This window comes from Pelophylax lessonae (assembly GCF_965119305.1).
Source record: "Pelophylax lessonae genome assembly, chromosome: 13".
Lineage (NCBI taxonomy): Eukaryota > Metazoa > Chordata > Amphibia > Anura > Ranidae > Pelophylax > Pelophylax lessonae.
Window position 1 is genome coordinate 125101943 of NC_138780.1, and position 60948 is coordinate 125162890.

The following is a 60948-nucleotide window of genomic DNA, read 5'->3' on the forward strand; positions in this document are numbered from 1 at the left end:
TCCAGGATTCATTGATATCTTTTGGCACAAATTTATCTGGTTCTGGTAAGCGTCCCATCTACACGGTCACTCTCATTCACGTTATTTCTGGATTGTTTTATGTACTTTTGATTGGACTATTTCAGTTTATTTATATTTCACTGTTTTTGGCATATTTCACATATATGACTGATAACGTTTTAGCGCAACTTATATATTGTATAAGTGAAACACTTTAATCTGGGCCACAGGGGGAGACAAGTCACTTATGCAAGTCCAGTTACTGTGCCGGAGAAAGGTGTACTGGATTTTCCATTTTCAGACTCGCATTCCCTACGGCCTAAATTTTGAGTGGGATGTCAGCCACTTTTAAGAGCGACTTGCTATACAAGTCTTGCTATACATCTCTCTCGGGCTTAAGTGGGAATGCGAGACCAGTATCCCCCTATCTCGACCGGACAAGTGTGCTGTGCAGATTAGATAGGTATCTAGCCCAGTATTTTCCTCTGGTGGTATGCAGTAGCGATTATAGATGGGAATCTCAATGGGGAGATCAGATCTCAATGGGGAATAATATCATGCTGGATATCTATACTGACATGGACTGGGTAATGTGTTAGGAACGAAAGAATGCCACGTCATTTGATGGAAATGAAAATGATCAGCCTACAGAGGGCTGAATTTAAAGAAACCCGAAAATCAAAGCGAAAAAATAATGCAGCAGGCCAGTCCATTTTGCTGACATTTCATTGCAACAACTCAAAATGGTACTCAATATTTTGTATGGCCCCCAATGAGAAGATGGATGGTGTCCTGGGGTATTTCCTCCCAAATCTGGACCAAGGCATCACGGAGCTCATGAACAGATTAAGGTGCAACCTGGGCGCGTCAGATGGACCGAAACATAATGTCCCAGAGGTGTTCTATAGTATTTAGGTCAGACGAGCGTGGGGACCAGTCAATGGTATTAATTCCTTCATCCTCCAGGAACTGGCTGCATATTCTCGCCCCATAAGACTGGGCATTGTCATGCACCAGGAGGAACCCAGGACCTACTGCACCAACGTAAGGTCTGATAATGGGTGCAAGGATTTCATCCCAATACCTAATGGCATTCAGGGTTCCATTGTCTAGCCTGTAGAAGTCTGTGTCCCTCCTTGCATAAGCCTCTCCAGACCATCACTGACCCACCACCAAACCGGTCATGGTGAATGATGTTACAGGCAGCATAACATTCTCCACTGCTTCTCCAGACCATTTCACATCTGTCATGTGTGCTCAGGGTGAACCTGCTCTCATCTGTGAAAAGCACAGGGTGCCAGCAGCGGACCTGAAAATTCTGGTGTTTAATGGCAAATGCCAATCGAGCTCCACAGTGTCAGGCAGTGAGCAAAGGGCCCACTAGAGGACGTCAGGCCTCCCTCATAAAGTCGGTTTCTGATTGTTTGGTCAGGGATATTCACACTAGTGACCTACTGGAGTTCATTTTCTATGGCTCTGGCAGTGCTCATCCTGTTCCTCCTTGCACAAAGATGAGAAAGGAAAAAAAGTGTCAGTGGCTCCCACCTGTAAAACTATTCCTGTTTTGGAGGTCAACTCATTGTTGCCCATCTAGTGCACCTGTTCATTTCATTAACGCCTAACACCAAAGAAGATAAAACTGATTATCAAGCCCCTATGCTACTTAACTGACCAGATCAATATCCTAGGAGTTTTTTTTTTTTTTTATCAAAAAAGGTTTTATTAGAAAATAAAAACAGGAAATACAACAGTATAGGTATAAAATGTCTCAAAGACGACATCCACAATTACCATGAATAGCAACAGATGACATCTTACAGGTCACGTACATAAAACAGTAGTATCTCTGCTTCCATTATAAGTGCGACCGAAAGGCACCTAGCCTGGCCTAAGCATTACCAGCATACATCTGGAAACCCTAAATATGGATCAGACTTAGCCTATTAATAAGCTATCCATCACCAACTCCAAAGGGCTTAGACCTTGTATGTCCAACCATGGGCCCCAAAGGTTATCAAACTTATGGGACCTGCCCCTATGCCGATATATATACTTCTCCAGTGAGAGTGTCTCCTATACATTCTAACATCCTTTTCTTTATGAAAAGGGGGTCAGTGGACTTTCAATGTCTAAGCAACACCCTACGCGCTTGGAAAAGAGATCTAGCAACTGCCTCTCTCATGAGAGTCTGCAATTGGAGGTCATCCAAGATGGCAAAAAAGCAAGGCTTAAGGTCTAAAAGGTATTGAAGTTTGGAACACCAAATTTTTGGTTCCCAACACCTCTACCCAATAACGGTGCAGTTTTGGGCATCTCCAGGGTAAATGCATCAGGTCACCATGATCCCTTAGGCAATTGAAGGCTAGAAGAGTCCAGAATACCCATTTTGTGTAGTCTGGCAGGGGTAAGGTGAGCTCTCAGGAGTATGTACAGTTGCAAGAGTCACATTCAGGGAGCACTGAGCTACTGCCTGCAAGATCTCTTCCCTTTGGTCATCAACTAAAGGGCCCACATCCCTCTCCCATTGCTATACCTTCAGAGGAAATTAAGTTAGGAAATTATTTAATAACATTGCATAGCATCTGGATTGAAATCCCTTAGTAGAGACAGTTTCAGCCATCATATTAAACACCGGCGTTCAGGATTGCTGCCATTTTACCGTTGGACCCTGTGCTGTTACTGCATGTTTAAGCTGAAAGTAGTAAAAAAAAAAAAAAAAAAAAAAAAAAAAAAAGCATGGACCCATGGAGGGAGCATTTTGCGCTCAACTCCACAAGGGAGCACAGTAAGCGGTTACTAAAAAATATAGCTGAAAGTGAGTAATTCCCCACTTATTCCACCTCCTGGCCTGCTGAAGTTTGGCTAGTACTTGGTAGATATTATGCCATATAGAACTGTAACGGGTAAATCCTGTCACTTATTGGTGCTACCTAGCCTTGTGCCAGACTTTGTGAATAAGGTTAAAAGTAGGCAATAGGCGATTGGATTTAGCAAGAGCCCCAGCCTCCAGGCCAGTAGGCAAGTCCTGCACCTCAACTGTATGCAAACACATATAGAGAAGAATCAGGATTGTTGGACCAACACCTACTAAATCCAATCAATGTCTTGTAATTGTATACAATAGTCAATATTTCACCCAACTATACATACACAGGTTGGACAAAATTATGGAAACAAGTAAGGTAAAAGAACAAAATAGTTACCTAATATGGTGTTGGACTACCTTTGGCATGCATGACAGCCTAAATTCTCCTGTGAAATTACAAATTTAAATCTTGGATGGTGGATAATGGCATCTGATACCACTCTGCGTGCAAAAATCAGGGAAACAATCCTGCACAATGCCCTTTTGTCTATTTCGATAAGTTGACCATGCTCATCAGATGACGTTTTCCTGGAAACGGTATATGCCGCCATAACCTTTGATACTGTACCTTGCGACACCGCAAATTGGCAAATTTAATTGCGGAGGCACCAGCTAAGCGGGCACCAACAATTTTCCCTTTGAAGCTCAGAAAGCTCTGACAACTCAGTATTACTGGCTGTACACGCAGTGAATGTTGTGAGACTTCGCACCTGTTAGCTAGGTGTCTCCTCACACAGCGGGAAGCAAAAGGATGTTACATCACTTCCGCTTTCAACGCGAAACATGCCTTCACTTTCACACCTGCAAATCATGTAATGCTTCCATATTTTTGTCCAACCCCTGTACATATACACAGGGCCAATAAAACCCCCAACATATAATAAGGGTACAGATATTCAACTCCTAAACTCATATAAAACTATGAATTACCTATGAAGCAGTTCAGATTAAAATCAACATTAAGCCCCGCAGGAACCAATGGTATTAATTCATAAACCCAATAAGATGGTCTGACTCCTCCACCTTATAAATATTACCTCTGCTCCGATGTCCAGAATCATAACCTTTGGGGTCCTTGTTGTCAGAATCTCTGAAGTGTTTAGAAACAAAGTCCCATTCTCATGGTATTCACATGTTCACTCATCTGGACTTGCAGTGGCCAAGATATATGGCCAACATAATGCTTTTTTCAAGGACACTCAAACATGTACACAACACCCTCTGTATAACATGTTGAGAGGTCTCTCAATTTATATATTTTACCAGTGCTGGAGGAAACAAACACTTTATTTAAAAACCCTACAGCCCCTACTACTCCCACATGTAAAAAACCCTGCGAGAAACGGGGTCAGATTATTCATTAGGGGCTGTAAGGTTTCTAGAGCAAATAAGGTTTTCTCTGCAAAGATTATTACTATGGTGTGGCAGAAAGACCTATCGGTGCATAGCATTGGTTTTCATTTTATTTTATTTCATTTAATTTCTTTATCACATCATATATTTTGTACTGTGCTGATTGTATATACACATTTAGCCTCCAGAGGTTCTGCACGGCCACCGCATAGCGAGTGAGGCCCTCATCCTCCTGCTGTTTCCATACGAAGAACCTTCGCTGCAGCACCAGCTTCTCCCCAAATAGCCCTCTCCAGACTCTCCTCCCACTCTGCCAGCGGAATGTTAGAGCCTTTGAACTTCGATATTAGGGCTAAGGACAATCCTAGAGGAAGCCATGCTGGAGCCCAGTCCTTCTGCAACCGCTGCCAAGGACATATCCTTCCCACTGCCTCCATGTGTAGGTGGGATGCAGCATGGTGCGGTGACAATAATTTACAGTCAGATGCAAGATTAAACTTGTATTGAAGCAAAGCAGCAACAGTTCACAACAATCCCAGTGGGAAGACTGCCCAACCAACTCACGGTTATAGCAACGTGAACAGAGCGGATTCCTTCCAGTCAGAATGACAGCGTCTGTAGGGAGGGGCAGACTGCGGCCTAGCCATTTTGTGCCCAGTCAGGAAGATGTCCAGAAAAGATATGACCCCACACATTCCCTACTCGTCGGGAACCTTTCCCGATCACTAATAATGTCCCTAACAGACGAAGTACCTTTCCTTACACTACCTACTCTCATGAGATGGCTACCAGAGTCACATGGGGCAACAGCATCCAACCGGATTGCTCCCCCAGTGACCCAGGAAGCCATAGAAGAACCAAGTTCCTCCTGATTTCTGCTCCACCTGCAGAGCGCCACCTGCAGTGGAGGAAACAAACTGCACTTACCTAGAGGCTTTTTTCTTTTTTTTTTTTTTTTAACATGCGACCAACAGCAGAGGACTAGAAGCTATTCCTGGTTAGGTTTTCCTGCAGACAAGCTAAAGAAGAGCTGGGTCACGTGACAACTGTATATTGCTTAGGAAAAAAAGGTACTTAGATGGTTTTATTATTAAAATAATTACAGTGCCATCATCCATATACAAAAAGAGAAGGGACAATGTAAATTAAACAGTGTAGGTTTAGTATCACTTTATTTGTCAAGTACACACATTCTTTAGTATACCGAGTCTAGGAAGATGAATAGTAAACTAAATTGGTGAGCAGGAAGTTGTTGTTTTTTTTTTCAATGCAGAAGAGACATATTAAAAGCTTTTTACTTTTATGCTCACAAGATTTTTTTATGTACACTGAACTGCACAAGCACATCTTTCTGGCTCAGCCAATCAAAATACTTAAAGTTCCCAAATTGGGAAGATCAGGTGAAGATGTTGGCACCCGCTTGTGAATGTCATATTGTGTGAGCACAGATGAGTATTTATGAACTTAAGTACCACTTTAAATTTGGATGGTGTAAAAAAAAAAAAAAAAAAAACCTGTGTAAAAATGTATCTTCTTAAGTTATTTTTGTTTTATTTTCCACATCAACTGTTACAGCTTACATAATTACACCTTTTCAATGCTCTTAACATAATAACATGATACAAAAGGGAAGACAAGCAATGGCTATCTGGATATTTACCCCTTATGTTTTATCTCCCAATTAAAAAGGTCTTAATCATGTCAAAATGACTCCTACTTTTGCATGCCATTACCCTCGACCTCCATAGATATCCCACATCACCCACCTTTTAATTATATCAACATTAATCAACCTTAATAAATGTTAATATCCCCTCTTCGCCAGGCTCAATTATTTTAGCCATGCTTAAAAAGTGCCCCTCCTGTCTTACATCCTCTATTCGCCTTTTAACCAAACCAAAATCTCTATGATCTATGCTTAGTAAGCAGAAATCTCATACGTAGATTTACCGATAAGCATTAGAACTTGTCAATTGGTTTAACTAACTTCCATCGGCGCTCAAATATCAATTTTGAATGGTCCAATTTAATAAAGGCCCACTTTCAAGTCCTGTTTCTTGGTCACATTGTGCAATCAGATTCTTGTTTTGGGCTCTCTCTGAAAGATGAAGAAATATAAGCTTAGAGGATTTAGTTGTACCATTAAAAAAAAAAAAAAAATACATACACACACGATTAAACATATGTAATAACATCCTATACAAAGCACAAATAAAAATTATGAGGAATACCATAGGAGACTTCTTTTTACCTTTCAACTGCCAAGTACATGTTGCTCCTATTATGGCTATCAGGGGCATTGCTCAGCAGATATGAAAATAAACTTCTCCTCTATGTTGGGAATTTAAGGGCAATTAGAATAAAATAATTTATATTTAGAAAAAAACAGATAAATTCATGACCTCCATAGTGTCCACATTACATATAAAGAAAAAAACAACACAATCATAAATACATAAAATTGATCACACCTAGGAGCAAAAAAAGCAACCTAGTAAGTTTGGACAATTGTTAGGACCACACCGGTCCTCATGCGGAGGGAATATCCAACGTATTTTGAATATTTATTGAACTTTTAGTTCTATGCTTCTTCAGGGATACAGTCCCCACCTCACATTTGTCCATTTTCATATGGTCCCATAGGAGTATCTCATTGTATTCACCCACATAGTCGGGGAAGGGGGGGGGGTAGTCAGGAATGCCATTTCAGAGGGAAGTTCCTGTACCTCTGTAGGATCACGGGAAGACTGTATAACATTCCCATAAAACGATTTAAGCAGTGCCAATAGCAATAGTCCACAAATGGAGAGGCCAAATAATGAAGCCCGCATCCAACTGGGAGATTCCAATATTGGATAGACAAAGGACCTCTCACTGTAATGCAATCAAAATAAAAATAGACAAATGGAGCCACAAAGCAGCCTCCATACAGCCTCAACAGGAGAGGAAGCAATCCACCTCCTCTCGCCGTGAAGCATTCAGGGAAATGGCCATTTCTTTTTGTCTACTTTTATTTTGATTGCATTACAGTTTTTTCGCCAGTGTCTAAAAGGGGATGGTCACATTGTAGAGACTAATTTTTTGATGTTTTTTTCAAAGAAGAAGAAAGAAGATTATGCTATATACCCCAATCAAACATCTCTGTATCTAAGGGGTTAGCAATCAGATGCATCCAAAAAAAGTAAAAAGACTAAAAAGGATGGTACTGGAGCTTCAAGAAAGCAGATACAAGGTTTTTACTGTAACGTTGTCCTTCTTAGGCACTGGACCCTGGGATCCGAACCATTGGTAAAACCAATCCCAAAGGCGCTCTGGCAGGGTTCTCTACAGGTCACAGGGAGTGGCCCCTCAAAAACAAGGGGACCCAGTCCTTGAAGGTTGGCAAGTGACAAAGCTCACCGTGAAGGGTGAAGATTGGATTCATGTTACAAGACAGAATCTTGCGGTGGGACTGGCAGGTCCACTTTAAAGAATATTTGTAAAAATATTTTTATGCACTGTTCCCTTTAAAAGAGAACCTATACTGGGTGCCATGTTGGTCTCTGCAAGAGACAATGGGTGTATTAGCCATGTTAAAGCACACCTTGTTTGTTTAAACATATTTTGGCTTTTTATGTGCAAAGCAGTGGGTGTATCAGCAGTGTCATACTACACCTTGTTTGTTTAAACCTAGGTTTGTTCTCCATGTGCAAAACAGTAGGTGCATCAGCTATGTTAACCACTTAAGGACCGGGCCCATTTTTGGCACATTTTGTTAAAATTAGTATTTTTTGCTAGAAAACTACTTAGAACCCCCAAACATATATATTTTTTTAGCAGAGAATAAAATGGCGGTCATTGCAATATTTTTTGTCACGCGGTATTTACGCAGTGGTCTTTCAAACACCATTTTTTTGGAAAAATTCAGAAAAATTCCATTTCACTGCATTTAAAAAAACTAAACAGTTTGTGAAAGATGATGTCACGCTGAGTAAATAGATTCCCAACATGTTACGGTTTAAAATTGCGCACACCCGCAGAATGGCGACAAACTACGGTCAATAAAAATCTCCATAGGCAACGCTTTAAAATTTTTTAACGGTTACAAGTTTAGAGTTAGAGTGTAGCTCTTTTTTAAATTATTGCCCACGCTCTGGCGATCGCGGCGATACCTCACATGTGTGGTTTGAACAGCGATTTAATTTGCATCGAGACTTCCATATACATTTTCTTTCATGCGCGAGCTCACAGCGACTGGGGCGGCTAAAAATGTTTTTTTTCCTATTTATTTTTTTTTTAAATTTTAACACAGGTTTAAAAAAAAAATAGAAAATCAAAAAAAATAAAAAATCTGATCACTTTTATTGCTGTCACAAGCAATGTAAACATCCCTTGTTACAGCAATATGCAGTGACAGGTACTCTTTATGGAGGGATCGAGGGTCTAAAAGACCCTAGACCCCTCCACTACACTTCCATGTATTCAAAAACGGCAAAAATTGCATTTTTGAATACATTTCGTTTTTTAATCCGCCGCCTTTAGCAGCCGAGTAACCCGGATGTGACGTCATGGGCGCCGCCTCCGGGTTACGTCATCGGAGACCCGATCTAAGCCGGATGCAGCTTAGATCGGGTCTCCGATAACGTAACCCGGAGGCGGCGCCCATGACGTCACATCCGGGTTACTCGGCTGCTAAAGGCGGCGGATTAAAAAACGAAATGTATTCAAAAATGCAATTTCCAGCCAGTGGACGTGGCGGCTGGTTGCTCGGGTCTCCCGGTGGGACGGGAGACACAGGCAGAGCCACGGAATGCAGGTTGAGGGGGGGGGGGGGTGACATCCAAGAGTATTCACAAAGATCCTAGCTCCAGTATTGGCTGCTCTAAGGTCTCAAGGGAGATCCGTGATAGGATATCTAGATAATCCATTTCTAATCAATCGATCGGCTTTGGCCCCAAGCCGAAATGTTCTCCAAAACAGTACAGTTCCTAGAATGTCTGGGTTTGATTCTGAACTTAGCAAAGTCAGCATTACATTCGGTCCAGTGCCTTGAATATCTGGGTTTTCTTGTGGACACAATACAGGCAAAGGTATTCTGCTCTTAATGTAGTACGTGCATTTAAGATTTACTTGGAAAGTCCGGTCAGATTGGTAGAACTGGCTCTTGTTTGTGCTGCCAGAGGGGCCCAGGAAAGGGCAGGCAGCATCTAAATTTACGATTTCTCATTGAATTCCCCATGTTATTATCCAGGCGTAAGATTTGAAAGGGAAGGTTCCACCTTTTCCTGCAAAGGCACACTCTACTAGAAGAGTAGGTGCCTCTTGGGCAGTTCGCCATCAAGCTTCTATTGGTCATCAGTGCAAAGGTTCACTCGATTCCATCGAGTGGATGTTAGGACCCAGGAGGAGTCTGCATTTGGCTGCAGTGTTCTGCAGGCAGTGGTGTAGATCTTTTGTGGTCTGATGGCAGTATTTATGATGTCCCCCTCCCCTCAGATGCATTGCTATTGGATGTCCCATATGGTAATGACTATGGCTCTGTGTCCTATGATGTACGAAAAAGAAATATGGATGGAAGACACCCCGAAAATCAAAGTGAAAAAAGGATGCGGCAGGCTAGTACATTTTGCTGAAATTTAATTGCAGCAACTCAAGATGGTACTCAGTAATTTGTATGGCACCATGTGCTTGTATGCATGCCTGACAAGGTTAGGGAATGCTCCTAATGAGACAACAGATGGTATCCTGGGGTATTCCCTCCTAGATTTGGACCAGGACATTACTGAGCTCCTGGTGGCATCAGATGGACCCAATCAATGTCCCAGAGGTGTTTTATTGGATTTAGGTCAGGAAAGCATGGGGGCCAATTCAATTGTATCAATTCCTCCATCCTCTAGGAACTGGCTGCATACTCTCACCACATGAGGCCGGGCATTGTCGTGCACCAGGAGAAACCCAGGACCCACTAAACCAGCGTAGTGTCTGACAATGGGTCCAAGGATTTCACCCAGATACCTAATGGCAGCCAGGGTGCCTTTGTCTAGCCTGTTGAGGTTTGTACGTCCCTCCATGGATATGCCCCCCCAGACCATCACTAACCCACCACCAAACCCGTCATGCTGAATGAAGTTACAGGCAACATAACGTTCTCCACTGCTTCTCCAGACCCTTTCACATCTGTCACATGTGCTCAGGGTAACCTGCTCTTATTTGTGGAAAGCACAGGGCGCCAGTGGCAGACCTGACAATTCTGGTGCTCAATGGAAAAATGCCAATCGAGCTCCACGGTGCCGGGCAGGGAGCACAGGACCCATAAGAGGATGTCAGGCCCTCAGCCCACCCTCATGAAGTATGTTTCTGATGGTTTGGTTAGAGACATTCACACCAGTGGCCTGCTGGAGGTCATTTTGTAGGGCTCTGGCAGTTCTCATCCTGTTCCTCCTTGCACAAAGGAGCAGATACAGGTCCGGCTGATGGGTTGAGGACCTTTTACCACCCTGTATAGCTCTCCTACAGTAACATGCCTTTCTCCTAGAATCTCCTCCATGCTCTTGAGACTGTGCTGGGAGACACAGCAAAGCTGGCAATGGCATGTATTGATCCTGGAGGACTTGGACTGCCTGTGCAACCTCTATAGGATCCAGGTATCGCCTCATGCTACCACTAGTAACACTGACCCTATCCAAATACAAAACTTTTTAAAAACAATCAGAAAAGATGGAGTAGGGAAAATAAATGTCAGTGGCCTCCACCGGTAAAACCATTCCAGTTTTGGAGGTAATCTCATTGTTGCCCATCTAGTGCACCTGTTCCTTTCATTAGCACCAAAGCAGCTGAAACTGATAACAAACCCCCTCTGGTACTTAACTGACCAGACCAATATCCCAGCAGTTTAATTGACTTGATGCTATACCCTAAATAAAAAGTGTTCCTTTTTAAAAAGTGTCCAATTTTGGTAACCCTGTGTGAATTCTAGCCTCAGTTTCCTGTTCTTAGCTGACAGGAGTGGCCATCTGTGTGGTCTCCTGCTGCTGTAGCTCATCTGCTTTAACCGCTTGCCGACCGCCACAAGTAAATTTACTGCGGCGGTCAGCCCCGGCCAGGCAGATTGACGTTAATTAACGTCACTAGCCTGGGAGGGTCTGGGGAGCGAGCGCGGTCACGGACCCCCCCCGCGCGTGTGACCGGCGGACCCGATGTCCGCCGGTCACTCGGCGATCGTCGGGGGAGAGGGAGAAAGTCAGGCAGCTTGTGTAAACAAGCCACCTGTCATTCTCCTCGGTGTAAAAACACTGATCACACGGTTCTACTATGTAGAACCGTTGATCAGTGTCCTTACACCTCAAGGCACAGCCAATCACAGTAAGAATCACGCCCCTAGGGACACACACAGCCCCTCCCTCTCAAATAAAGTTAACCCCTTCACTACCAGTGTATTTTTACAGTAACAGTGCATATGTATAGCACTGATTACTGTAGAAATGTCACTGGTAACCCCAAAAGTGTAAAAAATGTCAGTCAAGGGTCCGATCTGTCCGCCACAATATCGCAGTACCGCAAAAAAATCGCAGATCGCCGCCATTACGCGTTAAAAAAAAAAAAAAAAAAATGACAAAAATCTTTCCCTTTGTTCGTAAACGCGATAACTTTTGCGCAAACCAATAAAAATATGCTTTTTGCGTTTTTTTTTACCAAACATATGTAGCATAAAACAAATTGGCCGAAAATGTTAAAAAATTTTGATTTTTACATTTTTTTGGGGAATTTCATATAAAAAAAAAAATGTGAAAAATAGTTATTTTTGCAAAATTTACTCTCTTTTTTTGTTTATAGCACAAAAAGTAAAAAGCGCACAGGTGATCAAATACCACCAAAAGAAAGCTCTGTTTGTGGGAAAAAAAGGACGTCAAATTCGTTTAGGTACAGCGTCGCACGACCGCGCAATTGGCCGTTAAAGTCACGCAGTGCCGAATCGCAAAATACCCCCTGGTCGTTTAGCAGCCAAATCCTCCGGGGCCTAAGTGGTTAAAGTTTGATGTGTTGTGGGTTCAGAGATGATATTCTGTATATAACTTGGTTTCAACGAGTGGTTATTTAAGTTACTGCTGCCTTTCTAGCATCTCCTCTGACATCAACAAGGCACTTTCGCCCACACAACTGCCGCCCACTAGATGTTTTTTTCTTCTGACTGTGCTCTATAAACCCTAGAGATGGTTTTGCATGAAAATCCCAGTAGAGCAGTCATTTTTGAAATACTCAGACCAGCTCATCTGGCACAAACAACCAAGTCACCTAAATCCCATTTCTTCCACATTCCAATGCTAGCTTTGAATTTCAGCAAGTTGTCTTCACCACGTCTAGATGCCTAAATACATTGAGTTGCTGCCATGTGATTGGCTGATTAGCAATTTGTGATACCAAGCAAATGAACAAACAAACTGGGATCAGACCATATGAAGATATCTTTAAAGTGACTTTTTTTTTTTTTTATATAGTGAAACAATACAATAGACAATCACACCCCAGAAAACATGAACAAACCCGATGAAAAAATATCAATATAACCTAAAAGAGACCTAACAACTAACCTTAATAAAACAAACTACATCCAAAATGAGGGATACAGGTAACAGGGAATACCAGGGATGTAAGGAAGATGAGAATATAGACTGGGTACAGAAACAAGGAGCAGGAGTAAGCAGCAGGGTACAAGGTACAGCATGCAAGGCTAGCTCAGGATCGGGAAAAAAAGAGGGATAGGGATCTGGTGGCAAGGATAGCAATTAAAACACTGGCGTGCTGTATGCCATATGGGAGCAGTAGATTAATTATGTCCTCCTAGCAGCTGAAATCATTTGGAAATGATCACTGGGTCCTGCTGGCCTCTGGGAGACACCTGCTGGTGGACACTGGAACTGCAGCAATCAGCCAAGAGCACCACAGGGCCACCAGCAGGCAAACTCAGTCCTAACAATTGGACTGCCAATGTTGGGTCCACTTCTCCTAAAATGGTTTGAGATGCCCTTTAGGCAACCTGTACGGGGGTCTGTACAGTGCCTTGAAAAAGTATTCATACCCCTTAAAATTTTCCACATTTTGTTATGTTACAACCAAAAATATAAATGTATTTTATTGTGATTTTATGTGATAGACAAACACAAAGGGACACATAATTGTGAAGTGGAAGGAAAATGTTAAATGTTTTTCACATTTGTTTACAAATATATATCTGAAAAGTGCGGCGTGCATTTGTATTCAACACCCCCGAGTCAATACTTTGTAGAACCAGCTTTCGCTGCAATTACAGATGCAAGTCTTTTTGGATATGTCTCTACCAGCTTTCTGGTTTCTAGAGAGTGAAATGTTTGCTCATTCTTCTTTGCAAAATAGTTCAAGCTCTGTCAGATTGGATGGAGAGCATCTGTGAACAGCAATTTTCAAGTCTTGCCACAGATTCTCAATTGTATTTAGGTCTGGACTTTCACTGGGTCATTCGAACACATTGATATGCTTTGATCTAAACCATTCTTTTGTAGCTCTGGCTGTATGTTTAGGGTAGTTGTCCTGCTGGAAGGCAAACCTCCACCCCAGTCTCAAGTTATTTGCAGACGAACAGGTTTTCTTCTAAGATTGCCCAGTATTTGGCTCCATACATCTTCCCATCAACTCTGACCAGCTTCCCTGTCCCTGCTGAAGAAAAGCATCTCCACAACATGATGCTGCCACCACCATGTTTCACGGTGGGTATGGTGTGTTCAGGGTGATGTGCAGTGTTAGCCACACATAGCGTTTTGCTTTTAATCCAAAAAGTTTCAATTTTGGTATCATCTAACCAGAGCACCTTCTTTCACGTTTGCTGTGTCCCACACATGGCTTCTCGCAAACTGCAAATGAGCCTTCTTATGGCTTTCTTTCAACAATGGCTATCTTCTTGCCACTCTTCCATAAAGACCAGATTTGTGAAGTGCACAGCTAACAGTTGTCCTGTGGACAGATTCTCTCACCTGAGCTGTGGATCTCTGCAGCTCCTCCAGAGTTACCATGGGCCTCTTGGCTGCTTCTCTGATTAATGCTCTCCTTGCCCGGCCTGTCAGTTTAGATGGACGGCCATGTCTTGATCGGTTTGCAGTTGTGCCATAATCTTTCCATTTTTCTGATGATGGATTGAACAGTGAACAGTTTTTATAACCTAACCCTGCTTTAAACTTCTCCACAACTTTAACCCTGACCTATCTGGTGTGTTCTTTGGCCTTCATGATGCTGTTTGTTCACTAAGGTTATCTAACAAACCTATGAGGGCTTCACAGAATAGCTGTATTTATACAGAGATTAAATTACACACAGGTGGACTCTACTAATAAGTAGTAAACCAAAAATAAATTGTGCGCTACCCCTGTGAATAACAAACCTAAATCCAACAAACCCTAAATAATATAAAAATCAATTAAAGGGTAGAACGGCTGCTATCACCTAAAATGTGTTCCCACATCCTAAAATATAAAATTATGTTAACAGCGCTGTCACATAATTTTAGGTTTTAGGTTTACCAATTAGGTGACTTCTGAGGCAATTGGCTCCACTAGATTTTAGTTAGGGGTATCAGAGTAAAGCGGGCTGAATACAAATGCACGCCACGCTTTTCAGATATTTATTTGTAAACATTTTTTATATAAATTTTCCTTCCACTTCACAATTATGTACCACAGATTAGAATAACTACACTTAATAACTTAATGTAGAACACACGATATAACAATGCTGGATTACTATCAGAGTGCACTCTGTGTACTAACGGGGGCCCCCTTTATACTCAATTGCAAACGTCTCCTGGAGAGTGAGGCCTCACTAGTCTTCACCGGCAAGGAAATCCCAACAATCCAAGGAAAGTAATTGTAATCCACTAAAGGTAATGATGAACTGTATTCCCCCAGGCAATCAATAATTGTAATCCACAGAGATGTAGGCAAACAGATCTAAGACTGAGTAGAGGGCTTGAGGCCTAGTTCACCCACCTCGCACTATATGTATAACTGCAGTGTCCAGTGGTTTAACTCTATGTCAGTATGGCCTCGTTGAAGCAAACAGTTTGGTAGTTTTGCCCTAACTCAGCCTTGGTCTGTAATTAATGCAGATGTAGATACTGGATGTCTCTCACCCAAACCAGGAGCTCTGCTCTCCACTGCTGCCAGGCCCAGCTCTGCTCAGCGTCTCCTGCCTGCCAGCAACCTTCCGCTTGGTCACGCTACCGAGACTTCACCACCACACTCACAGCACTCGCTTCCGCTCCGGTGCCCGCCACTAGGCCTCGGCCTATTCTCCTGCGATCCGCAGCAGCTCTTCCCCTTCCTCCCATTGCGCTGTCCTCAAGGCAAGAGAGCGAGGTGGAACACTGTGGTAGGTGGCTGGCTTGCTGGAACACTGTGGGTGGCTGGCTTGCTGGAACCCTGTTGTGGGGTGGGTGGTTGGCTACTGGCACCCTGTTGTGGGGGTGGGTGGCTGGATGCTGGCCTGGCACCCTGTTGTGGGTCGATGGCTGGCGGCTGGCACCCTGCTGTGACTGGTTGGTTGGCACCCTGTGTTGGGTGGCTGGCTGGTACCCTGTGTGGTGGGTGGCTGGCTGCCACCGGGCAGCTGTGGGTGGGTGTATCTGGCCGCGGTGGCTGTGTTAAACACACTGTGCACTGTGACTGTACTGTATGAGAATCACTCCCGACTCCAGTATGTGGCGGCTGTGTTAAACACACTGTGCACTGTGACTGTACTGTATGAGAATCACTCCCGACTCCAGGATGTGGCCGTGGCGGCTGTGTTAAACACACTGTGCACTGTAACTGTAGTGTACACTCACTGTCCTGACTCCAGACGAGGCTGAGGGAGGCGACCTAAGACAGCAGAAGCTGTCCCAGTGCGCGGCAGCACAACATACGCGATGACGTCACGACAATATCAGCAATAATCGGTAACCGCCGGGGCCGATTCCGATATATCAGGGAAAGTGCATATTGGCCCTCCATATATCGGCCTTGCCGATAATCGGTCAATCCCTACTGTGTGCAGGGTTGAGGGGCCCACTATGTACAGGTTCCAGGGGTGCCCCGTGTACTGCGTGCAGGGTTGAGTAGTGTGCTGTGTACTGCGTGCAGGGTTGAGGGGTGTGCTGTGTACTGCATGTAGGGTTGAGGGGTGTTCTCTGTACTGCGTGCAGGGTTGAGGGTGTGCTTTGTACTGCATGCAGGGTTGAGGGTGTGCTGTGTACTGCATGCAGGGTTGAGGGTGTGCTGTGTACTGCATGCAGGGTTGAGGGTGTGCTGTGTACTGCATGCAGGGTTGAGGGTGTGCTGTGTACTGCATGCAGGGTTGAGGTGTGCTCTGTGTACTTATTTGGAAATTTTATTAGGACTGGTGTCAACATTTTTCAAGATGAGTTTAATTTTGAGTGTCTTTATGGCTGCTGTTGTCGGTTTGCTTACAATACACTCAGAGCGTGTACGGGCGAAACAGCATTGAGAAAAGACTACCGGCAGTGAGAACCTTCCCTTGTGTGTGTTGATGTGTAGATGAATTAATTCTTCAATACTCACTCACAACTTCAATACAGCACATCTTTACCCCCTATTTTCAGCTTTCAGTGCTCTCACACTTGGAATGACAATTGCACAGTCATGCAGCACTGTACCCATAAGACATGTTTATCATTTTTTTCACACAAATAGAGCTGTCATTTGGTGGCATTTAATCTCCACTGGGTTTTTTATTTTTTGCTAAACTAAAAAAAACTAAAAATTATGGGGAAAAGAAGACACTTTTATGTTTCTGTTATAAAACCCAATCTCATTTCATTGGGCCCGATCAAGGACACTGACTGGTGACCGTATATAAAAAAAAAAAAAAATGTAATAATGTTTTTTCATTTTTTATTGCATTTTTTTTTTTTTTTTTTGCGATTTTATTTTCTAACACTCTGTGGCCAGAGCAATACAGTGTTACCATAGTAACGCTGTACTACTCGGCCGAAGTGATCAGGATTCATTTGATTTTTTTTTTTTTGTATAAACACACACACACACACAATGTGATTGCTTATACCAGTGAATTTCATTGCTATAAGAAAGCATTTTACTGAATGAAATTTATTTATTCAGTTTGTTTTGCTCTGATTAGCTAGAGCTAATAACATGGTACAGATGGGCTGTGATTGGTCCTATCTGTACTATGTGATCACTGACCAATCACAGCTAGCAACACATTGCATATAATAGATGGAATGAAAAGAAGCCATCCATGGTTTACAATTGTCATGTAATCTGCTGTGAATGGTCCCAGGGATCACATGACACGGGGCAGTAGAGTGATCAGTCATCGGCTGTCATACCTTCCTTAGCTGCATTCTTAGTTACTTTGTCCCCAGCTCTCTCTTTGGACTACAAAAAAACTCCCCTCTATGTTATGGAGAAGAGGCGGAGGTGTTCTGCAGTCCAGTCATAGTATGACAACACTGCCTCTCTATTGATGCAGTACTGTAGGCGAGCATTGTTACCCTAGGCCAGGATTACCAGCTAAAAAAAAAAAAAAAAATGCTAAAAAAGAAATACCCCAGCTACCATATCTAAGGACTAGTAAACTACAATATATTATCTTTGGGTCATATGTAATGCAAAAGAGTAAGAAATCTGTTTACCTGTGGCCATTATTCTGTCATAAAGGCGGCAAATGAAGATAATGAAAAATCCAATCAGCACCTCAAATATTATATAAAGCAATGGAAACATGAAGTAGGGGCCAATAACATCTGGATCGAATGTAACTTTCAGGATGGTACTACAAAGCTGGACATTCTGACATCCCGTCTCCATACAAATAGCACGTCTAGACCTATATATAAAAGCAGAGAACACCATTGAACTGAGTTAACTGAACACACTGGGCTAACAGAGATAATCAATTTTGTTAATGCACTGTTCTCACATTTCATACACCTATATGGAAACTAATAAATCAATTAACGCAAAACTAAACATGGTTCCATATAGACACAAGTTTATCCAATTCAACCCACAGAAAAAAAGAAGAAGGACACACACACGCACACACACACACACACGCACACACACACTCCTATACCCACGCATGATCCGATTTGTAGTGGAATAAAATCTCTTCCTGATCTCACAAGAGGCAAATCGGATATTTTCCGGACCAACTTTACTTATGCATTTTAGAATCTATTAATATTTTATACATTTTGAAAGGAATCCAGGCCTTTTTTTAAAAAAAAAAAAACATCCACTGAGCTTGCCAGAACCAGCTTTTAGGGGAGTCTATTTCACATTGAGGATTAGTGATGGGCAGAAGACCCCAGGGTTCTGTTCTAAACCAGAACTTCAGAAAAGTTCTGACCAGAACCCTTTTAAAGTCTATGGGATCAGATCTCAAGAAATCAAAAGTCCCCATTTTTAAGGCTTATATGCAAGTTTTTTTTTTTTTTTGGCCCATAAGAGTATGGGGGCCGGGTACTTCTCTGGGAGACATGTATCAATGCAAAAAAAAAAGCTTTTAATAATGCTAGTTTTTAAATGAGCAGTGATTTTATGATGCTTAAATATAGTGCCTGGGGGGTTCCCTTTAGTCTGCTTGTAAAGTTGCGCATCTGTACCATGTATAGAACCTACTGCAGCAAAACTTACATTTTTAAGAAAAAAGAAATTAAATTTTAATTGATTTTCCCTGCAGGCTTTCTTTTTTTGTAAACAATGGCTTGGGGAGCCAGTCTGTATGAGGAGGCCTCAATTTAGTGCATTCCGAACAAGATTAGAGATTTTTTGGATAAATTCTGGTGTCTCTTTGGCAGACTTTGGATGGAAAAAAAAGTTTTGCACCACAGTAAGCAAGCCTTATGTGAAGAAACCAAATGATACATTCAGGCCCAAGTTCATGGGTGAACAGAACTGCCAATTTGTTGTTTATCAGTGTTCTCCCCTCTCTGTAGGCTCATGTTAATCAATATCAGAACCTCAACCTCAGAACCAAGTAATGTCTGTGCATAGTCAAGAAGCAGGTGGCTAACGCTGTGTTCAAATAATTCAGCGGACTCCTCCGTGCATGATACTGGGGCTATGACAGGAGTAGCTGTGGACAAGTAGGCAGAATAGGCCACTCTCGCAGCTGCGGTGGACTACAAACTAGTGTCAGCTTGGGTGATGGAAGATGAGGATGGTTCAGTAAGGCAGTCCACCACCTTCTCTGCATGCTGTGGCTGAATAGCATGGTCAACATCGGTAAAAAGAGACAAACCTGCCCTGCCTGAGGACAGGTCAGGCCCACCTTTGCCTGTGAACACAAACTCTGCTGGCCCCTTCATAGTGGCATGGGGAGGTCTGCCTACCCTTGTTGGCCTTCCAGACATAATTGGGAGGGGGTTATTACACAAAATTAATAGATAATAGGAAATGGGTGATTGGATGCACTTTATTGAATAAAATGTGGTGTTTGGTGCACTATAAGTTAAGGGCTGCCGCTGGCACAAATGAAAAAACTATAAAAAAAAAAAAAAAGAGGCAGGGGAAAAAAAAAAAAAGCACTGTATACAGCACTAAATGTAATGCTGTTAAAACACTGCAATACAATCACACTACACTAAACTCACATTACGTTGACACTACACTATACTGACACTACACAAAGTCCTGTTCTAACTCCAACACAATGGAAAGGTTTCCTGTGGGAAGGAACCTTTTATAGTGTGGGGGTGGGACTATGAGCACTGAGCCATGATTGGGCAAAGTCATCATGATTTTGTCCAATCAGGGCTCTGACAGTGATCTGTGCCCTGATTTGGCAAAGCCTTGCATTCAGCCATTCAGGGCCCTAAAATGCACTGAGCAACTACTGCTGAACATCAAGCAACTCCAGGTACAACATGGTACATATGGGCTGTGATTAGTCCTGTGCAGCACGCAGTGCATTGCGAGGCGCTTGGCGGGCACACATACCGCTGAGTGCCCCGCAAATTCGGGTGCTCGGACACTCGAATTGGAGCTGTTCAGGGCAGAACCAATGCCCGGCCGGAAAAGCTCCCCCATCTTCAGTGAAGAGGTCTTTCCATATTTGGAGGTAAAATCTCTTCTTCCCCATACCTAAAGAGTCCCCCCCTGACCTTAAAGTGAATAATCTACACTTACACTATTTGGACCACTTATGTAGAAAATGTAAATGGATGTAAGCCTAGGTTCACAGTAATGCAGTGCATCCACTGCTCTTGTGATCAGGATTTTATTATTTTTTTTTTTTTTTTACACATTATGTTTGCTTATACCAGTGAATTTCATTGCTATAAGCAAGCATTTTACTGAATGAAATCGATTCAGTTGGTTTTGTTATGATTAGCTGTGATTGGCCAGAGCTAATCACATGGTACATATGGGCTGTGATTAGTCCTGTCTGTACCATGTGATCACTGTGACCAATCACAGCTAGCAACACAATTGAATATAATAGATGGCATGAAAGGAAGCCATCCATTGTTCAATTGTCGTGATCTTCTGTAAATGGTCACAGGGATCACATAACACTAGTGGCAGGGCAGTAGAGTGATCAGTTATCGGCTGTCATACCTTCCTTAGCTGCATTCTTAGTTACTTTGTCCCCAGCTCTCTCTCTGGTCTACAAAAAAACTCCCCCCTATGTTATGGAGAAGAGGCGGAGGTGTTCTGCCGTTCAGTCATAGTATGACAACAACACTGCCTCTCTATTGATACAGTACTGTAGGCAAGCATTGTTACCCTAGGCCAGGATTACCAGCTAAAAAAAAAAAAAAAAAAAAAAAAAAAAAAGCTAAAAAGAAATAGCGCAGCTACCATATCTAAGGACTAGTAAACTGCAATATATTATATTTGAGTCTTATGCAATTTAAATGAGAAAGAAAGAATTCTGTTTACCCAAGGCCATTATTCAGTCATAAAAGGTAGCAAGGCAAGATAATGAAAAGTACAATCAGCAACTTAAATATTACATAAAAGTAGTGAAGACATGAAGTAGGGGCTAATAACATATGGATCAAATGTGACTTTCAGGATGGCACTACAAAGCTGGACTTTCTAACATCTCGTCTCTATACAAATACCATATCACGTCTAGACCTATATATAAAAGCAGACAACACAATTGAACTGAGTTAACTAAAACACACTGGGCTACCAGAGATAATCAGTTTTGTCAATGCACTGCTGTGGTCACATCTCATACACCCAAGCAGTGTTGCCAACCCCTCGGAGGGAAATTTACTGGCAGAACGTCCAAAATTTACGGACGGCAAAAAATCATGAAATTTACTGATCAAGCCGCATTTTTTACGACACTGAAAAAAGTACCTAAAATAACAATTTTCAGCGCTAAACAGTGCAAATATCAATATTTTAACTATAAACATATAGCTAGTGCTATTAGCAATGTGTTTAAGTTAAACAAAAGTCAAAAAACATATTTCTCAAATTTACATGAAGGTTGGGTTACCATAACCCAGCCAGCACAGAGTTCCCCCTTACATCAGAGTCTGGAGACTCTGGTCAGACACGGTACAGGAGGTGGTCAGACACTGCGGACATGGTACAGGAGGTGGTCAGACACTGCGGACATGGTACAGGAGGTGGTCAGACACTGCGGACATGGTACAGGAGGTGGTCAGAGACTGCGGACATGGTACAGGAGGTGGTCAGAGACTGCGGACATGGTACAGGAGGTGGTCAGAGACTGCGGACATGGTACAGGAGGTGGTCAGAGACTGCGGACATGGTACAGGAGGTGGTCAGAGACTAGCGGACATGGTACAGGACAAGGTCAGAGACTGCGGACATGGTACAGGAGGTGGTCAGAGACTGCGGACATGGTACAGGAGGTGGTCAGAGACTGCGGACATGGTACAGGAGGTGGTCAGAGACTGCGGACATGGTACAGGAGGTGGTCAGAGACTGCGGACATGGTACAGGAGGTGGTCAGAGACTGCGGACATGGTACAGGAGGTGGTCAGAGACTGCGAACATGGTACAGGAGGTGGTCAGAGACTAGCGGACATGGTACAGGAGGTGGTCAGAGACTAGCGGACATGGTACAGGAGGTGGTCAGAGACTAGCGGACATGGTACAGGACAAGGTCAGAGACTGCGGACATGGTACAGGACAAGGTTAGAGACTGCGGACATGGTACAGGACAAGGTCAGAGACTGCGGACATAGTACAGGACAAGGTCAGAGACTGCGGACATGGTACAGGACAAGGTCAGAGACTGCGGACATGGTACAGGAGGTGGTCAGAGACTGCGGACATGGTACAGGAGGTGGTCAGAGACTGCGGACATGGTACAGGAGGTGGTCAGAGACTGCGGACATGGTACAGGAGGTGGTCCGAGACTGCGGACATGGTACAGGAGGTGGTCCGAGACTGCGGACATGGTACAGGAGGTGGTCAGAGACTGCGGACATGGTACAGGAGGTGGTCAGAGACTGAGGACATGGTACAGGAGGTGGTCAGAGACTGCGGACATGGTACAGGAGGTGGTCAGAGACTGCAGACATGGTACAGGAGGTGGTCAGAGACTGCGGACATGGTACAGGAGGTGGTCAGAGACTAGCGGACATGGTACAGGAGGTGGTCAGAGACTAGCGGACATGGTACAGGACAAGGTCAGAGACTGCGGACATGGTACAGGACAAGGTCAGAGACTGCGGACATGGTACAGGAGGTGGTCAGAGACTGCGGACATGGTACAGGAGGTGGTCAGAGACTGCGGACATGGTACAGGAGGTGGTCAGAGACTGCGGACATGGTACAGGAGGTGGTCGGAGACTGCGGACATGGTGCAGGAGGTGGTCAGAGACTGCGGACATGGTACAGGAGGTGGTCAGAGACTGCGGACATGGTACAGGAGGTGGTCAGAGACTGCGGACATGGTACCGGAGGTGGTCAGAGAGTAGCGGACATGGTACAGGACAAGGTCAGAGACTGCGGACATGGTACAGGAGGTGGTCAGAGACTGCGGACATGGTACAGGACAAGGTTAGAGACTGCGGACATGGTACAGGACAAGGTCAGAGACTGCGGACATAGTACAGGACAAGGTCAGAGACTGCGGACATGGTACAGGAGGTGGTCAGAGACTGCGGACATGGTACAGGAGGTGGTCAGAGACTGCGGACATGGTACAGGAGGTGGTCAGAGACTGCGGACATGGTACAGGAGGTGGTCAGAGAGTAGCGGACATGGTACAGGACAAGGTCAGAGACTGCGGACATGGTACAGGAGGTGGTCAGAGACTGCGGACATGGTACAGGACAAGGTTAGAGACTGCGGACATGGTACAGGACAAGGTCAGAGACTGCGGACATAGTACAGGACAAGGTCAGAGACTGCGGACATGGTACAGGAGGTGGTCAGAGACTGCGGACATGGTACAGGAGGTGGTCAGAGACTGCGGACATGGTACAGGAGGTGGTCAGAGACTGCGGACATGGTACAGGAGGTGGTCAGAGAGTAGCGGACATGGTACAGGACAAGGTCAGAGACTGCGGACATGGTACAGGAGGTGGTCAGAGACTGCGGACATGGTACAGGACAAGGTTAGAGACTGCGGACATGGTACAGGAGGTGGTCAGAGACTGCGGACATGGTACAGGAGGTGGTCAGAGACTGCGGACATGGTACAGGAGGTGGTCAGAGACTGCGGATATGGTACAGGAGGTGGTCAGAGACTAGCGAACATGGTACAGGAGGTGGTCAGAGACTGCGGACATGGTACAGGAGGTGGTCAGAGACTGCAGACATGGTACAGGAGGTGGTCAGAGACTGCGGACATGGTACAGGAGGTGGTCAGAGACTGCGGACATGGTACAGGAGGTGGTCAGAGACTGCAGACATGGTACAGGAGGTGGTCAGAGACTGCGGACATGGTACAGGAGGTGGTCAGAGACTAGCGGACATGGTACAGGAGGTGGTCAGAGACTGCGGACATGGTACAGGAGGTGGTCAGAGACTGCGGACATGGTACAGGACAAGGTTAGAGACTGCGGACATGGTACAGGACAAGGTCAGAGACTGCGGACATGGTACAGGAGGTGGTCAGAGACTGCGGACATGGTACAGGAGGTGGTCAGAGACTGCGGACATGGTACAGGAGGTGGTCAGAGACTGCGGACATGGTACAGGAGGTGGTCAGAGACTGCTGACATGGTACAGGAGGTGGTCAGAGACTGCGGACATGGTACAGGACAAGGTAAGAGACTGCAGACATGGTACAGGACAAGGTCAGACACTGCGGACATGGTACAGGACAAGGTCAGACACTGCGGACATGGTACAGGACAAGGTCAGACACTGCGGACATGGTACAGGAGGTGGTAGGTCCTACCCATCCATCTATCTACCTACCTGTGTGATATCAGAGAAGCTACCTACCTACCCATCCATCTACCTACCTGTGTGATATCAGGGGAGCTACTTAACTACCTTGTAGGTAGGTACCTCCCCTGATATTACACGGGTAGGTAGATAGATGGATGGATGGATGGGTAGGTAGGTAGCTCCCCTCATATCACACAGGTACTACTGGTAGATAAATGAGTGGATAGATGGTTAGCTCCCCTGGGGTCCCGGAGTGGCAGTGAGGTGACAGTCAGGCAGGGAAAGGAGTGACAGTGTCCGGCGAGGTCAGAGACTCAGACTCTCAGAGGCAGGGAAGTGGGTCAGGGAAGGCAAGGCAGTACAAGTTACAGCACTTACATGAAACATCTCAGACTCCGTCCTCGTGACGCCAGGACCAGTGTGTGCCCCCCCTCACCCTTCCATCCAGATGAGAGGAGCCGGCTCTGAGTCTGACTTACCTGCGATGGATTGGACAGTCAGTGGCCATGGTGCCCAGCGCGGCTATGCCCGCACGGATAGGTAGGTGACCCCCTCCATAGCTCACGCCGATCGCCCCCCCCCCTCGGTGAGCGGATGAAGATCAGGCTGTGTCAGGCGAAGTTCCGTCCAGATGTACTCCTCCAGTCCCGGCTGGGTCGGCTTCATCACACAGGTGGGAAAACTTAAATGAGTGCAGAGGGGCGGGGGCGGAGGCAGAGGCGGGCTGTGGCACTCGTCCGACGTCGATAACTCGGGGATCTCCGGAACTGCGCGCCGCGCATGCGCAGTTCTGACAGTGCCGCCGCCGCAGTAGATTTACTGCCACTTTTCTCCTGCTACGGGCAGGAGAAAAGTGCCCTGTTTTAATGGCCTGTCTGTAAATCTACGGGCGGTTGGCAACACTGCACCCAAGTGGAAATTAATGAGTCAATTAAAGAATCCAGGTCTTTTTTTTCTTTTTTTTTTAAACAATCTGCTGAGCTTGCCAGAACCAGCTCTTGCAGGAGTCTATTCCACATTTTCACAGCTCTTACTATGAAGAAGCCTTTCCATATTTGGAGATTAAAGCTCTTTTCCGCCAGACACAGAGATATGTGATTACCTTAACCGCTTACTGAGCACATATACCTCCTTCCTGCCCAGGTAAATTTTCAGCTTTTAGCGCTGTCATACTTTGAATGACAGTTGCGCAGTCATGCTACACTGTACCAATATGATGTTTTTAGCATTTTTTTCCCCACTCAAATAATAGCCTTCTTTTGGTGGTATTTATTCACTACGGGGTTTTTTTATTTTTTACCAAGCAAGCAAAAAAAAAAGGCAAATTTTGAAAAAACAAAAACAAAAAAACCCACAACCTGTTTTCATAGTTTGTTATAACATTTTCCAAACAGGTAATTTTTCTCCTTGATTGATGTGCGCTGAGGAGGCTGCACTAATGGGCACTGATAAGGTGGCACGTGTGGGCACTGATGAGGCGGCACTAATAGGTGGCATAGATAGACACTGGTAGGTGGCACTGGTGGACATCGATTAGCAGTACTTATGGGAACTAGTGGGCACTGATTAGCAGTACTGATGGGCACTGTTGGTGGCACTGGTTAGCAGCACTGGTGGGGACAGCGTGTGACCGATGTCCCTCTTACAGAAGCTGGTGATCGGCTTTTATTTAAAAAAAAAAAAGCAGATGAGCGGCTTCTGTTTACCCCGGGTTCAGCTGTCAATAAATGACAGCTGATCACGTGATGTAAAGGACTCGGTTATCACAGAGCGCACGCCTCTTGAGGCGCACGGGAAGAGCGAGAATTGGAGGACGTTCAGGTACATCCTCCTGGCAATTTAGGCCTGCGCTGTAGCCTTCTTTCAGGCTATAGCGCGGGCATGAAGTGGGTAAAGTGAATAACTTTACACCTTCAGTAAATGGACAACTTATGTATTTATACATGTTGATCATTACCCCCCCCCCCCCCCCATTTAATCTCCTCTTCTCAAGAGAGAATAAATTCAGTTCCTCTAATCTTTCTTCATAGCTGAGCTCCTCCATGTCTCTCATCAGTTTGGTTGTCCTTCTCTGCACTGTCTCCAGTTCCCGGATACCCTTTTTGAGAACTGGTGCCTAAAACTGAACTGCATATTCCAGATGAGGTCTTACTAATGATCTGTACAGGGGCAAAATTATATCGCTCTCTGCTGTCCATAACTCTTTTAATACAAGAAAAGACTTTACTCACTTTGGAAATCGCAGCTTGGTATTGCTAAACTTAGGAATTACCAAAACCCCCAGATCCTTCTCAATCATTGATTCCCCCAAGTGGAACTCCCCCTAGAATGTATGATGCATGCATATTCCTAGCACCCAAGTCTATAACTTTACGTTTATCAACATTAAATCTCATTTGCCACATAGTCACCCAATTAAACAGTACATTGAGGTTGCCTTCTAAGTTGGAGACCTCCTGTAAGGATGTTATTCCACTGCATAGCTTGGTATAATGCGCCATCTTGTGGGCAAGAGTAAAATTTACCACAAGATGGTTTATTATAAAAATTTGTCAACACTTTAATGTTGTTATAGGCTCATTCATGAGACCGCGCTGAATGTGTTTGGCACTGCAATTTGTTTGCAAGGTTAACTATCAATATCTGCTCTGTGTACTCAGCTCTGGCAACTGGCGTTTTGGAGAAACTCCTCTGTGTCCATGAATATAACCTTAATATGGGAGGGGTGGACCTCAACGACCAGCTTTTGGCGCCGTACTTAATTGGCCGTAAAGCCAGACGCTGGTACAAAATTACTCCAATTGGCTTTGTTGAAGGCCTTTGTGTTATACAAAGCGTCAGGACGAACTGGATCCTTCCTAGAATTCCAGGAAGAGATCATCGGAGCCTACCTGTATCCAGGAGGCGCTGCTGCCCAACTTCACCTACCAGATGCAGTGAGCCGGCTGGATGAGAGTCCTCCCGCGTACCCCTACCCAAAGTCACCCCCAAAGAAGTTGTTGTGTCTGTAGCAGGTGCGGATTTAAGCGTGACACCCGCTATTGTCCCTTCTGTCCTGACCAACCTGGTCTCTGCATCGGGGAAGGTTTCCAACGCTACTACACACTAGTGGAGTATTAGTGTAGGGTACAGCACGACAGTGTAGGACACACTAACACAGGGTCTCGTAAGATGTACAATGGCTATTGACATTTTGAGAGACCCTAACCTGGAATGTTGCAGTTCAAAAAAGTAAAGTAAAAATAAATAAATAAATAAATAAATAATAATAAATTACAAAATAATACAAAATGATAAAGCCAAAAATTTGTTGTCGTTTGAGTTATTTTTCTGTTCTTACTCTGCTCTTCCTACTTTACTTTGTTACGGTTTTTCATTGGTAACCATTTTTTACTTTTCAGGTACCAATGTAATCTTTTCTTTCTATTCTATTGTTAACCAGTTTGCCTTGTAGGTACACTCATCAGCGGCCACACTGATTTTATATATTCTGACACAAGCAGCGTTTGCGCTCAGCATATATGGAAATCTCTGATGGCAGCGCTGTAGTAGGTGATTTCACCACTGCAGTTAAAAAACCATTAGGTCTACATGGAATTTTGTCATGTATACCCATCATTAAGAAGTGGGGTTGGATGTTTGGGCGGTTAATGGTGGGTATACTACACAATTTTCTCGTGGAGATTTCAGTTAGGTTCTCTTTTTGTCGTTCAGCCCACAGGCTGCATAAAAAAAAAAAACCTACAATATATGCCAAATATATGCCAAACAAGGACCAGCAATGTACTGGTACATTGCTGGACTTTGAGTGGTTATACCAGGATGATGCCTGCAGATTTAGGCATCATCTTGGTAACGTTTTTTACAGCCAGTGGTTGGTTTACATGTAAAAGCGATCCTAGCAGATAATTAGCCGCTAGACTGCTTTTACAAGCAGTGGGAGGGGACTAAACCCCCCCCCACCCCGTCCACATTTTTTCTCTGGCTCTCCTGTCCCACCGGTTAACCCGAGAGTGCAGCCAGTGGTTCAATTATCTAACCATAGAGCTGATTGGAGACGAGAATGGCTACAACCATCTCTATGGCCTAAGATACCGGACGCTACGAGCATTTCATGACTTCTGTTTCTCCAGAAGTAAAAATAAATGAGAGCTGCAAAATACTCACCATGCCTCTCACCATGCCTCTCACCATGCCTCTCAGCAAATAGCTTGGAGTGTCTACTTTGCAAAATGGGGTCATTTGGGGGGGGGGGGGGGTGATTGGTTTTCGGGGTCCCGTAAACAGCTAGGCTCCCAAAAAGTCTCACACATGTGGTATCCCTGTACTCAGGAGAAGCAGCAGAATATATTTTGGGGTGTAATTACACATATACCCATGGCATGCGTGAGCAATTTTTCATTTCAATGACAACTTTGTGTAAAAAAAAAAAAATATATATTTTGTCATTTTTCAAACACCTGTGACAAAAAAAATTAAATATTCAGTGAGCTCAACATGCCTCTCAGGACATTCCTTAGGATGTCTACTTTCCAAAAAACTTACCGTTAGTTCACCGGTAACGGCTTTTCTCTTCAATCCTTCCAGGACGGCCGGCCTACTTCCAAATGTAGGCCGTCCTGGAAGGATGAAAGGGCGGCACAGTGGTGTAGTGGTTAGCACTTTCGCCTAGCAGCAAGAGGGTCGCTGGTTCAAATCCCAACCACGACACTACCTGCCTGAAGTTTGCATGTTCTCCCTGTGCCTGCGTGGGTTTCCTCCGGGTACTCTGGTTTCCTCCCACACTCCAAAGACATGCTGGTAGGTTAATTGGATCCTGTATTAAATTGGCCCTACTATGTATGTATGAATGTGAGTTAGGGACCTTAGATTGTACGCTCCTTGAGGGCAGGGACTGATGGGAATGTGTAATGTATATGTAAAGCGCTGCGTAAATTGACAGCGCTATACAAGTACCTGAAATAAATAAAAATAAATAAAAATAAAAAATAAAGTGGTAATTGGGGGGTTTGTACTGCCCTACCATTTTAGCACTTCATGAAATGAGATAGGCAGTCAGAAAGTAACAGCTGCATAAATTCCAATATTTACACCATAGTTTGTAGACGCAAACTAATAAAAATACGTTTATTGAGTTTTTTTTTTGTCATGTAGCTAAATACATTTTGGCCAAAATATAATATAAAAATTGAGTATATTGGATATTTTTTAAAAGACAAAGTTGAAAATGTAATTTTTTCTCAAAAGTTTCACTGTTTTTCTATTAATATTGCAAAAAAATAAAAAGTGCAGAGGTGATCAAATACCACCAAAAGAAAGCTCTGTTTGTGGGAAAAAAAAAGGACATAAATTTAGTTTGGGTACAGCATTGCATGACCACGCAATTGTCAGTTAAAGTCACACAGTGGCAAGTTGAAAAAAGGGGCCTGGTCATTGAGCAGCCAAATCCTCCGGGACTAAAGTGGTTAATATACTTTACTTATTTAAACCATGACTGTACACAAAAATATCAAATGTTATGAAAAAGGCCCCACTCCCTAGAGAGTGACACTTTTTTTTTCAAAAGCATTTCAACACATTTGAAGGTTATGTTTACTTGGCAAACCATAAGCAAAGTACAAAAGTTACTGCAACTCAGATTGGCACTCTCACGCCATCTAGTGGTAGAAAACAAACATTGCATCAAACATTTTGCAGTCCATAGATTTCAAATATGCAGGTTAAAGACTTGCCCGTTTCCTACAGCACAGCCTACCTGACTAACTAGCTAAATAGCACATCGTCACTGTAACCCAGAGTCCAGGGGGCCCCAATTCAGTGAGAACAATATTGTTGGCTCTGTCCCACCAAAGTCCAATGGGCACTTTTCCTTGAACTTGAAGAACATAAAACTCAAATGTCATAGGAATTAACATTTGAGCCATGTGTGGCTACTTTCATCAAGCAACACAGCCACACAAGCATGCAAAGGACTGTAATGATGAACTCTTCTAAACCATCTTCCAGTGCAACAAAGTCCCACTGCATGCATAATCACCTCTCAGCCTTTATGGCAGGATACAGTGGTGTATTTAGGTTTTGTGCTGCCCTAGGCCTGACTAAACTTGGGCACCCCCTAATTTAAATATGGCCCACCCCTTCCTGTAAAGGCCACACCTCTTCCTGTTTATGACCTGCCTTGTCATCTGTAAACCACAACCACGACTATCAGTGCCCATCAGTGCAGCCTCATCAGTTCCCATATGTTCAGCCTCATCAGTGCAGCTTTATCAGTGCAGCCTCATTACTGCCCATCAGTGCAGCCTCATCAGCGCAGCATATCAGTGCGGCCTCATCAGTGGCCATCAGTACAGCCTCATCAGTGGCGACAGGTGCAGCCTATCAGTGTCCATTAATGCAGCCTATCAGTGCATCATATCAGTGCAGCCCCATCAGTGCAGCTTATTAGTGCCGCCTCATCAGTGGCCATCTGTGCAGCCTCATCAGTGTGGTCAGTGGCCTGCGGTCTGTCTGAATGTCCTCACCGGTCAGTATTATCATACACACAGGTAGCAGTGTGACCCTTTATGGGGGGTGCCAGACTGATTTGCCTCCTGGATCCTGCCTTCCAGCCCAATTCGCTCCATAAGACTGGCACTATACTAAAAGTGTAGTGCAAGCCAGTGGGGACCTTTTTCATGCAGGAAAAAGTTTTTTTTTTCTTTCAGGGTGCAGCTTTTTTGCTGCCCCCCCTCCAAAGTACCGCCCTAGGCCTTGTTGGCCTAGGCCAAGATACAGCACTGGCAGGATATATTGACAATCAATCAAAAACAATAGGTCAGCATGTCACTTTGCAGAGCACTCCCTGTAGCTGCTGGTATCAAGAGCACAGTCCAGCAGTAGGCAGCACAAACAGAAGTGTCCCCACAGCAAACTTTCTCAGATGAAGAACAACTTCCGGTGAGACTGATACAGCTTCAAAAACTGAACAACATAGCTGTATTCCATGCTGACTTAAGCACAGAACTTCAAAAAGGACTTGATACATCACCAGTAGTATTGTGGATCAGCTAGTTGAATAGGTTTCCCAGAAGATCCAATAGTGGTGATGTAATGTCTCCTATCAACTTGATTAGGCCTTCTTAGAATGACACACTCGTGGTATATGTGGCGACCATAGTCCCAGGTTTTAGTAAGTTAGTGTACTTTTCTGCCTGTCTAGGTGACAACTCATTTATCTTACAGTCAGCAGGAAGTATTCTCTTATAGCGGTATCAATCCATTGTGCCTGCCTGTCTTGGATTTCAGCCACCAGATCCTCTGGCACTTACTGGTACAAGTAGCCATACTCCACAGCCACTTTCTTCATCACAATTCTCTGTAATTTAGACAATTTTGACAGATATTTAGGGTCTCCACAACCAGGCAGCACTGGTGTATCTGGAGCACACTTGACAGGATATCCTGCAACCCTATCTGGTTTTTGAGAAACACTTGCAGAACCAGACACATGGGGTGCAGGTATAGGCAGGTCAGGCCCAATACTGGAGTTAATGGTGGGTGAGAGGACATCCTCTTTTGTAGGCTCAACTTGCGGTTCAATATCACTATCAGACCATCTTTCACAAAAATATAAGAAAATGGCTCAAGGGGAGGTAGATTTATTAAAAAGGTACCACATCCCAATATTAGCATCAAAAAAGATAAGGAAAGGTATGGGGCATAGGTTGGGATTTTAAAAGGTACCGTCTGTGACCAATAATAAATGTAGTTCACAAAAAGACCCACATGCTGCGTGGGATGAGGATTGCATAGGTAGGTAGATTTCAGAGAGGGTGGGAGGGTGGTTGGCAAGGGGCTGGAGATATTGAGGAGGGGGGGGGACATTGAGGAAGGGGGGGGTGGCAAAGGGGCTGGAGATATTGAGGAAGGGGGGGGCAAGGGGGCAGGGAAATATTGAGAAAAGCTCCTCGCTAAGTTAATATAGAAATACTAGTGCGCTGCTATCACAAAATAAAATATACACCAAACCAGATATATAGCTGCTACCACTTAAAGCATGTTTCCACACTAGACATTAAACCATAGAACAGCAAATAGTGAAGGGCTGCCACAGTGTCCCTACATGTATACATTTCTACTTCAAATAAATAATGTGCACATAAAAAAAAAAAAAAAAAAAACACAAACACACACACACACACACACACACACACACACTACACACGCTTAATATGATAAATATCAGTAAAAGTGAAAAAAAGGGTTCATAAAAAATAAAGTGCATCATCTTCAAAGTAAAATACTGCAGACAAGTAAGACCAGAATCTCAGTGCTGCAAGCCACCTATAAAATCAGTGAAAAAGACCTCCTGTGTTCTATGCTGTAAAGATCTGGTTGATTAGACTAAAGTGATGCCTACGTTTTAGGAAGTTGAACCAGTCCAGAGCTGCGTTTTTTAGGGCACGTCAGCCCACTTTTATTTAGGGGAATGGAAAAATTCACAAAGGACAGCAATTTACCCACGCAGGGGTTCCACCATTGCTGTAGCTTGCACACCGCTTCAGCCTCCTGGCTTACTCACTTGGCACACGGCTGTTTCAGGACTCAAACCTAGGCCTAGGTCTGCTTCTCAGACCAACACAAAGGTTTCCTTCCATCAAGCTCTCTAATAGCTTACTCAGGATCAGCTTCTTTCTGCGCTGTCGCGGACTACATCTGCCGCCTGCAGCCTCTCTGACTCCTAGAGAGAATGGGAGTCCTCCTGACTCACATGTACAGTAGGGAATCGACCGATATCAGTTTTTCGTTGCCGATACGGATATTTTGGCCATCGCATATCGGTATCGGCCGATATTTTTTACATTTAAAGTCTTGAAAAATAAAGACAATTTTTTACACAAATCTGGTACTGAACAATTTTTAATGCTTAATGGCTGGCTTGCTGGCACCCTGTGGTGGGTGGCTGGCTGGCTGGCACCCTGTGGTGGGTGGCTGGATGGCACCCTGAGGCTGGCTGGCTGGTACAGGGCCTGTGGGCGGCTGGCTGGCTGGTACAGGGCCTGTGGGCGGCTGGCTGGCACCCTGTGGTGGGTGGCTGGATGGCACCCTGTGGTGGCTGGCAGGATGGCACCCTGTGGTGGCTGGCAGGATGGCACCCTGTGGTGACTGGCAGGGGATGTGTGGGTGGCTGGCTGGTACAGGGCTTGTGGGTGGTTGGTACAGGGCCTGTGGGTGGCTGGCTGGTACAGGGCCTGTGGCTGGCTGGTACAGGGCCGGTGGCTGGCTGGCTGGTACAGGGCCTGTGGCTGGCTGGCTGGTACAGGGCCTGCGGCTGGCTGGCTGGTACAGGGCCTGCGGCTGGCTGGCTGGTACAGGGCCTGTGGCTGGCTGGCTGGTACAGGGCCTGTGGCTGGCTGGCTCGCTGGTACAGGGCCTGTGGGTGTGGGGGGCTGGCTGGCACCGGCTGCTGTGGGTGGGTGTATGGTTGTGATACACTCCTGCGAAACTAGTCCCGACTCCAGGCAAGGCTGTCCAAGTTGAGGGAGGTGACCTAAGAAGGCAGCATGACGTCACGAAAATAAAATCGGCAATATCTAATATAAAAAGGGGCCGATTCCGATATATCGGGGAAAGGGCATATCGGCCTTCGATATATCGGTCTTGCCGATAATCGGTCGATCCCTAATGTACATACCTCCTGTCTGTTGGGTGGAGCCCTGAGCTCTAATCCCGGGTCTATTATGAACCCAGTCCACACCTGTGCAATCAGCATGCCTGCCTCAAAAATCTGGTGCAAATTTGCTAAAATAAACAGTGGCACGGGCTTGCCTCTCCACAATGCATTAGAGTGTTACTAAACCCAGGACCCTACATTCACTATATCTGGTCTCCCAGAGGTACACAGTACATAGAAATGCAATCATTATAGTAAACAAACTGCTAAATACCTTTTCTCAACAGCAGTTAGAGCAATCTTGTGACGTCTATCGGTGTGTGGTAAGGCTTGTAGGAGGAGGAGTTTTACATTCTGCTTTGACTGTCCTATAAAACTTCAGGACCCCTGACCCTCTGTCTGGACAGTGCTGATTGGGAGAGTGCATGTAATCTGCACAGGGCCAAGAATAAAAAAAGCAATAAACACCAAACTAAGCATGTGCAGCGGGACTCCTTCCATTTATAATATCAGGAGAGGAGTTGGAGAGACTGGAAGGGATGGATCTGAGAAGACAGGTTTAAAACAGCCTTTTTAAACAATGCAGAGGATTACCCCTTAGGTTCCACAGTAAGCACAAGCATGCTTTTCTGCATATACAGACTAATTTTACTGTTCCGGGTTTAGTAACAGTTTAAGATAAAAAAACCTTCTGAGCTGGAGAATCCCCCCAGCTCCCTTTTACTTACCTGAGCCCGATCCCAATCCAGCAATGTGCATGAGAGCAGCAGCTCTTTGCTGCCTCCCTCTTCACTGGGCAGATTGATAGCAAATGTCAATCAAATGCTGTGACAAGGGAGCGGGGGGCAGGGTCAAGCAGCCTGGTGTGTGTCAATAGACGCAGACAGGGTGTCTTGGGAGTGAGCCTGCACAAGTGCCCCCATAGAAAGCTTCTATGGGGGCATTTCCCAGTAAAGGAGGAGTCTGGAGAGCCGACAGGGGACCCCAGAAGAGGATCGGGTCTCAACAGGAAAACAGATAGCTTTTAAAGCCTTATAGAGTAAGGAGGGGTTAGAACTTCTGTCACGAAGATCACACACACACACCAGAGGGAAATCTTTGTATGGTAGAAGGGAAATGAGGAGAAAGCTTGCCTTTGGGAAGGTAAGTCAAGGGTGTAAAACAATTACCATAGCCTACCTCTCCCTTTCTCTCCCTACACGACTAGTTTGCCACCACCTGCAGTATGCCAGCTGACTGGTCTGCTAGGCAACCATAAACACTGATAGCAATGAGATATGCATATGGAAGATACGATAGCTTACACACTTTCCTGCTTATGTACTGGTGGCAGTACATCAGAGATTCGGTATTCACGGTTTTCAAATGCACTCTGGACAAATAACTTAGTTCATTTTCATCCTACTTAATTTATAGAGGTAGCGATGTGAGATGGACAATCACCTTTGGAAGTGGTACCCTCTGAAGTGGCTGTAGGTTCTATGGACCAACTGGGTCAGAGTTAGGATTTCTGACACCAGGGCATCATCCCTATGACTAATATTTTGTAACTTAGAAAGGATGACGCATATTCCTTCTGATCCAAGAAAAATTACAAAATAATTGCAGTTTGGAGCCTCAATGTGTAAAGACCTTGCCCTCCTTACAGAGTTGTACTATAGTCGCCTAGTCTGTGAGGATTCTGGATGGCTTGTGCATGGATAGGAGGTCCACCCTTTGTTTGCACACACAAACCTATAGGATCCTGTCAGAGACTATTTGGCAACTAGGTGTTAGGTCCTCAAACGTCTAGATCTAAGCTGTCTTTTAACCATACTACTAAACATTAGGAATGAGCTCAATATGGACCAAACTTTGGCTATTCGGGCATTTGGACGAATGCCCGAACGTTTACCCATTCAGTTGAAGCCAAAAATCATGTACAATAGCATTATTACTACCAGGATAGGCATTGCTGGGTCCACCAGTGATGTCACACTTACAAGGCTGGGAATCCCCTGTGAAATAATTGGCCATTTAAGATAATTTCCTTTTACAGGCAGTCCCCAGGTTAAAGATAGGGTCTGTAGGTTTGTTCTTTAGCTGAATTTGTATGCAAGTTGGAACAGGTAACTTTTTTTTTAAGTGCCACCCCAAAGGTTTTTTGGATAGTATAGGGAAGGGTTAACATCCCTGTAACATTTGTTTTGTGGTCTGGGCCCCTGTTCAGACGATTTCACCTCACTTTCTCTGTGACATTTAGATTTAGAGAATTTTGGGTTGTCCTGGAAACAAGGATTAGTGATAGAACTTCAGTAGAGACACCTTTTTCCCATGAGAAATAACCGCTTGTTATTAGGAGTCATATGTAAGTTGGATGTTTAGAACTCAGGTCACTGCCTGTACTGTACTGTGGGGGTTCAATGATGTTACTGTGAGACCTCACCTGATTTTTTATTCGGTTGACAAGCAACCGAACTGGACGTGTCTCATGAGGGGTTTTTTTCTTTTAGTAGGTCGTCCGGCATCATGATTGATGTGGATCTGCATCGCTGGGCGAAGTGATCAACGATGAATTACACCGAAATACTTTTTTTTGGGATTTTTTATTGAACGACACAAAAAACAGCGCACAAACCCCTCCAAAAGGACTCATGGGGAGGGGGGTTTCTGCATGTATTTTTTCCCTTTTTAACAAAGCTGACAATGACAGCTGTCAAAGTCCTTTGCTGGAAACGTTAAAACCTTTATAGATGTCAGTTCTAAAAACCAATCACTGCTCCCGGCTACAAAGAATTTTTAGAAAAAGTGTCTGCATTGGTTGATGTTCCCCATGGCAGGTCGCACCCCCGTGCTATTTTCTGACAACCAATTCAATATTAGCCCAGAAAATGGGCATGTTTCTTTGACAGATTGATCCCCATTGATTTCAGTGGGGTTCAGGTTGGGCATCCAAACTTATTTGAAAAACCCCTGCCATACTGAACCCAGGACTGTTCAGATCATCACTACTCAACATTGAATCATGAACATACTGCATTTATAATATATCATCTCTCTTGTTACACTATAAAAAACTAAAACCATTTCGAATTGGAGTTTCACATGAACTTGCTTATTCAATCAAAAGAATACTTACCGATAGCTGAGCCTGAAAAGATAAGCCATTCCATATCCAAGCGCATACCCGATAAGAGGCATGAGCACTGCAGCTCCGATGAGCCAAGGCGAAAAGATTTTAAGCATGTCACTTTTCACATAAAGGGCTGACAAAATTAACATAGCGATTGCAGTTAGAAGCCCAAAAATCCTGCCAAACTGAAAACATCATATTTTGCATTAGTGGATTTGCTCTGGCCTTTGTAGGACATTAAAATAATAATAGGAAACACCTAAACAGGCAACATCAGGTAGAATAAAGATGAAAAACACACATATAGCTTCTAAAACAATCCCTTGCCCAGTTCCCCAAAGACTTCATGAAGTAAAACCCAAAATCTATAAAATTGTGTTGCGCAGAATAAAAATCTGTATAATAAATGCTCTTAATAAATAATTGCATAAGCTGGTACAACCAATGATGTCCTTCCACAAATAAAAGTCTGGTGTGCAAATATCAATATCAAATGTAAAAAATATTGGTGAATAAAATATATTAAATAGGATGCTCTCAATAAATCCTCTAAAAACTTTCATATAAGTGTAAATTGCATATGCTGTGCAATATCCATCAATACATAAAACCACAGTGATAAATTAATTGTAATAAAAACCTTTGCAAATTAATCCTATTACGACGTGCAAATATCCATAAATACAACCAATCTTATATATAGTGTCCAATAAACAATAAATAATTAAATATGGTAATATAGTGTCCAAAAGATAGAAAAAAAAATCAAGTCCAAAGTGAATCGGTGCAAATAACAGAAACTATGCTGTGCTCAAAACCACCAGTAGGTGGCAGGTGCTCCCCAGACTTGTGAGTGACTGGGATGTCACTGATCCTACAAACGCTGTGCACCCCCCTCGTGAGTGGGCGCTCACCTCAGAAAAGATTAAACCAGGCACATCAATCAGGGATAGCCCTTCCCAGTGATAGAGTGTAGGATCAGTGACATCCCAGTCACTCACAAGTCTGGGGAGCACCTGCCACCTACTGGTGGTTTTGAGCACAGCATAGTTTCTGTTATTTGCACAGACATAACATTGTTATAGGGAGGTACTCCCTCCCTTCCTGTTTACTACATTGTGGATGGGGTGAGTGGTGTCACATGGCCCAAACCCCTACTCTTTTTTTTTTTAGCATCTCCAATGCTATACTGATAAACATCCACTGACCCCATTCCTTGGGCTGAGGACCATCCACAGACCATCCCTGGACTAACACTACTCAGCCTCATCATTGAACACGATACTCGTATTTACGATACCCTCAGACCACTTATGCCCTCTTCCTAATCTGAAAAACACCCCTGAAAAGCCCCTCTACTTTGTGATTAAACATCCCCAGACCTAAAAAGTTCAACCACAAGGCTAATAATCCAGCACATCCATCCAACCCAGCCATCTCCACAGAAAGACCGGCAACACTTGCATCTGGCACTGCAGATGGAGAATGTGTTAACCTAAGCACTAATAAGGTGCAGTTGATTGCAAAAAGAGATAATTCTGCTTACTCGATGGAAAACAAGGAACTAAAATAAGATTGGAAAATTCACTTGCACATCTACCTCTACAAATTTCAGTCTGAGTGAATCAAAAATTTGTTCTTCATACACCGTAAGATTATCTTCAGTATTCTTACCTTAATAAAACATTGAGAGTATTGTGGCCTTTTGCTGTTCAATAACATACCAGCACAACATGGAAGGACAGTGATAATCAGAGATATCATTATTTTTTCGTAGGGAATATTGTTGTTTATTGGTACAAGGTCCATCCCAAGACCATAGATATACAGTAGGAATGGCATCATCCCGAGAGCAAGTAGAGCGGAACAAACCGTTAGCACAATACTAGAAGAGAGAGAGTTAAGAAAAAAGGTTAGGAGTTGAGCATCTATTTTTACTGTATAAAGCATATTGCTTACATTGATCTGCAGTCAATTCTTACAGATGGGCATCATGACCTGCTAGACAGAACACTTTGGTAGTACAGTAACAAAGTCAAAAGCTGTACCCATACAGTGCAGCTCGTTTTCTACAATTCTGTGAAACTGTAACTTGGTCTGCTGCTAACATGCAATTGAACCTAGCAGGGTCCTCTACTTGTCAATTACATGCCACTCTTTTAGCAACACAAAGAATAATGTTAACCGAGTTAAGAAAAAAATAAAATAAATTAAGACAGGTGGATTCACATAAAGCTAGAAGTATACAGGCCAGTTACATTGCTTTAGATTTCCTAAGTAAGTAACATGGGAGGTCTGGGCTGAAGGGCATTTTCCCCAGGTCAGTACCAATTCTACATGATTTATAGAGTTCCACCAGTTTGTGTGTGCTACAAAATAAAGGGAGACAGTACATTTACAATATAAGGCTAGACAAGAGGTAGTCAGAGGAACTCTCTTCAAAGTGATAACAATTACATCTTAGACAGTCATAAATTGAACAGGTACCCTCATTGGAAAACTTATTTTTCCAGTTCTGTGGACTATCAATTTTTGGATTTTCTCACTTTGTCTGTGGTACACAAAACAGCACACATTTCTAAAATGGAAATATTTGGAAAACTAGTGAGCAGCTAAATGTAATCAATATCTCAATGAACACAAGAACAATTTCCAAAATTTTGACAAAACTGGGTTTTCTAGAACATTTGTTTAGCTCATTACATGAAAAGGAAGGCTATTAATTTAACTTCGATTACAAAATCTTCAGTTTTACTCAAATTAGTTGATGCAAATATGAATACACCCAACAACAACAAAAACTACTACATCTAGCATTTTGTATGACCTTAACAATTTGTAAGGACAGCACCAAGTCTTCTAGACATGGAATGAACAAGTTGGCGACATATTGCAACATCTATTTTTTTCCATTTTTCCTCTTTTAGAGCCTGGATGAAGAGTGATGCTCAACTTGTTTCTTCAGAATTCCCCATAGGTGTTCGATTAGGTTCAGATCAGGAGACATAATTTGGCCATTGAATTACTTTCACTCTGTTCTTCAGAAATGCAACAGTGGCCTTAGATGTGTGTTTTGGATATTTGTAATTTCTTAAAAATGCACAACGACCTAGGGCATGGAGTGATGGTAGCATCTTCTCTTTCATTATAGAGCAGTACATCTGTGAATTCACAATACCATCAATGAAATGCAGCTCCCTGACACCAGTGACACTTATGCAGCCCCACAGAAGGACACTGCCATCACGTTTTACTGTAGGCACAATGCATTTTTCTTTGTACTCCTCACGTTGGCGGTGCCATACAGTTTTGAAGCCATCAGTTCCAAAAATATTTTTTTTTTGGTCTCATCTCTCAAGAGTACCACTAGTCTTTATCAGCATGGGTGCTGGCAAATGCTAGGCGGGTTTTTTTGTTTGTTCATGGGCATTAGGAGAGGCTTCCTTCATGGGAGGACATCCATGCATGCCATTCCTGCACAGTGAATGCGTATTGTGTCACCCCAGTTTTGCTTTCCACTTCTTTAGCTAACTGAAGTGAACTTGCATGGCAATTTTCTTTAACCCTGCTCATCAGAAGATGCTCCCACCGAGGTGTTAACTTCCATGGATGGCTTGGACATCTTGATGGGATGGTTGCAGTACCATCTTTGAAAAATATTTTGTATCACTTTTGCTACAGTATTCTGACTGATAAGTAAAGCTTTGCTGATCTTCTTGTAGCCTTCACTTTTCTTGTGTAAAGAAATGAGGCCTTGTGACATTTCTCTTCCATGTGGTGCCATTGCTGACAGCATGAAATAGGAAGGGGGTTTCTTTGTTAAGTAAAGCACTTTTAAAAACAAAATGTCTGCTGAACACTTTTTTTTTTTTTTTTTAGAAATCTTTTATGGTGTATATAAAAACAAACAAAAAGTACACAAACTTAGATTGACTCAATGACCATCTTGACACAGCTCCAGATAATAGGCCCACGCAGGGGCTCCAGTAAGGCATTACAGCAGGGCTTGACACATTTTGCTTAGAATCTAGGAGCCAGCTAAAAAAAAAAAAAAAGTTAGGAGCCAGTTTTTTAAATCCGCTGGCCAGCGCCCAGAACTACATGTCCGGGGCGTCAGGCAATAAGATTTGCTTACGCCTGGTGCCAAGTGTTAAAAAAATGAAAATTGGAAAAAAAAAAAAAAAAGGAGGCTGCGCTGAAAAGCACTGATAGGCTGCCCTGATGGGCACTGACATGCAGCACTGATTAGGCAGCACTGATAGATGGCACTCCTTGTCCACTCAGCGGCAGTTAGGAAAGGGCGACCAATCAAGCCCAGCTGTCAACCTGGAAAGATGATGTTGGAGGTGGACAGGCAGTGAGCGCTAGCCACACTCATCACAGCACCGTCGACCAGAGGGCACTGGTTTGGGACCTGGGTCTTGTTGAGCTCTGCATTACAGTATACTAGAACAGATGACTGGTATGACTCATGCTCACAAGAGAAACCGTCTATGTGATGGCTCTCAAGTAGGATACAACCCAAGGAAGGTTAGCCTAGAGTTAACCTGGCAGGTAATACATGAAATGCATAGTGGGTCTCTTAGTCAGCAGTTGCAGTGGATGGTTCTGCCAGCCATTTAGCCCACACCTCAGTCAAATTTTTTTGGCAGCCTCTATGTAGAGAAAAGTGTCTTAGAGAGAAAAGAAAGAAAAAGAAAGAAAAATAAAAATAAAGAAAGGTCTGTTTTTTTCTAACATAGGGGGATCCTGTTTCACACATAAAATAGGAGGCAGCAAATCCGGGTCCTTTCGGCAACCCTTGGAACCAGCTCCTCTATCAGCCCCAGCAGGCAATTTTCTGGAGACGGAACAATAGACACACCAACGGTCTCGTTCACCACAGAGAGCACTTGTCCCCAATAGGTAATGATTACAGGACAGGACCAAAATATATGAATAAAATCTCCGGGGCATGGTCACAGCACCAGCACTGTGTGTAAATGTGTAAATGGTATGGAGTAAGATACGCCCTGTCAACCATCTTACACTGTACAAGGGTGTCTCTTAGGGAGACTAGAATTTTAAATGGCAAATCCCTTATGTCCCCCCAATCCTCAGTGTCAAGCTCCAGAACATCATGAGGCCAGCGCTGGCGGAGCGTGGATAGCTCAGGTGAGGAGAACAGAAGGAGATGTGCATAAAATGACAGAGATAGGTTTCTCTGAACATAAACGCAGAACCCTTTCCAGATTGGGTTGCACTAGTTGCATTGTGTAGTTGTGGGGAGAACTTGCTTTTGTAAGCATGGGACAATTATAAAAACCTAAAGAGATGTGGAGGACGGGACATTAAATTGAAACATTAGATGGTCAAATTAAGGTACTGAAAGGCCTGAAGTGATATCCGAGATCTGTTTAATGTAGCATTTGGCCCACATTTTAGGTCCAGGGAGTTTAAAGACGTGCGGTAAGGTCAAATTATTGCATAGGGGGTATTTGGAGAGACCACGGTCCGTAGAAATTTTCCGTACAATAACCCTGCTCTCCAGGCCCAAGCATAAAAGGGGTCATGTCATAGGGGGCTTTAGGTCCATGGAGAAGCAGGCATAAAGATACCTCCACAGAGCGAAGTACTGCAGTCTCTAAAATCATGGCAGGGTTAGACCTATCTGGGTTCAGCACCAAAACTGAAGAAACCAGCTGAGCTACAATGAAATATTTGTGGCAATCTGGAAATGCCAGGCCCCCCTGCGATGTGGGAAGCATAAGACTGAATAATTTGTACCGGAATGAATGTGGGCCCCAAAGGAAAGAAATGAAGGATTTGGGGATCCACTGAGTTATGGAATATTTGAATTTAGGGAGGATCTTCATTTTAATTAGGTTAATGCGACCTAGAAGGAACAAGGGAAAGTTCTTCCATACTTTCAGCTTATCTTTAACCGTTTTCACAACAGGGTTCAAATTTAGTGGAATATAATTTGCAGCGTCCCTCGAGACCCGCACCCCTAAATAAGTGAACCCATCTACTCATTGCAGCTGGAGAGCTGGGGAAGCTACTCGTTTAGCATCTTGGTCTATAGCAAGTAATTGGGACTTGGACCCACTTGACTTTGAGCCCTGTTACTCTCGAAAATTAATTCAGGACAGATAGTGCTCCTTGCAGGGAAGGGCCAGCATCATTCAAAAAGAGTAGGAGGTCATCGATATAAAAGGCTTCCCTCTTCTCCAGCCATGCCAGTCTGAGCCCTTTAATATGGGGCGCCACAGGGAGAGCCTCAGCCACAGGCTCCATAGCTATAGCGAAAAGTACTGGAGAGCCCGGCAGCCCTGTTTGAGTAACTCTTGATAACGTAAGGAGCAGTGGCGGCCGGTGCATAGGGGGCGCCAGGGCGCCGCCCCCCCTGAAAAAAGGAAGAAAAAAAAAAAAGATAAAAAAAAAAAAAAAAGAAGAAGATTGCAAAACGAGCAATAAAGTTTGAAAAAAAAAAAAATTGCGTTCGCCGCCGCCGCCGCCAGCCGATGTGAAGGGGGTGGGGGGGTGGGGTTACCACCCAGAAGAGGCGCCGATTGGCTGCCTTCTGGGGGGCGTGGGGGGCGTAACCTGGGCGCAAGGCAGATTCCTTGGAAACCCCCACTTCGTGGATTCCTGGCTGTGATTGGTCCAGCCTCCAGCCTGGACCAATCACAGCATCCAGGACATCCAACGCTGACCCCGCTGACGTCACTCGCAGCAGTGGACCGGACCGCGGGCGATGGAGTCGGGTGGACACCGGACGGGAGTGACGGCGGCACCGGAGAGGAGACCAGACCACCGGAGGTCATCTGCTGGAAGAAGACATCACCACCGGTGAGTCCTCGTGGTCCTCCTGTCAGTCCTCCATGACCATCCATCCAGCTTTTCCACCGCCATCCCCCTATGCTCTGCCTCATCCCATGAGTCATGGGATGAGGCAGAGCAGAGGGGGATGGCGGTGGAAAGGCTGGATGGATGGTCATCATGGGCCATGACCATCCATCCATCCATCCATCCATCCATCCAGCCTTTCCACCGCCATCCCCCTCTGCTCTGCCTCATCCCATGACCATCCATCCCACTGCCATCCCTCTCTGCCTCATGCCCTCATCCCTCCCACCACCATCCCTCTGCCTGATCCCATCTCTCCCACTGCCATACCTCTGCAGGGGGCATGTACGCTGGTCACTGTATTGAAAGGGGGCATGTATACTGGTCACTACATTGAAAGGGGGCATGTACGCTGGTCACTGCATTGAAGGGGGCATGTACGCTGGTCACTGCATTGAAAGGGGGCATGTATACTGGTCACTACATTGAAAGGGGGCATGAACGCTGGTCACTGCATTGAAAGGGGGCATGTACGCTGGTCACTACATTGAAAGGGGGCATGTACGCTGGTCACTACATTGAAAGGGGGCATGTACGCTGGTCACTGCATTGAAAGGGGGCATGTATACTGGTCACTACATTGAAAGGGGGCATGTACGCTGGTCACTGCATTGAAAGGGGGCATGTACGCTGGTCACTGCATTGAAGGGGGCATGTACGCTGGTCACTGCATTGAAAGGGGGCATGTATACTGGTCACTACATTGAAAGGGGGCATGAACGCTGGTCACTGCATTGAAAGGGGGCATGTACGCTGGTCACTACATTGAAAAGGGGCATGTACGCTGGTCACTACATTGAAAGGGGGCATGTACGCTGGTCACTGCATTGAAAGGGGGCATGTACGCTGGTCACTACATTGAAAGGGGGCATGTACGCTGGTCACTGCATTGAAGGGGGCATGTACGCTGGTCACTACATTGAAAGGGGGCATGTATACTGGTCACTACATTGAAAGGGGGCATGAACGCTGGTCACTGCATTGAAAGGGGGCATGTACGCTTGTCACTGCATTGAAAGGGGGTATGTACGCTGGTCACTACATTGAAAGGGGGCATGTACGCTGGTCACTGCATTGAAAGGGGGTATGTACGCTGGTCACTGCATTGAAAGGGGGTATGTACGCTGGTCACTACATTGAAAGGGGGTATGTACGCTGGTCACTACATTGAAAGGGGGCATGTACGCTGGTCACTGCATTGAAAGGGGGTATGTACGCTGGTCACTACATTGAAAGGGGGCATGTACGCTGGTCACTACATTGAAAGGGGGTATGTACGCTGGTCACTACATTGAAAGGGGGCATGTACGCTGGTCACTGCATTGAAAGGGGGAATGTACTGTGTGGTCTGTGCTAGGGGGTCTGTACTGTGGGGTTTGTGCCACTCTGTCAGTGTATCCCATAATAGGGCCCCTGCTCCCTATTATGGGATATACTAGTACTGATGGAGCCCTTAATATGTGATATATTGGGAGAATTGGTTCACGCAAGCAAAATACAGGGGACAAAATGGGTGGGGTCTATAAGGGGTGTGGCTTCTGAGAAATGGGAGGGGCCAAAATAGAAGGGCGGGGTCTTGCGCCCCCCCATCTTAAAACTTCACCAGCCGCCACTGGTAAGGAGACAAGCGACCTCCCAAGCAAATGGCAGGCGTTGCCAAATGAATATCGTTTGTAGCCGCTGAATAAATACCAGTGGGAATCCCACTGGAAAGGCCATTCTATCGAATCAAACACCTTCTCTATGTCAAGAGAGGCAAACACTCTAGTGCCCTAGTTGTCATGATTTGCATGAAGATTGGTAAAGAGTCTACGAAGATTAAGGTCAGTAGATTCATGAGCCATGAAACCAATTTGGTCCGAATCTATAATGGAGGGTAATAAGGGATTAAGTCTGTTAGTGAAAAGTTTGAGAATTTTGAGGCAGTTTTAAGGAGTGCAGTGGGTCTATAGGAGGTACACATTTTTGGCTCCTTAGTGGGTTCGTGGATCTGAAGGACATGGGCATCTGCCATAGAGGGAAGAGCGCCATTCTTAAGACAGTGGGTGTATAAGGAAGCAAGTAAGGGGGTCCAATATGTTAGCATGCTTCTTATAGAATTCAACTGGCAAGCAATCAGGACCTGGGGCCTTTTCCCATTGAGAGGGAACTGATCACAGTTAGTCCACCCAATCACCACGGAAGAGGTCCTAAGTGAGACCTCTCAGAGTCAATGGGTCTAAGAGAGATGTCAGCATTTCAGGGCACAGACCAAAGGGTAATGTAGTGACGTACATGTCCTGGTAAAAGGTCTGAAATTCCCAGATCGCAGTAGTGGAGCGCGAGAAGAAAGAAAAAGAAGACGACGACTCATCAGTGATACTGTAATGTCCCTGGAACACCTGACGGTGCTCCATGCACGTTGGGCCTCTCTATGTGCCCAGGCTGTGGTATCGCCATACCCAGGAGGAGTAGCAGAATGTGTTTCGGGTGTAGTTGCAAGTATGCATATGCCGTGTGAGAGAAACAACATGTTAATAGAACACATTTTGTGGGGGGAAGTCTTCATTTCCTTCAATCAAAGGATTGTGGGAAAAAAATAAACTTAAAACACCACCTCACCATGCCGCTTACTTAATACCTTGGTTTGTCTACTTTTCTAAAATGGGTCATGGGGGGGGGGGGGGTATTAGTACTGTCCTGGATTGTAGTACACACCATATAAAAATCGGTCAAACATTTTTGTCCAAAAAATTTTCGTATAGTGTGTACACAACTTTTGACAGCCGATTCCAAAATTTTTCTTGTATGGGGAAAAAAAAAAAAAAAAAAAGATTTTAGTTTAACCACTTCAGCCCTGGAATTCGGCACTGCATTACTTTAACAATTGCGCGGTCCTGCGTCGCCGTACCCAAATACAATTGATGTCCTTTTTTTCCCCCCACAAATAGAGCTTTTTTTTGGTATTTGATCACCTCAGGGATTTTTCGTTTTTTGCGCTATAAACAAAACAAAAAAAAAAAAAAAAAAAGAGCGTCAATTTTGAAAAAACACCAATATTTTCTACTTTCTGCTCTAAAACATTCCCAATAAAAAGGTTTTAAAAATCAATTTTTTTTTTAATTGGTTTAGGCCAATTTGTATTCTGCTACATATTTTTGGTTAAAAAAAATCCCAAAAGAGCGTAAAATTGGTTTGCGCAAAAGTTATAGCGTTTACAAACACGGGATAGATTTATGGACTTTTAGCTTAGCTAAATCACACGATCTTTCCTGGCCTCTCTGACAGGAGAGCCGTCTTGCATTGTTTACATTCCAGACGGCCCTTCAGTCAGTATTGCCGAAGATTGTGGGAGGCCAGCGGCGATCGAGCCCGCTCCTCCCGTGTTCTGCCTCCCGCTGTGTCTAATCAGCGAAACAGCATGCACATAATCAAGTAGATCTACGTGATTATGCGCAGCCGAGCCGCCCTGCCGCAGTAAATCATGGAGCGGTCCACAATTGGTAATGTGTACCTTTTGTAAACGATTTTTATACAAGAAAAATCAGAAATGACTGTGCATTATCAGAAACATTAAAAAAAAAAAAAAAAAAAAAAAAAAAGGAAGCCCTTGTCGTATGAGAATTTTCATTCATCAGTTACGATTTGCTGTGAATCGATCGTTCGCCCAATTTTCTTATAGTGTATACCCCACTTTAGTGTCTCAAGAAATGAGATAGGCCATCAGGCGTGATCAGTTTTCACAAAGACCAAAGATACACTGATTTTTGTTATTTTTATCAAAAATATGTAGCAGTATATTTTTTGCCAAAAATTAAAAAAAAAAAAAAAACAAAAAAAAACAAAACAAAAAAAAAGGACTAAATTTGCAAAATTTTCTAACAGACAAAGAAAACCTACCGTTAGTTCACCGGTAACGGTCTTTCTTCCCAGCCTTCCAGGAAGGCCCAACATTGAGAGATGATAGGCTCCTCCTACCGGAAACACAATCAATTTACAATTTGTTAAAAAGCCCCACCCTTCCCTCAGTTGTAATAAAGTATCTTCCACAACCAATTACGAGGGAAATGTTCTAATAATTCTATAGGTACTTACCACCTAAGTATATCCTACTATGCACCCTTTTAACAAGGGCGGGTAGGCGGGCCGTCCTGGAAGACTCGGAAGAAAGACCGTTACGGTGAACTAACGGTAGGTTTTCTCTCCTCGTCTTCCAGGACAGCCCAACAGTGAGAGGATAATAGAGATCCTTTATGCCTACCTTAGGGTGGGACCACTGCCTGTAAGACCTTTCGGCCAAAGGCTAGGTCTTGCTGAGACAGTATTTCAACACGATAATGCTTCAGGAAGGTGTCATGACTGGACCAGGTGGCTGCAGTACGGATCTGCTCCCATGATGCTCTGGCCTTTTCAGCCCAGGATGTAGCAATGGCTCTCGTTGACTGTGCCTTATCTTTTGTTGGGGCAGGGACACCTGATAACTCATAAGAGGTGGTAATTGCTTGTCTAATCCACCTAGATACTGAAGGCTTAGAAGCCTGTAACCCCTTTCTAGGTCCAGAGTGAAGGACCAAGGTGATTTGATCTCCTGAAGGTTTTTGTTCTTTCTAAATAAGTGAGAAGAACTCTTCTTACATCAATGCAGTGGAATTCCCTTTCTTTCTTATTTCTTGGTTTATCACAGAAGGAAGGTAGATTCATCTCCTGTGTCCTATGGAAAGAGGATGCTACCTTAGGTAGATACAAGGGGTCTGGCTTTAGGACGATCCTATCTGGGAAGACCACTAAAAAAAGGTACTTTAATAGAAAGAGCCTGTAGATCACCAATTCTCCTTGCTGTAGTAATGGCTAACAAAAAAGCCACTTTTATAGACAGAAACTTAAATGAGATTTCTTTTAAAGGTTCAAAGGGGGCCTTAGATAATTTCTCTAAGACCCTATTCAGGTCCCAAGGGGTAAACCTGTCTCTATTAATAGGGGGTAACCCTACTTCTAGCTAACAGAAATATTTTGATTAACGGCTCTTTTGCCAGACTACCGAAAGAGCCGCTATTTGTACCCTAAGGGTGTTAACCGCCACACCCTTATCTACTCCATCTTGCAAAAATTCAAGAATTGTGGGAGTAGAGGTAGAGGCAAAACCCTTTTGCCCCTGCCAGATCCAACATTTTTCCCATACTTCCAGATACATTTTTCTAGCGACTGGTTTTCTGCTCAGTAAAAGAGTATTTACCACTCTATCTGAGCATCCCTTTTCTCTAAGCAGTTGGCGTTCAGAAACCAGGCTGCCAGATGGAAGAATCCTGGATCCTGAGACTGTACTGGTCCCTGTGACAGAAGGTCTGGGGAGACTGGAAGATGCCAAGGGCAAGCTATTGACATGGCTTTCAGAATGGTGAACCATGGCCTTTTGGGCCACCAAGGGGCAATTAGAATTAGTTTCAGGTTCGAGACCTGTTCAGTTTCTGAAGGATTCTGGGAATTAGCATCAAAGGAGGGAAGGCATAGGCCGTATTGAATTTCCATGGCTGGGCTAGAGCATCTAGACCGCCCGTCCCTTTGGACCTGGAGAGGGAAAATAATTTCTCTACCTTCTTGTTTTGAGCTGAGGCAAACAGGTCTATCTCTGGTCGACCAAACCTCTCTACCACTAACTGGAAGATTTTGGGACTTCTTTCCCATTCTCCTTCTGCGGCTGAGGAAGTCTGCCTGTAGGTTGTCCTTTCCCTTGATATGGACGGCTACTAGAGAGATTATCCTCCCTTCGGTCCAACCCAGGATGCGTTGTGCCAGGGTGAGAAGGGTTTTTGATCTGGTCCCTCCTTGCCAATTCAGATAGGCCACAGCTGTGGTGTTGTCTGACAATATTAGGACTTCTCTGTTGAGGATGAATTTTTGGAAAGCTTTTAGTGCTTTTTCCACTGCCCTCAATTCCCTGAAGTTGGTTGAGGCTTGAGCTGTTCTCTTGCCCCAGATTCCCTGAGCTTGTGCCCCTTCTAGGTGAGCCCCCCATCCTCTGGTACTGGCATCCGTGGTAATCTTCACCGGATCCCATTGACCCCAAGGTCTGCCTTCCGATAGGTTGTTTGGATTGGTCCACCACTCCAGGGAAGACTGAACCTGTGGAGTGAGGTTGACCAGTTCGTCTAGAGAATCTGTCCTTCTGTCCCAAGAGGACAGATGGAAGAAGAGTAGCTCTTTGGCGTGGAGTTGTGCCCACACAATGGCTGGGATGCTGGCTGACATGAGGCCTAATACTTTTAGGATTTCTCTCCTGGAACAAGGTGAGTACTCTAGGTTTTGTACTGCCGAAACTATTTTTTCCCCTCTTTTCTTTGGGAAGAAAGAGTTTCTGCAGCGCTGAATCTATTCGGAATCCTAGGAAAATCTGTATCTGAGTTGGCTCCAGGGACGACTTTTCCCAGTTTATAAGCCATCCTAACTTCTGTAGGAAGCTTATCACCTGCTGGGTATCCACCCTTACTTGGGCTTCTGACTTGGAAAAGATCAGCAGATCGTCCAAGTAAGGGATCAGGGCTATTCCCTGGATGTGTAGGTGAGCTACTGCTTCCTCTAGGATCTTGGTAAAGATTCTCAGACTGGATGTTAGCCCAAAAGGCAGTGCTCTGAACTGCCAGTGAGTAGTTCCCTCTTTTGTCACTATGGCAAATCTCAGAAAGGGCTGATGTTCCTATTGGATAGGAACATGCAGGTATGCATATTTGAGATCCAGTGTTGTCATGAACACATCTTTCAGTAAGTTCTTCCTTACTGGGTATATAGTTTCTATAGCAAATTTTTGGTAAAGAAGGAATTTGTTGAGATTTTTCAAGTTTACTATTAGGCGATGTTTCCCTGAGGGTTTTGGGACCACAAACACATGGGAGTAAAACCCCTGGAAAAGTTGCTCTCTTGGTACTGGGATGATTACCAACTGTTCTGCCAGTTCCTGGATCCCTAAGGAAGTATTTCCTTGGGGATCTGAGTGAGTGTTATAGTTGGGGGGGGGGGGGGGAATCGTGGTGAATTCTAGTCGATAGCCTTCTTTTATGATATTTAGGATAAATGGGGAGACTGCTATTTCCTCCCAGCTGGAAAGAAACTGGTTTAGTCTTCCCCCATTTTGATCTTTGAGTCATTTACTGTTACTTGTAGAGGAGGTGGAGGGGAAAATGCTATTTCTTGATTTTCCCTTCCGCAAGTTCAAGTTCTTTGCTGGTTCCCTTTTTCTTCCCTGTTGTTTATTATCCCTGGGGCCACTAAAACATTTTCTGTTAGTCTCTCTAGGTTTCGTAGGAAATTTATTTCCTTTTTCTGAGGATCTGGAAAGGACATCATCCAACCCTGATCCAAACAGAAGGGTTCCCTCAAACGGGAGACCGCAGAGCTTGGACTTTGAGGTGAGATCCCCTTCCCATTCCTTAAGCCATATGGCTCTTCTGGCTGTGTTCAGGAGGGCTCCTGTTTTTGCAGAGGCTACGACCGACTCTACCGCAGCATCTGCTAAATAGGCCATCACTTTTCCTATTATTGATAAGGAATCTTGGATATCCTGAGTTTTTGTCTGAAGTAAATTTTTACTTAGTCTGTCAGCCCAGAAAAAAGCGTTTCTTGCCACACAAGAGGCGGTCAGACCTGAAGCCATAGCAGCTGCATTGGCATCCCAGGCTTTTCCCAGTAAAGTCTCAGCTTTTCTGTTCATAGCATCCTTGATGCTGCCTGCATCTAGGAAAGAGAGGACTGACTTTTTAGATACTTGTGCTAGGGGGGCATCCAGTTTTGGACTTTTTTAGGAATTTGCCTGTGTCTTCCACTTTAAAGGGAAACCTCCTTTTGCAAGAATTCCCTTTATTCAGCCTGTTCTCAGGTAGCTGCCATTGTTGAAGAATTAGAGTCTTCAATGAATGGGAAAAACTCTAGAAGGGCTCTCTCCCAGTCCTTTATAGAGTTTATCTTGTGCCGTGGTTTCTTTCGGCAAATCAGGTATCTCTTCTGAGGTATAAATGGCCTGAAGGAGACCCTGCATTCTCTTGAATAGGTTCCTGGATGGTTCTAGTTCTGCTGGAGTCTCTGAGTCCTGGTTCCCTTCACCATCTGAGCGGCTTTCTTCTAGTGACAGCCTGCCTTCTTCCCTAGTCTGAGCTGAGGGAAGACTTTGGGAGGCAGGTGTAAGACCTGAAGGTCCTGCTTTAGGTAGAGAGCTTTTTTGGGAAGAGGTACCTTGCATTGAAGAAGGATCTATAGGTTCCACTATACTAGGCGTTCCGAAGGAGGAATGTACTGTTCTAATTGTAGACAACATTTCTTCCTGCATTGTTTTAATGAAATCTTTCATTAGTCCTGTAGTTTCTTTTCCTGCCAATTTATACAGTGGGTACGGAAAGTATTCAGACCCCCTTAAATTTTTCACTCTTTGTTATATTGCAGCCATTTGCTAAAATCATTTAAGTTAGTTCTTCTTCCTCATGAATGTACACATAGGACCCCATACTGACAGAAAAACACAGAATTGTTGACATTGTTGCAGATTTATTAAAAAAGAAAAACTGAAATATCACATGGTCCTAAGTATTCAGACCCTTTGCTCAGTATTTAGTATAAGCCCCCTTTTGATCTAATACAGCCAGAAGTCTTTTTGGGAAAGATGCAACAAGTCTTTCACACCTGGATTTGGGGATCCTCTGCCATTCCTCCTTGCAGATCCTCTCCAGTTCTGTCAGGTTGGATGGTAAACGTTGGTGGACAGCCATTTTTAGGTCTCTCCAGAGATGCTCAATTGGGTTTAAGTCAGGGCTCTGGCTGGGCCATTCAAGAACAGTCACGGAGTTGTTGTGAAGCCACTCCTTCGTTATTTTAGCTGTGTGCTTAGGGTCATTGTCTTGTTGAGGTCCAGAGCACTCTGGAGAAGGTTTTTGTCCAGGATATCCCTGTACTTAGCCGCATTCATCTTTCCCTCGATTGCAACCAGTCGTCCTGTCCCTGCAGCTGAAAAACACCCCCACAGCATGATGCTGCCACCACCATGCTTCACTGTTGGGACTGTATTGGACAGGTGATGAGCAGGGCCTGGTTTTCTCCACACATACCGCTTAGAATTAAGGCCAAAAAGTTCTATTTTGGCGTCATCAGACCAGAGAATCTTATTTCTCACCATCTTGGAGTCCTTCAGGTGTTTTTTAGCAAACTCCATGCGGGCTTTCATGTGTCTTACACTGAGGAGAGGCTTCCGTCGGGCCACTCTGCCATAAAGCCCCCCGACTGGTGGAGGGTTGCAGTGATGGTTGACTTTCTACAACTTTCTCCCATCTCCTGACTGCATCTCTGGAGCTCAGCCACAGTGATCTTTGGGTTCTTCTTTACCTCTCTCACCAAGGCTCTTCTCCCCCGATAGCTCAGTTTGGCCGGACGGCCAGCTCTAGGAAGGGTTCTGGTCGTCCCAAACATCTTCCATTTGAGGAATATGGAGGCCACTGTGCTCTTAGGAACCTTAAGTGCAGCAGAAATCTTTTTGTAACCTTGGCCAGATCTGTGCCTTGCCACAATTCTGTCTCTGAGCTCTTCAGGCAGTTCCTTTGACCTCATTATTCTCATTTGCTCTGACATGCATTGTGATCTGGAAGGTCTTATATAGACAGGTGTGTGGCTTTCCTAATCAAGTCCAATCAGTATAATCAAACACAGCTGGACTCAAATGAAGGTGTAGAACCATCTCAAGGATGATCAGAAGAAATGGAAAGCACCTGAGTTAAATATAGGAGTGTCACAGCAAAGAGTCTGAATACTTAGGACCATGTGATATTTCAGTTTTTCTTTTTTAATAAATCTGCAACAATGTCAACAATTCTGTGTTTTTCTGTCAGTATGGAGTGCTATGTGTACATTCATGAGGAAGAAGAATGAACCTAAATGATTTTAGCAAATGGCTGCAATATAACAGAGTGAAAAATTTAAGGGGGTCTGAATACTTTCCGTACCCACTGTATATACATCTATAATAGAAAGGCTTAGTGTGTGAGCTGGACAACTTATCTGCACAATTACCACACTTCTTATGAACCACAGGGCCTGCTAATGCTGGGGTATTAGCAGAGGTTCCTTGTGAACCGCTCGGGGATTCTGGAAGACAGGATACAGAGCAGTACAAGTATCATTCTTCCTAATATAAAAACAACATGAGGACCATAGAAAGAACAGAAATAAGTTCGACTAGGGTCAGGAAAATGTAACAGCTTCCAGGCATTTTTTGTGTCGGTAACCAGCAGACTTTTAAGGCATAATCCCAATAAAGGATACATTCCAGCACTTACCCTGTTCCAACCTGGGCTTTGCTGCCGACACCTGGAGCGGCCTCTCCTCCTCCTTCCCCGGAGGAGGAGTCGTGGAGGGCTTCATTTCCCCAGCAGATAACCGAGCTGCGATAGCCTTGGAGTCTGCTTTTCCAATAGTAAGTGGTTTCGGCGTCTCCTCCATGTTCTTCTTCTTCCCCATGTCGCGCACGTCTGACGTAGCGGCTGTGACGTTGTACCGGAAGTTCCGGTTTGGAGACGAGGCTTAAAGCGCCCGTCCGGCGGGAAATTCAAAATCTTTTGCGGAGGAGAGCTGCTGATACCGGAAAACAAGACCTGAAGGAAACACTGCAGGTGGCCGACGGCTTATACATCTGTGGGCCGCCTGTAAGAAGCCTGGACAGGCAGCAGGTTAAGCTCCGCTCATAATGACCCCCGGAGGGACCTGTGGCCTTCTGCAGAACCTGGCTTACAGGGGTTCCATTCGACTCACAGAGTCTGCAGGTCAGTAACACAACAAACGTTCCGTTGTAGGAAGAAACACAATCTAAATTGAGGGCCTGAGGGAAGGGTGGGGCCTTTTAACAAATTGTAAATTGATTGCGTTTCCGGTAGCAGGAGCCTATCAAAAAATCCCAGTGGTGATTAAATACCACCAAAGATTCTATTTGTGTGAAAAAAAAAAAAAAAAGGACAAAAATTTTGGTACAGTGTTGCATAACTGAGTAAGGGTCCTTCACACGGGCGGTCCGTATGTCCGTTTTTCATCCCATTTTTTTGCGGATGAAAAGCGAAAATAATGCATGTCAATGGGATTGCGGATGTCATCCGCTGACATCCGATTTGGGTCCTTTACCATCAGTTCCGTTTTTTGGAACGGAAAGAACCCCATTTTTCTTCCGTTTAAAAAAACGGAACGGAAGCAAAAACTGATGTCTGTGGTGTCATCCGCTGACATCCGCAATCCCATTGACATACATTATCCCTGTTTATCATCCGCAAATGGATGGGATGATAAACGGACATACGGACCGGATGACAAGTGTCATCCGTGTCCGTAAAAAAAAAAAAAAAAAAAAGTGCCAGAGCGGATCAAAAAACGGTCCGCCCCGTTTGAAATGTCTCTAATTGTCAAAGTGCGACAGCACTGAAAGCTGAAAATTGGCCTGGTCAGGAAGGGGGTATAAGAGCACAGTAGGCAAGTGGTTAATGAATAATTAGACTCACCTGTAGAATTCTTTGTAATTAGGATTTTGTTTTCTAAAATATAGCCTTCCTGCTAGGACTTTGATTAGGATGTATTTGTTTTGGCAACAGGATCTTGAATGAATTGGTTAGGAAAAATACTTTTTTGTGTGTGCAAATTAACAAATATTGGTTGCAATCAATGGCCCGCATTTGTGGGAGTATTATTATTGTATGGTGTCCCATGGAAAATGTTGATTCTGAAAGGAAAGGAAAAGTTTTCTGACAAATCTGGGGTTTATTAATTTATGCTGAGCACTGTACTACATTACATTACCACATTACAGGGGACAGTTTGGACAAAAACAAAGCCTGCTGTGTTAATACTATTGTCAGTCTGTATCATATACAGTAACAGAAAAAAATTATTTTATCCCCTGCTGATTTTGTACGTTTGCCCACTGACAAAAAAATGGTCATTAATTTTAATGGTAGGTTTATTTTAACAGTGAGAGATAGAACAACAACAAAAAAATCCAGGATCCTCAGACCGTAGTATAGTCCCCAAACGAACACAAAAAGGGAAGGACCATATAATCTAATATTATATATATATACATACATACATACATACATATACACACACACACACACAAATTCCAGTTAAAAATGGAGCAATTATCAAGAATAGTCCACTTATTGCTATGGTGATATATTGCCAGAATAAAGAGTAATCAAAGTTTGCCTTTACATCAGAGTCTACAGAGTTCCCCCTTGCACTGTAAGGGGGAATCCTGCAGACTCTGGTCACATTTCCAGAGTTCCTGGGGTTCCTCTTTATATCAGAGACCACCTTCCGCAGAAAGAATACACTAAGGTAAGGGGGGGGTTACAGATATAAGGGGGTAACATCTTTATATCAGTGCACCCTTACATTATTGTATTCACTCCCCCCTTATATCACTGACCCCCCCCCCCTTAGACTGATCTGGCATGGCTGTCACTGACCTCCTCCCAAATGCAGGGCTCAGTAAGTCTGCTCCAGCTTGGTGGCTCTGGTTTTATCCTATAGTCTCCTCTCCGCAGTCCACACATGTCTGACTTCTCCCATAACCATCGTCCCCGGCGGCACTCCTACTCCTGACTCCTCTCCAGATTCCCCCTCAGAGACTGCAGACATGATAAAAGACAAGCGATGGTCAGAGGCTGTGCAGACATGGTACAGGAGAGGTCAGAGGCTGTGCAGACATGGTACAGGAGAGGTCAGAGACTGCGGCGGGGTCCAGTCTTACCCAGCCCTGGTGTAGAGAGGTGCGCTTCACTGCCCAGTCCAAGATCAGTGCCTTCCTTTTAAAAATAGCACCACCTGGCGCCATTACATCACTGCGCATGCACCCACCTACCCAAAAATGGGCGAGCTTGTACGGGCTTTCCCGAGCCTGGGTGTATGCGCAGTTGACATGACGCGCCCTGGCCCAGCTGCAGCCATATACTGTACGGGTGCTGTTGCCCTCAAAGCAGGCCCCAGGGCAGTCCGCCTTGCCAGCCTACCAGGATGGCTCTAGAAGACCATGTGGCATGCCAACTTCTTCAGGGGTTCCAGTTACTAATGCAGCATATGGCACACAGCAACATTGGACAAAGTACTACATGCACTTTGTCCATTAGTGACAGAATAGCGAAAGCATTTTTTAGGATACTTTCTCTTTAACTTGATCATAGGAAATACTGATCATATGGAAATATTTTTTTTTAATATCCCATCGAGACCCATTCCTAGCTCTGAAATGTGATATTGTGGGCAAAGGTTATAAAAAATGATAAATAGGCCTTGAAATAAAAAAACTCATCATCTTGTAACAAAGAACTACATGCTTACCTTAGATTCAAATTGCCGCCAATAGCCAAAGTAAAGATGTTGGAAAGATTTCCTCCAGGACAGCAGCCACAAATAAGTATAGTAATTGATTCCATTGCATTTAGGTGGAAAACACGCCCCAAAGAGAAGGCAGATAATGGCATGATCCCATACTGAGCAATGACGGCAATTCCAACCTCTTTAGGTTTCAGAATATACTTCTTGAGTTCTGAGAGTTGCAAAGTACAGCCAAGAGACATCATGACGACAACCAGTAGAAGAATCACACTTGAATCCAATATAGAACCAAGTACCTTCTGGCTTGAGAGAGTGCCATTAAAAATTCTGAGCCCTTCAAAGCCCTGATCTTGCTCTCCGGTTCCATTCATGACTACAGAACTGTAAGAAAAATAGAAAAGTAACAGTACATTTTTAAAATGTTTACATTTAAATCTGGCATTCCAGAAAAAAAAAAAAAAGACGCAAATTAATTGCCAAAGAAGAATCAAATGTGAAGCTACCAGGAACCCATTATTCTCCAGTGCTGTCATATTCCAGAACTGCAACCTACCTGGAGTGCTCAGAAGTACAAGGTGTTCAGTACTCAGAGACATTGCCAAGGTAAGGAAGGCTGAAACCCGACTACCACTGAACAAGACACAAGTTGAAACATCAAGACTTGGCAAAGAAGTATCCAAAGACAGGATTTTTCAAAGTTTTAACAGACTGATGAAATGAGTAAATCTGGATGGACCAGATGGATGGGCCTGTGGCTGGATCCGTAATTGGCACAGAGCTCCACTTTGACTCAGACACCAGCAAGGTACAGGTGGGGTACTGGTATAAACTGGTATTAAAGATGACCTAGCTGGACCTTTTCAGGTTAAAAATGGACTCAAATCAACTCACAAACCTTTTGCCAACTTTTAAGACGACACTTTCTTCAAGCAGTGGTACAGGAAAAAAAGTCTGCATCTTTCAAGACCATGATATTCATTTAGAACAATGCTCCATCGCATGCATCAAAGTACTCCACTGCATGGCTATCCAGTAAAAGCCTTAAAAGATGAATAATGACATGGCTCCTTCACCTGACCTCATAATGCATAGCCATTAACAAGCAGCAATGATCTGTGTGAGTGGGCAGTTGTTTGGAGTGGCAGCTAAATAGATTGTGTGGGTAGGTGCAGCATGGTTCAACGACAGAAAACCCAGAAGAGTCCAGATGCAGGAAACAGAACTGTATTGAAATTGAAGTTCAGCAATACACAACAAGCCTGGCAGAAGGGCAACCTTACCAGGAGCACTCACAGGACGCAACAGGGAAGAGTAGTAGCAGAAGGTCTCAGGTGTGCCAACAGTGTCGGTCTCGAGGGGCAGAATTCTGGTCCATACCCAAGTGGGGAGGCTTCCAGGCAGATGGCGTGTCCCTGCACTTTCCCAATTCAATTGGAACCTCTGCCTAACGCCAAGCACTGTTCCCGACGGACGGATGACCTGTCCCTACTGTAGCCAGGAGCTGCCTTAATTGTCTGTTTTATCAAAGGACACGCTACAGCATCTGCCACAGTGAGGCTGCTCTCTCTAGTGCTCAGCCTGAAATCTGCCTGGTCACATTCTGAATGCAGAGTGAGTGAAAACTTACAGAAGAGTGGAGGATCATGGGACATGTAGTCTAAGAGCTCAAATCTACATTGAACTCAGGTGCATGGGGACTATAAGTTCCACCCGGCTGGAGGATGAGAACAGAATTCTGGGAGAAGGGGCCAGTCTCTTGGGGCCCCCAGCGTGGACCTGCAAGCAGTACTGTGGCCACTTTGAGGCCTGTAAGGTAGAGGGAGAGAGAGACACACATCATCAGGGAGTGCGGGTGCATCCGCTGCCAGCTACACCTGTTAGTGGCAGCCTGGAAGCCATTTCCACTGCATCCACTCCAGATCCAGCTGGACTGTAGCACAAGGTCGAGGGCTATTCTATGAGCTAGAACCTGCATGGGGCCTGCCGCGGAGCTTCCACGCCAGCTTTGGCAAACTGAAGACCACCGGGATTGCTTATCTTGCCCACTTGCCCATCTTGCTATAACAAATGACACTGCATGCAGACACTGATCTTGTTCCCTCTAACTAAGCTTGTAAGAAAACATTTTACCACATTTGCTGGGCAGCCACACAGTGTTAAAGCGTGCTTGAGGTGTCCTGACAAGCAGCATAAAGTCACCCTGCTTTTCAGGACACTTCAAAAGACTAGCTAAGGACGCAAGACTTTTCCTCTAAAGGACTACAGCATATTCCCCCACACAAGGGATAAGAGCTACTGCTGCCATAAGGGCCCACTCTTCAACCCAGGACTCTATTTACTAAAGAGCGGGGCTAAGGACTTAAGGGTTATATGGTTTTATTTGAGTCTACGCGCTATTGAGACTGTGGAGTCAGGGTACAGAAGGGAGTGGTCTGACACGAACCTGGTCATTCCTCTGTCCTTCTTTGGCATGTAACCATAGATCCTAAACAGGGCAGAATCTGTTGGATATGTATACAGTAGGTGTTCTTACAGTATTTCAATTGGTTACCATTTTTTGATGGTCCCTGCTTTCAGGGTTATTTTCCGTAGTAAATTTCTTGCAAGTAACAAGTTTATATTGCTGAATTTCTTTGCTATTAATCCTTCAGTAAAAAAGAAGATTCAACTGATATATTTTGACGTTGAGTATTCTTTTTTTTTTTTTTTATTTTTTTGAAAATTCTGTTTATTAAGTTTAAGCACATAGAAAAACAAGGCCATAAGGGGGCATACCCCGGCCAACAGACAATAACATAACCCCAGAAAAACCCACCCAGAACAACCCGCAACCACACTGCTCAGCACCCTCAATCAAGAATCAACATTAGCAAGGCAACCCAATACTTTGACAGGAACAAGTAATCCCTGTTCTCTCTCCCCATGGTCCCACCAGAGTTCAGGCCGCGTCAGGCTCAGAGTCTCGCTCGTCAACCGTGGATCTGGAATCCACCCAGACTCGCCAGACCTTTTCATATTTCTTAGGGCAATTCCTAGAGATATAGGTCGCCTTGTACAGCGGAACCACCGCATTAACCAACCCTTTCCAGAAGCCCAGAGTCGGAGAATGAGGAGATTTCCACTTGAGGACTATGGCCTTCCTGGTATAAAACAGCAATATTCCGATAAGGGTTCTCGTCGCCCTGGCCGTCGCCAACTGGTCGACCAGGCCAAGAAGACAGACCCCCACCGTCATCGGAACCGAGATAGAAGCTAGACTAGATACAAAACGGGTCACCTCCAACCAATAAGAAGCAATCTGCGGGCAGTCCCAGAAAATGTGAGAAAAGTCTGCAAAAGTGCATAAATAGGATAAATACGATGTAGCCTGTGAGGAGTGTAA

At 44.4% G+C, this 60948-nt stretch overlaps 1 protein-coding gene across 1 annotated transcript; it reads right to left on the minus strand.

The window, feature by feature from the left end:
- Positions 1-6084: 6084 nt before the first annotated feature.
- On the minus strand, positions 6085-60490 carry SLC10A1 (solute carrier family 10 member 1; the record flags this gene model as incomplete). The annotated part of the gene is made up of 6 exons (XM_082274959.1): positions 6085-6317; positions 17877-18070; positions 37359-37537; positions 39027-39237; positions 57570-57947; positions 60453-60490. 6 exons carry the CDS (start codon positions 60488-60490, stop codon positions 6226-6228), a joined length of 1092 nt encoding a protein of 363 aa, XP_082131085.1. The 3' UTR covers positions 6085-6225.
- Positions 60491-60948: the final 458 nt, after the last annotated feature.